Raw genomic sequence first — 54,095 nt, 5'->3', positions numbered from 1 at the left:
CACCAAAAATTTAACTTATCAACAAAAACGATAATCCAAGTGATGTATAACGGTGATTATCACACCCCTATCACATGATAATCACACCCATATCACATGATTATCACATGATTAGGGTTGCTTGTTGCATGCAATGGCTTCTCGATTAAGGTTCTTGGTAGCTTACGGTTGTGTGTTCTTGGTTGGTCACCGTCGATCAACACCGTCGCCGTCCGTAATTCTTGCGATTTGAAGTTAGACTTGTAATCGTAACCGTTTTGTAGATGATAATGATAAGTTTAAAAGATTCTAACCGTTTTCTAGATGATATATCATTTCCATTATTACCCTTTTAATTTTAAATTTTTTTGAATCTTTTTAAATTTTAATTTTAATTTTAAAAATATTTTAATTTYATTTTTTATCACAATATGTGGTTATTGAGTTGTTCTCGCGTTTTCGTAAATCACAGGGGTTCTCGTTTGAACCCTTCCCTATAATATACACATTTTAGATCAAAAATGGTTAAAAGAAAACTCACCTTGCTCACGTTTATACTCAAAATTCTTAATAGGTAAAGAATGTCGATATCGAACACTCGAAACTGAATCAGATAAGCATGATTACATTTAAGAGGGATAAACTCAATCGTGGCCCTTAGCAAGTTCTTAGACTCAAAAATGATACCTTGAAAGACCCTAAAAATGATATGAGGCAAAAACTGAAAAACCACAAAATAGTGGCTGTGACCTGCCACACGATTAAGGTTGCGACAAAAGTCGTTTAAGTCACTGGATGAGTCTTCATTAACCTAAATCTGATTACTAAACCTCAAAATAACACTTAAATTTTATCAAAAGAACCATTAAAATCATTTTTGATCCCACAATAAACACGGAGGAAGAATGGAGAAAAACTCACAATAATGAGTGGTGTGGTGTGACTAGGTGGCAAGAAACATTGTGTTGTCTTTTTCCCCTGCTTTTAACTTGCAATGAACTGCACCATCAAAAATCTAATGCCCTTTGCCGAGAATTCAACAACCAATTTCAAAATAGTCAATGTTTGTATAAATAGCAACTATAATAACTAACCTTACAATCCATCATCATAACTTCAAAAATTACCCAACCAAAAATCAAAAACCATACCAAAAGTTTCATCTAAAATCAATATATTCAAACTCAAATTAAAATAACTCTAATCTTGAAGAAAAGATAAGGAAATCCATGCCTTAAACTTAGGGGCCGTATACCCAATTGCTTACCCCGTAAGTGCTTACCGATATGAGTCTAACACTATGATCTACTTTGATGCGCAAGATTTTAGTACATCAAAACATATCGAATGCAATAATTTAATGGGTAAGCGCTTACCTGGGTAAGAGTCGTCATCCTCACTTACCGGGTAAGACTCTTCATCATTCTCATCACTTATACCCGGTAAGATTCTTGACATTTCTCATATTCATCCGATAAGAAAATTTATCCATTAAACACTTATCAAGTAAGTGTTTAGTAAACGGCCCCTTAGTAATGGATGAATTTCTAACTCAAACCTTCACTCTCGTTTTTCTTTCTTCCCTGCGTTGCACTCTCAAACTCACATACAAACATTAGCATGTTTACATACTTTTTTTTATAAAACCAAGGTTCAAACTAAATCCTCAACAATAAATTAAATACTAAGCAGCACCAATACTTCTAAGTTTAACCAAAAACTCAAACTTGGTATTACAATATCTCCTCCTTAAAGGAATTTCGTCCAGGAATTCACTCACTAGAACAAAATAGGATATCTGGATCTCATCTCTAACTCAGGTTCCTAGACTGGTATCTTTATTTCTTAACTTTCGGTTCCTCAATAAATCAGTTTCTCATCCACCTAAACTTCTAGTAGCGGTATCGCCATTTCACTATCTACCAAACGTTTTCTTGGATTTGATACATGAAAAATGTTATGTAATACTTCCCAATTCATTGGGAAGTTCCAACCTGTAGGCTACCTCACCAACTCGATCACTAAAAATAAAAGGACCGATATACCTCGGACTCAATTTACCTCTCTTACCGAAACGAACAATATCTTTCCACGGTATTACTTACGACATCACATTGTCTCCAACCTGAAACTCTATAAATGTATAGAGTTTGTCGATGTAACTTTTATGTCGATTCTGAGCAATCTTTAATCATTGATTAATCTAACCAATCTTATTTGTTGTTAACTAAATGATTACTAGCCTGACTAACTATTTTTCTCCCACTTTATTCCAACATAATAGTGTTCTACACTTTCTACCATACAAGACTCCAAAAAGGTGCTGCATGAATATTGGAATGACAGTTTTTATTGTAAGAAAACCCAATCAAAGGTAAATGCCATTCCCACGAACCTTCGAAAGCGCGTGACATGTCTTCAAGCGCCTGAATTGTCCGTTTACTCTGCCATCTATCCGCGGATGATAATATGTACACAACAATATCTACAGTCCCATCACTCTTTGAAAACTTTTCCTGAACATTGAAGTAAACCAACTATCTCGATTGAATACACTTGATAATGGTACGCTGTATCAAGTTACCACCTCATCAATATACAATTTTGTAATATGTCCATTGAATATGACTCTTTCATCAGTAAGAAATGAGTAGATTTTGACAATTGGTTTATAATAACCTACATAACATCGAAACATTTTGCCATTCTCGGCAATTTCATTATGAAATCCATTGTCATATGATCCCATTTCCAAACCAAAATTTCTAACGACTGTAGATTATTATACGGTCGTTGATGCTCCACATTTACTTGTAAATAAGTCGAACATCGTTCCATGCACCATGCAATATCCTTCTTCATACCTGTCTACCAATAAAACTGTCACAAATATCGATACATCTTGTTAGTACCCAGATGAACCGAAAAACGATACTTATGAGCTTCGTTCAAACCCTTTCTTGGATATCACCAAAACGAGGTACCTAAATTATGTTTACAAAACATATCAATCTTGATTGTCTTCTTTCAAACTAGCTGCCATACTTATAATTCATTCTTGTTTCACATTTTCATCTTTCAATGCTTCAATCTGACACTTTAATAACTCGTCAAGGATATTCGGTATGAACTCAACTTGTAATCCGATAGCTTTGATCGTTCCACTCTTTTCTCTATGGCTTAAAACATCGACTACTTGATTTGCTTTTCCAAAATGATGCAGAATCTCAAAATCATAATTGTTCACTAATTCTAACCACCGACATTGTCGTGTATCAATTCCCTTTGATTGAATAAATGTTGAAGACTCTTATGATCTCTGAAAATTTGACATTTGGTACCGTAAATATAGTGTCTCCAAATCTTCAGGGAAAATACAATGGCTGCTAATTCAATATTGTGAGTGGGGTATTGTCTTTCGTGATCTTTAAGTTGACGAGAAACATATGCAATAAATTTCTCTCCCTGCATCTATACACAACCCAAACCTAACTTTGAAGTATCACTATAAACCACAAAAATCTTCTGAACGATGAGATAGTGATAAAATAGATGCTCTACATAGTCTTTATTTCAACATTTGGAAGGTCTCGACTTGTGCTTCTTTTCGTGCAAACTTACTTTCTTTTTCATCAACAACATTAGAGACATTGCAATACAAGAGAAATCATGTATGAAATTACAATAGTAACCGTCTAACCCCATAGAACTTTGGTATCAGTTGCTAAAACAATGTGCCCTAGAAACTGTACCTCTCATAACCAAAATTTACACTTTGATAATTTAGCATACAACTTTTCCATTTCAACAATGCCAACATCAAATGAAGATGATTAACATGATCCATTTCTGACCAAGAATAGAAAAGAATATCATCAATAAATATAATTACAAATTTGTTAATATATTGATTACACACCTAGTTCATCATATCCATAAAGGATGCCAATACGTTTGTCAAACCTTACGACATTAGTAAGAATTCGTAATACCCTTACCTTGTACGAGATACAATCTTGGATACATCTGCTTCCTAAACTTTCAACTGATGATAACCTGATCGTAAATCAATCTTCGAAAAATGACTAGTCCTAACCAATTGATCAAAGAGGTCATTGATTCTTAGAAGCGGATACTTACAATCAATTTTTTGAGAAACTGATAGTCGATACACATTCTCATCGAACTGTCTTTCTACATACAAATAACACCAGTGCACCCTACAGAGACGTATTGGGTCTGATAAATCCTTTATCGAGCAATTACTTCAACTGTGAAAAGGATAAGTCCCCATAAGATCTCAAATGGTGCAAGGAAAGGATCGAGAAAAGGATAAGTCCCCATAAGATCTCAAACATCACAATAAATGGACGGATGAAGGATGGTGGACTCTTTATCTCAATGGTCATCTTCAGAGAGAATCAAGATGTTGTCACCGAGTACACTTCTTACCTCGGGCAGTATGGCTTCGATGAATGGCTGGAGATTCGACAGGCTATTCAGCAATCAAAGTCAAAGCACAAGACGCTGATCGAAGACATCCTAAACGATTTATTCAAGAAGATGTCCATGATCGTCAAAGTCCATCCTTTGCCAAATAAGCCTCCTTCTAAAAGAAAACATCTTTCAGATCCTGAAGAGGACCATCCTAGAAGAACGAACATGAGATGAATTTTTTTTTTTGGATGAAATCCTGAAGGATCGAAAGAAGCCGGATCTCTCAAAGCTAAACCTGACACTTCCAGCAAAGGGTCCTTACATACCCAACACTATGCACATGAAACCTGATCATAGACTCATATTCATTGACTATGACGGTGAATACGTGTTACAACAAGTATCCGAGTTCCACCCCTGTCCAATAGATCACTTAGAGTATGTAAGGACTTAGCTAGATAATGATATATTCGGAAAGGTGATGGAATGCAAGATCAGAAAGGAGATGCTGAGACGCAAGAAGATTGGAGAAGATGTACCTGGTTATATCAACTTTAACGACTTAGATTAGATGTCCTTCCTATCTTGTAATCTTATTTTCTTTTCTTTACTTTTAGTGTATAACCTTTATGTATTAGGCCTACCAATACTGATAAATGACTTGTAATTTTTTTCATTGTTTAATATTCAATGAAACCATTAGTTCACTGAAAAAGATCCATGAAAAGAGTTAAGGGACATGTATTTATGAGTTCCAATTCTCTTACATTTACTGACACTTTTCTAGTAAGTGAATATGCTTTAGTTTCAGTTATCATTATTATGTCAGTTTATTCTTAAACTTGTACTCCTTTATAAGTTTAAGTAAATTTTCATAAGTAAACTGTATCACTAAAAAAAATTCCAAAATTGTTAAAAAGGACAAGTATTTTACTAGTACATTTTCCTTACTTATTAACTTAAGAAATTTTCTTTATGTTGTTTTGTCATTATCAAATAAGAGGAGATTATTGATCCTCTCTCTCAATGATTTGATGATGATCCTTTTATCTATCAAAGTATATTGTTTATGTCATTCCGTTTCAGCGATCTTCACTAAATCTGTGAATGTTGAACATGTATTGTAATTCATTCAGATACCGATATACTTCAAAAAGACAAAGCTCACACCACAGATCCTTCAGCGATGTCGAAGACAGAAGCTGAAGATTAGAGACCAGCAAGTTCGTGATCTGAAGCGATTTAGTGATAACAAGCTCGTCTACACAATTGTGAAGTCTGTGCAAGATTCAACAAACATTGATGAGACATTCAACATAATTCCAGTATTCAGTGATCAAATGAATCTTTTCGAGCAAGATTGTTTTTATCTTCTCTTATGCACACAAAGAACAAACTCATACCTTTCTAAGTATTGTACAGTACGGAGTCACTCCTTTGACTCTAAACCTGCTTATCTACTTTATGAAAGATGACTGTTCATATATATCCAAAAGGACAATATACTTAATAAAGGATGTGCTTTTTCTCTTAAGGCTTGCCACGTGCTATGTACCTTATGAATTGCATTTAATGCAATAAGTATAAATAGCTGAGTGATTCTCCTCTCGGTTATCATCTTCCTTACTCAAAACTTACCCAAGAAATTACTCCTCTCTCTACTTTATGTCTAAGAGAACGACCAACTTTAACAAATGAAGAACACATTTCTTCTTACCTTATTTCTTGTAGCAATTTTTTTTTATTGATATCTGTATTTTGTGTGTATCTTAGATTGTGTAGATAGGTTATGTATTTTTTCTCTTCCACAAACAATCTGTAAAATTTGTATTGATCTTCTTTATCAATATATAATTTTTAAAAGTGAAAGTTACTGTGTTTGTATTCACCCCCTTCTACAAACTGTTACCTATAAACTCTTGTAAATCCGGCTGAGACCAACATTTTTTACTTTATCTTGTACTGGTCTTCAATGGCTAAATGACAATCCAATTCGCTTTAGTGACCATCTTGGCTTCTATTCAACTAGTCTTCGATTTTGTTGACGGCATTGTGCATTTAGACCATACAGATAATTAAAAGGCTATTACAAACAAAATCCTAATCTATTTTTCTTTCCTAGTATAAGCTATATTTTGGGCTCCAACAAGACCATAAAACAATCGGATCCTAAAAGGACTTTGGAATTAGAACCACGATTCAGGTTTGGTTGGAATTTGGGTCCTTCACTTGCTTTCAGAATTTGGACTAATTTGGGCTCCACTAAGAACATATCGTGTTGATCATATCTTGGTATGTATCCAATTAATCCACAAGTTGGTATGTATCAAAATCTAGATGTTAGATTGTATCTAATAGTGAAATCAGATTTGAAGGTCAAATATTAACAATGTTTCCAAGTGTCGGATTAAATGTATTTTTGTTATTATCAAATCAAATGGTTGAGACCAACAAAAATACATAATTATATTTCAATTTAAAATAAGACATAGAAACATGATAATGTACATTGTCTACGAAAAAATAGTTTCACAGTATATTTAGTTACATTTTCTCTCCAATGGTTTATCGACTTATGAAGTCCGAATTCTTAAACAATCAACTATTTCATCATAATATTTTTCAATAGGGGGAAATCACTAAAATAACCATAAATACTTATATAAAACAATTAACAAAATAACTACTCTTTTACGTATTTTCAAAACTGATAATTACTTCCACTAATATACTTGCCAACTTGGTGAAATTCTGATTTTATCATAAATAAGACCCACATGTCATAAAAAGTCAAAAAGATTTTATATATTTTCTAGCGTAAATTTTTTGGATTTTATATTTACATTTAAAATTTTTTTTAGGTTGGTTTGAGTTAGGAAAGAAAATTAAAAAAAAAAATAAAAAATTCAGAAAACTTGATGTCGGCTAAACTTTGTTCATGGTCGGGGTGTTCAGGCAGAAAACACAAAGTTAGAGGGGCTTAGATGGAATTGTTGGCTTAATTACTTTTTAAAAGATCTCATAGTATTAATCCAAAAAGATTTCTGGCTAGAAGCTGTGTCTTCCCATTACCTCCTCCTCATTTTAGCTTGGTTTCTAGGGTTTCACTTAGAAACTCATTTGTCATTTCATCCTTTATTGTTACTACTTTATACCATGTCATATATTACATTTACTTATATCTAAAAGGGTCTTCTACGAAAGCCCCTAATGATTTGAGCTATGGATTATTTCTAGGTCATTTTCTATGAATTTTAGCGTAAAGTTTTGATTACTTATTTTATCTGAGATTTTTAGTCATATTAGTTCAATCATTTATGAAGTAATATTGAGCTTTATGAAAGTTTTGCCATCATTTTAGACTTTTGAGCTAAATATTGACCAAGCATATTAACTCTCATTGTTGAGGACCTTGATCTATACTTGGTTGATTTATAATATATCATTTCATTGTTTTGATGCTTATTTCACTTGATTTGGTATTTAATGAACCTAAGTGGCATTGTTATATGTACAAACTTAATTATGGTATAAATTTGTGTGTCATTGCATTGGATCCATATGCATATATAGTTATACCATCAAGAGAGGAGTTTTGAGCTTTTCTTCTTGATATAATTGGTTTGGGACAAGGAAGGAGTTTTGATGTCCTCACTTTAGAACCGTTGATTTTAGACAAATGAGAAGTTTTGATGTTCTCATCTTGTAACTTAGGAACTAACTAAGTAAGAAGTTTTGATGTTTTCATCTTGTAACTCATAGACTAACTACCTAAGAAATTTTGATGTTCTTATCTTAGCCCCAGTATTAGTAATTGTTAAGGCTTATATGCTAAGGGTATTTTACTCTTCAACGTCTCGGTGTGGCTTACTTGGTGTTCCATCACTTGATTGAATCGGGTCTCCCCCGTTATTGCAAGATAAATTGATTGCTTACCATTCTTTTAGTCTAATGGCTTCAAGTGTTTCTTATACATTATTGTTTACAAGTTAACCTTTTCCCCATAAGAGGCTACCATTTATTGCCTACTTATTCTTTATTTATTATTTGTGAACATGGGCTAATTGTTTGATCTTATTAGGAGTAAAGTCTAACACTTCTTCTTATTGACATGTATAGCATATTATAGTGGTGTCAAGACTAAGAGCCAGTGATATACAGCTTGAAGTGCCATTTAGAGGCATAATCGGTGATAGCATTTTTGGAGAGCTCTTATTCTTGTGGAAGATAACAAACTTGATGGTTGTTTGTAACCCCCGACTTAAATCTAGTCCTTACAAGATTAAATAAAAGTCTATAGAAACTCTGGTATTCAAAATTTGTAATTGCTATCTTGTAACTTTATTTACATATTAAATAAATACCCTTACTTTTGCTATTTAAATGTCGGTTTTTACTGGGTTTTAAATTATTGTCATTTTCAAATTTTAGGGGCGCCACACATTTAGTTAAAAAACCCATAATTTTCGTCAAATTTTGGAGTTTTGGCGATTTATCCGGTAAGTATTTGGGAAGTGGCCTCTTAATCATTCTACTTTTTCTCTTTTATCTTCTTTTGGGTAATTCTAAGGGGGCGTTTAGTTCTCAGATTCTGAAGGAATCTGATGGATATGGAATGTTAAATTTCATCGACCAAATTGCATTTTCTCATTTGGTTCATTCTCTTTCACTAAAATAATCTTTAAATCCTACAGATTCCACAAATGAAGGGATTTAACATTTCTTAGCAACCACATGGTATTTTGATGGAATGAAATTCTCTATTTTTATAATACCAAATATGTCCTTAACCCAATATATACCCTAATCGCATAAGACCCAATATGACCATCATCGACTACCTCTGACCATCGTCGATCTGAATCATCATTGACCACCATCGTCATTTGAACCACCGCCGACTACCACCGATCTGAATCACTGTCGGCTACCATCGATCTGAACCACTGCTGGCTACCACCGTCGACCTCCACAGATCCGAACCACCACCGATCTGAACCACCATCGACCACTACCGATTTGAACCACCACCAGCAACCGTCGATCTAAACCATCTCTGATTTGAACCACTGCCGACCATCGCCATTTGAACCACCGCAGACCACCATCGATTTTAAGCACCATAGACCACCACCAACCTAAACCACCGCCGAGCACCGTCGATCTGCACCACAGTCGACCACCATTGACCACCGCCAATCTGAACCACCGCCGACCACCACCGAATTAGCTATTTTACATGATAAAGAATTAGCTATTTTGAGACTATTTTAATATCGATTTAGTAACGTCGTTTGGTGTATGGTTATATTTGGGTTGTGTGTTTTATATTGTTTTACACATTAATTATATTTTTAAAGTATTTTTGGTAAAGATTTTAATTTTTTCAAAAAGGATATTATTGGTCATTTACCAATATTTCATTTCAATTTCAAAGCTACATTCTGTGAACTAAATAAAAAGATTTCGATTCCTTAATAGATTCCATTCCAATGTCTGTCAACCAAACAAGTGGTCAAACTTGATAATATTCTATTTCAATTCTTTCGAAGTCAAATTCCCTTTATCAGATTCCATTGCATCCAAAAACATTTTTCGAACCAAATGTCACCTAAGTGTACAAACCGATTTGTACATATTTCAATGAATACTTAAAATTAACAGTTAGGATATTGTTGGTCATTTACCAATATTTCATTTCAATTTCAAAGCTACATTTTGTGAACTAAATAAAAAGATTTCGATTCCTTAACAGATTTCATTCCAATGTCTGTCAACCAAACAGGTGGTCAAACCTGACAATATTTCATTTCAATTCTTTCGAAGTCAAATTCCCTTTATCAGATTCCATTGCATCAAAAAATATTTTGCAAACCAAATGTCACCTAAGTGTACAAACCAGTTTGTACATATTTCAATGAATACTTAAAATTAACAGTAAGACAAATCTTTTATGATCAATCTGAACCATTAATCTTTGGAGATTCGGGACTCGAGAGTAAAACCAATGACTTATAAAAAGTTGAATTTCACCTCAAGGTTATGTTGATACGAACGATATTGGGTTGAAGATAATATTCTTTCTCTAAAACAAACAATTATATATTACGTGGTATCAATACGGAGCCACATTAAACCATTGGGATGTCTTGTTTTTAGTTTTATGGTGCAATTCTCTTGTATATTATTGGGTTTCATTGTAACATAGAATTGTCTTTGGTTATTTTTTTAAAATTCTATATAAAATTAAGGTGTCTAGTTCGTAAAATGTTTTCTAAAAAAATCTTTTAAAGGAACATGAATTTAATAGGAATTTGTTGAATTTTGTTAAAATATGATATGTATTAACAATCTTAACTCTTGTTATTTTCTTAACAGAATTGTTATCGTAAGGGGTTGAAGCTGTCAAAATCTTGAAGTTGATGGTTTGAAGTAAAAGGACCGCGCCTCACTTTTTTGCAGATCTTGGAGGGTAGCAGAAGATGAGTCTTCATTCTCTGAGGGCTATTTTTGCAATTTCCTGATTAATATAAATAGGTTTTTTCTCCCGGTTGGATTCATTCTTTGGTTCATTTTTGTTTTACGATTTCTCTAGCTTCTCTTTGAGTTCTTAGCTATTCTAGCTATTTACTTGTACAGATCTAGGGTTTTCATTCTATATTCTTTTGTATTTGTTGTACACATGAAATATATGATTTGGTTTAATGTTTTGTACATGGTATCAGAGCCTTGTGCGTGGTTCTGTTCTTGTTGAATCCTTGAGTGATTCACTGGTTCATCTTCGATTCTTCCAAAATCATCTTGCAATCGATCCCAGGTAAGTACTTCCTCCTTTTTTTTTTTTTTTTGTGATTTTAGTTGCTGTATGTTTCGAGCAAATGCTCAGCCAACGAGTTGGTTTATGAAGATCCTTTTAGATCTCGATCTACCATTCGTCGTTGAAATACTCGTGTGCAAGTGATCTTTTCTCAAGAAAACTCATTTTCTTTTCTGTTTTGAGTAAATGCTCAGCGAACGATCTGGTTTACGAAGATCCTTTTAGATCTCGATCTACCTTTCGTCACTGAAATACTCGTGCTTGTGTGATATTTCTCAAGAAAACTCATATTCATCTCTATTTTGTGTATTTTCTGTTTTCTTCTGGTTCAAGTAAATGCCCAGTCAATGATTTGGTTTGTGAAGATCTTTTAAGATCTCGATCTATTTTTGGTCGTTGTAATATTCATGCTCTTATGTTTGTTTCTCAAGAAATCTCATATTCCTTGACTTGTTGCTGTTAATATTAGTGCTCTTAAATCTGTTGTTATCTTGTTTCTAGATCTATTATATTATTTTTGTTTCTTTCATACCGAGTACATGCGTAGCTAAAGGTCTGGTTTAACAGATCTGTTTTAGATCTATATTTCCCCATTCCTTACTACTATACTCGGGGCGTTAGTAAACTCTTTTTTTTGTTTTTCTATGTCCTTGTAACCAAGTACGTGCGTAGTCGAAGGTCAGGTTTAAATCTGTACTTCCCTTTCCTTGCTACTATACTTAGTCGTTGTAGTTTTGTTCTTTTAGATCTGTGTTCTTGTATAATAGATCCTTGTTTCCAGATCTGTGTTCATTCTAGGTTTGTGTCATGTTTCCTTTTTTGTTCAGGTTGTTCTTGGCCTTGCTTGCTTCCTGCATCTTCCTTTTCTTTAACCTAGGTTAAAGTTTTTTTTGTTATGATCTGGTTTTCAGGTATTTTTGTTCTCTGCTTTTTCTATATGTTCTTATTAGTTGTTCTTGCTTGATGTGGTAAGGTAGTTCTTATTATTGTGCTTGTTTTTTGTGATAAGGCTGGTGTGGTTGTTTCCTTTCTTGTCTTTGTTCGGAGCTGAATACTTATCTTGACCTAGCACTTTAAGTGTTTTGGGAATCCTGCTTTTATCTATTCAGTCTCCTATATGTGGTTATATTTGGTTTTGTGGTTGATACTAGTAGGTCAATGGAATCCAAAGTTACGAGTCTAGACTTTGGAGACCTATTATACTTGCATCCCAATGATACTAGTGGAACTCTGTTACTAACTGTTAAACTTAGTGGTATCGATAATTACAAAGTTTGGGCTTGTGCCATGACATTGGCTTTAGAAACTAAAATAAAATTGGTTTTATTGATGGGTCTTGTCCTCGACCAATAAACGATCCTATCTTAGAGAGACAATGGGATCGATGTAACTCAGTTGTCCTTTCCTGGATACTAAGTTCTATGACTGAGGATCTCTTTCTAGTACAAGTATTCTCCAAAGAGTCCTCTAAGGTTTAGGATGAGTTAAAAGAAACCTATGATAAGGTTGATGGTTCTGGCATGTTTAATCTTCATCAGAAAATTAATTCTTTAAGTCAAAATGGAACATCTATCTCTGATATTATCATAAACTCAATTTCTTATGGAGACAATTTGATGCGCTTGTTAAACTTTCCCTCTGGCACCAGTAATGCATCTCAAGATTTTTTTTTTGGGAACATACTCAACTTATTAAGATCATGTAGTTTCTAATGGGACTGGATGATATATATCAACCCATTAGAAGCAACATTCTCACTAGGGATTCCCTTCTCTCTGTGAAAACTACCTTTTTTCTTGTCTGAAGGGAAGAGTCTCATAGAGGGGGAAATTTTTCTCAGTCTCAATCCAAACCTCAAAATACTGCCTTCTTTAGTAAGACCATTGATAACAAACATCGTTTGGGTAGAATTTCTTCTCTGGATTGTAAGCACTGTGGAGCTACTGGACATACTATTGAAAGGTGTTTTAAACACATAGGGTTCCCAAATAATTTTCAGAATCGGTCCAGACCTCAAAATCAAACTTTTAAAAACACAACCAACAATGTCTTTGTTTCTGAGTCAAATCCTACTAAAACTGTTGAATCCAATTCCTCTTTTCCCTTTTCTAAGGACCAGATTGCTAAGATCCTTGGATTAATTGAGCAAAAACATTCATCTGAAAGTGCCACTACTAATATGGCAGATACTTTTAAATCTCTTAGATCTGGATGGATTATTGACTCTGGCGCAAATCAACACATGACGCATAATACTATTTTTCTTAATAACATTGTTGATGTTTCTGAACTTGACCTCAGAGTAAGTCATCCAAGTGGAACAAAAGCTAAAATAAATAAAATTGGGGATTTCAAGTTATCAAATAATGTAACTCTCTTTGATGTGTTGGTTGTCCCAGATTTCAATGTCAATCTGTAATCTATTCACAAACTTGCTAGGGATAACAAAGTGTTTGTAGGATTTGATGAGTCAATGGTATGTTCAGGATTCGCTACGAAGGAATGTAGTGGGGACTGTATTACTTTGATCAAAATTTTAACAATAACTATTCCTATGCTTTATCTACTTCTTAAAATTCTAATATGTCTTGCTTAGATTTTGCCTAATTATGGCACAGTCGTCTTGGTCATCCTGATGACTAAGTTTTAAAAGTTTTAAAGAATTGTCTTAAGATTAATAATGAAGACTGTGGGCCTTGTGAAATTTGTCATAAGACAAAACAAACTCAAGAGAAGTTTGAGTCAAGTGCTCATAGATCCAAAGATCTAGGTGAACTAGTTCACTTGGATGTTTGGGGACTTTATTATGTTCAAAGTAGGGAAGGTAATAAATATTTTCTTACAATAGTTGATGTTTACTCGTGCTATTTGGGTTTTCTTATTAAAAGGTAAACATTAGGTTGGAGAAAATATTATTATCTTTTATAATTTATTCAGTATCCAATTTGGAAAGTGTGTTAAAAAAATTTTAGAAGTGATAATGGTTCTAAATTCTTAAGTCAGACTGAGTGAGTTTTTTAAAACTAATGGAATTATACATCAGACCTCTTGTGTTTATACTTCCCAACAGAATGGGGTTATTGAACGAAAACATCATCACTTGCTAAATGTTGCTAGGGCTCTTATGTTTCAAGGAGGTGTTCCCCCAAATATGTGGAGTGAGTGCATTTTTACTTCCACCTACTTAATAAATAGGACTCCGTCTTCTGTGCTAAATAGTAAGTGTCCTTATGAGCTTGTTTACGGATTCCAATATATGCTTACTCATCTTAGAAATTTTGGGTGTCTTTGATTTGCCTTCATACCTAATATTACAGATAAATTCTCACCCAAATCTAGAAAGTGTGTTTTATCAGGGTATGCTAGCTCAAAGAGAAGATACAAACTTTTTAGTCTGGAATCTAAAAAATATGTTGTTTCTCGAGATGTCATGTTTTATGAAAATATTTTTCCGTTTAAGATGAGTTCGAACAGGATTGGTGATTCTAGTCATGATGATGTTAACAAATTAAACTTTTTTTTGATTATATGAATAGTTCATCTAATGAGTTTGTGGATTCACCACCCAGTGATGACATTGGAGACCATTCCATTGGTGAAAACTCTCATCGATATGGTTTGCCTCTAATAACCGTAGTTTACTAGGTAGCCAAACTAGAGTTGTCAATAAGGAGCCTCTAAGCAGCTAAAATGAATCAATTAACCAAGGTTCTTCAACCCAAGTTGAAAATAACCTTGAAAGAGTTACCAGATGGCAACTATTGAGTAGCTCTGATATGGCTGCCAGTACTCAACAAAATGATGAAAGTCTCAGTTTTGAGGGTACTCTTAGTAGATCTTCTTCCTCTGCCCAACCTACTAAAAGGTCTACTAGAGTCTCTGTGTTTCCACAAAAACTTGATGACTTTGTTATTGAAGGAAAAGTTAAATATGGATTGGAAAAGGTTGTTAATCATTCTTATCTTTCGTCTGAAAATCTATGTTTTGTATCTAGTCTAAACAAGTCTGTTGAACCTAATATTTTTCAAGAAGCTTGTAGTGATGTTAATTAGATAAATGGTATGAATGATAAAATAGAAGCTTTACATAGAAATGGTACGTGGATTATAACAGACTTGTCTCAGGGTAGAAAACCTATAGGTTGTAAACGGATTTATAAAATAGAATATAAGTTCACTGGGCAAATAGAAAGGTACAAAGCTAGGCTTGTGGCTAAAGGGTATAGTGAAAGAGAAGGTCTTGATTATGATCAAACCTTCTCTCCTGTTGTTAAAATGGTAACCGTGCGTTGCATTATATCCTTAGTTGTTCAAAGTAAGTGGAATTTATTTCAATTAGATGTTAATAATGCTTTTCTATATGGAGATTTAATTGAAGAAGTTTACATGACATTACCTGAGGGTGTTATAGATAAACATGTGTAAACTTGTTAAGTCTTTATATGGCTTAAAGCAAGCTCCACGTCAGTGGTATGCTAAGCTTTCTTCATGTTTAATTGAACATGGCTTTATTCAAAGTATTAACGATTATTCCTTGTTTACAAAGAAAGTTGAATATGTTTTTCTTATCTTATTGGTTTATGTGGATGATATTGTTATTACTGGAAATAGTCAGTCTGAAATTGATAAAGTAAAAGTTTTTTTGAAAAGTAAGTTTCTTATAAAAGATTTGGGAAAATTAAAATTCTTTTTAGGGATTGAAATTTTAGATTGTGTTAAATGGGATTTGCATGTCGCAGAGAAAATATTATTTAGAGTTGCTTAATGACTTTGGGTACTTAGGGTGTAAACCTTGTAATACACCCATGGATATGACCTTGATTGTAACTAATTCTAGTAGTAACAAAGATCCTCCTTTATCTGATTGTACTGGCTATCAAAAGTTAATTGAAAGACTGATTTATCTTCTTGCTACTAGACCAGATATTGCTTTTGTCGTATACTGTCTTAGTTAGTTTATGTGCTCTCCTAGACAATCTCATCTAAATCTTGCTCTTAGAATTGTCAGGTACTTAAAATTATCTCCAGGTAAAGGTGTTAGCTTCACTAGGTTAGAAAAATTATGTTCAACTACTTTTGTTGATGTCGATTGAGGTAAGTGTCTCTCTTCTAGGTAAGTGTCTCTCTTCTAGACGTTCTGTAACTGAGTTTTGTTTATTTCTAGGAAATTCCATATTTTTTGGAAGAGCAAGAAACAAAGTATTGTTTCTCGTTCTTCTGCAGGATCTAAATATAGAGTCATGGCTTCTACTACTTGTCAGGTCTTATGGGTTCTAAAAGTTCTCAAAGATTTAAATGTTTTAGATTTATTACATGTTTCTGTATACTATGATAATAAATCTGCTATTCAAATAGCCAACAACCTTGTTTTTCACTAACTTACTAAACACGTTGAAATAGATATTCATCAAATTCGAGAAAACATTAGTAAAGGCTTGTTAAAAATTGTAAAAATGCTTTCTTCTGAACAACCTGCCGATATCTTTACAAAGGCTCTTGGTGTTGATCATCATAACTTCTTATGTTCAAAGTTACGAATGATTGACTTATTCAAAAGTCAAGATTGAGGGAGAGTGTTAAAATGTGATAAATTTTTTCAATCTTCACTTTTGTTATTTTCTTAACAGAACTGTTATCCTAAGGGGTTGAAGCTATCAAAATCTTGAAGTTGATGGTTTGAAGCAGAAGGATCGCGCCTCACTTTTTGGAGATTTTGGAGGGTAGCGAAATAAGAGTCTTCATTCTTTGAGGCTATTTTTGCAATTTCCTAATTAATATAAATAGGCTATTTCTCCTGGTTGAATTCATTCATTGGTTCATTTTTATTTTATGATTTCTCTAGTTTATCTTTGAGTTCTTAATTGTTCTAGCTATCTACTTGTACACATCTAGGATTTTCAAATTCTATATTCTTTTGTATTCATTGTACACATGAAATATATGATTTGGTTTAATGTTTTGTACAAATTTTATCAAGTTTTGTTTGGTTGACAGAAAATAAAATGCAATTTGCCAAATTAATTGGAATCTGTCTTTTTGGTTTAATGAATGTAAATTATGATTTTGAATAAAATAATAAAAATTACTAAAATACCCTTTTCTTTGAATTTGTTTTTTTCTTAAATTATAAATAATAATACAATTAAGATTTAAATTGGAAAAAATATGTAAATTACTATTTATTAAATCAAAAGTAAATTACAAATATTATATATATGAGGCTTATTTATTTAAAAACTCTAAAATTTATAACTTGTAAGGTATTAAGATGCATCATAAACCACTAAATTCAGATAATTAATGCTATTAACTAAGAAGATAATAATGAGATAGCTATTTTCATTTATTAAATAAAAATTATTGCAATTTTTAAAAAAATTCATACATATATCTTTCTTTCTTTTTCTATCTTCTCCACTCTGTTCGTAACATATCTGCAAAATTAAATGTGAATATAAAGTGAACACATAGTGAACAAAATATAAATAATTTAAGATTTTTTTTAATAGGGTGTTTATAATGTATTTACAAGGTTCACATGGTGTTCACTAATGATAGATTTAGATTTAGTTTTATTGATTTAGTTGGTATTTACAATATGTTCACAACCTATACTAAATCTAGAATTAGAGTGTGTTCACAAATTATAATAATATTTTTAAGAAAGTGTTCACAATGTATCACATATTGTGTGTATTCAGTTATATGTGTATGTATATGTTATGGAGAGAGGAGAAAAAAAATAGTGTGATAACCCGGTCCTGGTATACACCTGAGCTAATTGTTATGTTATTACTTAATTATGTGGTCACATGAATATATGATTAATTGCTATAATTGATCATGTGGATATATATATATATATATATATATATATATGTGTGTGAAAAATGTGTATGTATGCATGAAATGTTGATGTGAGTCTATGTATGCATTGTTTTTATGCATGGATGAAGGGTTGGAATGCATACATGGATTAAATATGCATTTGTGTATGCATGAGTTCTATATGTGTAGGTATTACATGATGATGCATGTGCATGAGTGTAGGTGCATGGGGTTGAGAAGAAAAAGATTTTCTTATTAAAATGGTTTTTTTTTCACCGCCTTACTCATGAGGCATATATAAAAGTAAAGATCTTAAAAAGAACTTTTTGGAGTTACCATTTTTGGAAGGTCTGAAAGAAAGAGAGATCCGTGTGAGTTCTTGTCAAATTTGGAAAATTGAGAGTTGGAATCAAAGTGGAAGCTGATTTAAATTTGTTGTTTACTTCTTCAATTTCAAAAGCTGCATAAGGTGAGTCCTTTTAACAAACCAGACTTTGAATTTACTAATACTGGTTTTCATGATTTTAGAATCTGCTGGTGTATATATATGCATTATGTATATATATGTTCTTATGAAATTCATGGGCTGATAAGGGCCTGTAATCGGACAAAGTGTTGTCCGATGAGGGCTCCTTACCGGCCAAGCCTTGACCGGTATATGAGTTGAGTATTTTAACTCGTCATCCGATGAAGACTTTATCGGACACATTTTTGTCCGGTGAAAACCCTTTATCGGACATAGTGTTGACCGGATTGTAGTTGTTATCGTGCATGCCTTGTCCGGTGAGGATGCTCATCGGACAAAGCTTTAGCCGGTTTTAATATTTATCTTTTAAGTGTTGACTGGTGAGGTAGTTAACTAGACAGAATGTTAACCGGTGAGATTGGTTACCGGACATAGTGTTGTCCCATGAGAACATATCCGGACAGTGTGTTGACCGATGAGGATTGTTACCGGACAAAGTGTGACCGGTAAGTATGTTTACCATTTTTAGGTGTTGTCCGGATTGGATAAGTGTTGTTCGATGGGGAAGGGTCCTCGGCCATAGTGTTGGACGATAAAGGGCAGTTATCGCCCAAGTCTTGTGATATAAAAACATTTTTTTACAAAATGTTGTTTAACAGTTTTAAATTGTTTTATGTGAGAAAGGGTATTTTTGTATCTTTCAAGTGGTTTACAAATTGAGAAAGATATTGTTGTTTATTTCAAAGCTGATGAGATGAGAGATTTATCTTTGAAAGAAAATACTGAGATGAGAATGAAAAGTGAATTTAAGAACTTGAGAAGTTCTTGAGATAAATTTCTAATATGAAACTATTTTGAAACCATTATTAGCTAAAACTACAGATTTATCTATAGACTTGAGGAGGAAACAATGGTGGCATACCAAGGATAGGTGTACCATGGGATAAAGGTGAGCATATCAATGAGAGGTATACCATGGGATAAGGGTGACATATCAAGGAGATGTGTACCATGGAATAAGGGTGACATATCAAGGAGAGGTGTACATTTGGATAAGGGTGGCAATTGTGTGTGTGGTTACTATTATAGCTCTTGTTGTCACATCTTTAAGATGCGATAATTCTAAGTCAACATTTCTTTGTTACATGAAAACTTAGGAAAATTGCTCTTATTGAAATGATAACAACGATGTTATTGAGAAGGGGAAAATGACTTATAATCGGAGCCATTAATTGCTCGTGTTTTCAAATGATTTTGAGATATCATACTTTGAGTGTTTCAAAGAGTAGTGATTTGAAATAAAACCCGGTGGGTCAGTGGTTATTATTTAATTAGTTTTTATTTAAGTTTAAATCTGGTTGTATCTTAAAAAGTTTTTAATAATAACCAAGAACTCTGGTGATTTTTATTTATTGATACTATTCTATATGATCATGGAGGTTGAGACCATAAGCTCTGATCAGTTGTGACTTATAAGCCTTGAGAATTATATTTAAGATGTATGTGAGAACTTGAGTGGTTATTCTTCTTATGTGATAAGATCGTTTTATAACTTGCAGTTTTGTTTTACTGAAGTTATATTTGTTTTAAAGTAGTTGGACATTCAAATATGAATTTTAAACATGTTTTGGTGATCTTCACCCTCTAAGTGTAAAACAAGAGTTATCTCACTAGAACTCTTGGTCTAACCCTCATTTTGTGTTTCAAAATATGCATTGCAGGTTCAGCGGGGTCAAGGGATAGGGGAAAGAGAAAAATGTAATTATTTTACTTTATGTATTTATCTACTGTTTTGAATATCAACCTATTGATTGATGTATTTTGAAGATACATGTTATTATACATGTGATTGTATAAGAATATTCTTTTGGAATTTTTGAATTGTAAATTCTGTATATAAGTTTTTTGTACTAGTGAGACATTTGTAGTGTAAATTGTATTTCTTTTAAATGAAGTACATGATATATGCAAATGTGCAAGTTGGGGTGTTACAAATAAGAGGGAAAATATAGGAGAGATGAGAGAAAAAAGAGGATATAGAAGAGTGAGGGTTTTTATTTTATATTAGATTTTATTTTTCAACTACTTTTTTGTGGTATCATTGGATCTTACAGACAAGTTGCACAAATCTCAAAAGAAGAGCCCTTTATATATATATATATATATATATATATATATATATATATATATATATGAACGATCAAATACAAACCATCCAATTGTATAAACTAATTACAAACAATCATTATAATTCATTTGTTTTCCTTTTTTATTTATAAGGGTATTATGGTCATTTAAATTTACAATAGTTATGTTTGGTAATTATTTAATATTAATAGATAAATTTGGTAACAACATAATATTTATATAAATATGGATGATATATTGATTAGTACAATATTAGCAAAGATTCAATTGAGGTATCCATTAAATTTTTTGAAAAAAAATGCCACATTTTAAAAATTGTAGAATAATTTTGTTTAAAAACTCGTCACTAATTTCCTATGAAACAAGCTCAAATTGTTCAACGAAACAGAGTAATTTCCAATGAAATAGGCTCAAATTGTTCAATGAAACAAGATCATATATGATTGCATCAGGTTCATATGTATAACAGTTGTAATGAAACAAGTTTATATCCATAGATAAGTATAACAGTTTGTAATGAAACGTGTTCATATATATAACAACTGTAATGAAACAGGTTCATATGTATAACAGCTGTAATGAAACAGGTTCATAGAACATGTTTTTTCCCGTCTTGCCCTTCCGTGTCTCCCATATGAATTAAAGCTTGATATCATATTTCTCGAGTACTTGAAACATAAAGATTAATTTCATGCATGTTCGAATTGATTTGGTTTACTAAAATAGCAAGGTAGAACTTATGATTATAATTAAGGGTGTAACGTCTCCTCATATAACATTTTCCCCTAACATCCCCTTTCCATGTATAACTACATGTATTTAGGGTTGAATAATAATTAATGAAATGTGCACCACTTACTTAAATTGCACTTGATAATTCTTTTATCGGTCGTAACATTGAAGTTGGGCAGATGGAGTTGAACTGGGGCACAGTGTATGACCCTTGAAATAAGCTTTTGTAGATAATTTTATATGCTGCTTGCGTTAAGTGCAGTCCGTCCCAGTTAACATATGTATCTGGATGAGCACATAAATTTGATGATGGGTCTCCACAATGTACTGATAAATTGTAGTTAAACGGTCCTCCACCTCCACAACATGCCTTTAAAGCTCCATTTGTGAAACCTGTAACAATTCAACGTTTTGTAAGTATCATCCAAGATGGATTGATTTTGACGTTTTTCATGTTTAAAAGTGACATGTTATGTACCATATTTGTCTGGATAACGAAAGAATTGCATGGCAGCATTGTAATAGTCACCATAGATGATGTTGGCATCACGATGAAGCTCTCGGAGTTGGTATAATTCTTTTTGGAGAAGCTGATTGTGGTACTCAGAAAGCTTGTTCAACCAGATCAAGCAACCAGTTGAATTATCATATTCTGCCTTATCAGAGTCATGGTACAATGTTAAATACGCCGCAGAACATCCAATTGGTAGGTTTCCTGGTATAAGTATTGTCTTGGCCCCTAGTTTAATAAGTTCCTGTGTTTCCATTCATCACAATGAAGTCAGACCACTCTCATAATTCCTTCTTGTTATTACAATTATATAAAAGGAATAGAAAACACACATTACATTTTTATATATGTTCTTACCTTAACCGTTGAGATGATGGCCTTAACAACAAGTGGAACATATGTTTCAATCTCGTCGATGGATTTCCCAGCAAGTAATGCATGATTGTAATCGTTTCCTCCTATCTCGCCCATTAGAATCAAAGAATGACGAATTAACTGGTCACAATCTGCAATATTTATGTTGATATTAATATAACCCAGAGCAATATTATTTAGATCACAATAATAACGGAAGAAAAACATAGTTGTTCGTCGTTTAAATCTTATAATCATACTTCAAAAACCAATTTCTATTGGACAACGGTTTTTTCTTTTTTCAAAATAAAATATCCTTTAATTTTCGTCCATTTTAGAACCAAAATTTCATCCATTTTTTGCTAAAATCAAACCGTTACACAATATAACAATTAAAATCCTTGTGAAGGTAGTTTTTACACAAATTGATAACATGTCTGTTTGGTTCACAGAATGTAGCTTTAAAATTGGAATAAATATTGGTAAATGACCAAAATGTCTTTTTTTGAATTTTTTTAACTAAAAATACTTTAATAAAATAATTATTTAATATGTAAAACAATATAAAATACACGAACCAAAACTATGTAAATTGATAAAATTTAAACCATTTTGCTATTTACCAAAAATTGAGGAAACATAAAAGTATGTATGTGATATTTTATATGCGGAATACATTATTTCAAATAAGAAATGATCGAAAATACGTATTTTAACTATAATAAAATCAAAATTTATGAATACAAGTTAAATAGTGACAGATGAAAGATGTCAGATGTGTTAGTTTTTATTTTTTATTTTCTTTTAAGGACTGATTACTTGCACACATGTATAAAAAGTCACACATGTATTATATGTGTGCCATGTTATTATTTTGTATATTTTTTTTTGTAATTTATAATTATGATGTGGAATTAATCTTGACATTTACCTACACTACGTTATTATTAGTATGTAACACCCTCGATTTTATGTGGTTGGTAGAACGTGCAGACTTACCAAGTAAAATTGTGCAGGTTTACGCGTAAGTATATATCCAAGCGGTTTTATGCTTGAGTGTATATCCATACGGGTTTGCGAGTGTATATCGAAGCGGGTTTACGCTTGATTTTATAACCACGTGGGTTTACGAGCGTATATCAAAGCAGATTTACGTGCATGTGTATATCCACCTAGGTATAAGTGCAACTTCTTTTGGATTAGGGTTTAAGCTTTAGGGAAGCGGACGACTTACCTCGTGACTTAAGTCGCAAGAAAATTCGAGGGAAGGCGGCTAGTCGAGTTTTAAGGTCGATTTTAGGGTTTTCTTATCTACTACCCCCTTTAGACTTTCTCTCCTTTTTGGCGATTTTAGGCAACACTGGGTCGATTTTGGAAGGTTTTTGGATCAAAATGGAAGGTTTAGCATGGGGATTAAAGATCCTTTGGTGGATGGTTTCAAGATCTTGGTGAGGTAAGTTATTGAGTGTATTGAGCTCCATTTGGGGATCTTTGTAGATTTAAAACTTGTGTTCATATTTGGTTATTTCTAAGCTTGGTTGTGACATAGATAAGTTTTCCAGACATGTTTGCTTGAGGATTTCAAGTTTTCACCAAGGAAGTTTAAGATTTGAGGTGAAAACTAAATTCAGCATAAATCTAACAATATGAGTTCACTCTTGATGCATCTGGTTTTATCAACCATTTTCAAAAATACACATTATTGTGTTATAAAGCATTTTGGATATATAAATAATATGATTTCATTTGGAAAATGCCAATGATGGGTTCTTTGAGTTAAACATAGGCTTGGAGTATGTGTTTGCATAAACATTGGTTAAATACTTTTATTATAACTTATAATTACTTTTATTGAATATTCAGTTGAGTTGTTGAGAATTTGGCTCAGTTTTGACTCAGATGAGTCTTGGGGACGTATGTCTGGTTTGTTTTTTTTTCATTGTCGAGCTTTTAGAGTTATATGCAGTCATGACATATTTATTTGAATGTTACATGCTTTAAGTACGCGTTGATTCATTTGAGGTCATGTACTTTAGACTATAATGCAATGACTCCATAAGCATAAGAGTCGATCTGTTGGTATTAAAATGGGATCTCTATCCTTGAAATGTAGCTAGAATTATTTAGGTACAGTGGATGAATCAAGGTACATGTTGTGGGTGGTTGAACTTGATGAATGTATGATCCATAGCAGACTACTCAAGCTATAGACCGTGAGTGATTGAACTTAATGACCATGGTCATATTGGCTATAATTTCTAATGAACGAGTATGTCTAGGATCAGTTGAGGACTCAAGCTATAGATTGCGTATGATTGAACTTGATGATCGTGTGATCCATAATGGAACTCATTAACATAGAATGTGACTTACTTTTGTGTTGACCACAATCGATAGTGGGTTTCCCTTATCACCAAAAGGTGTTATTCTCAGATAGTGTATTATCTAATGTTTTTGGTCTTGTTTTGAGTATGGAGTGTTTTCCATTATTTATGATTTTAGGTATTGAACCTTATCCATATTCTGGGTATTTTTTGATAATAGAGTTTTTATCAATGTTTATATATTTGGACATTGAACTTTACTTATGTTTTGGAGTGGATATTGGGTTTTGAATTCATATTGTATGTGTGTTTTGATTTAGAGTTTTCATCACAAAAATGGTGGGTTAAGAAAGACGTTGCTTTTACGATAAAGACATTTAATTTGAGAAATTATGTTTTAAATAAGCAATTTTCAGTCGTACTGTTTTATAATTATGATAAAAATTGTTTGAACTCACTATGCATCAAGTCTAACCCTTTTTAAATAAGCAGTTTTTTCAATCGTACCGTTTTATAATTATATGTTGGAGATAGCAACCGTTGTTGAGTTCTAGTATTGTTCGTCCCTAATTATGGACTTGTGTAAGGTTTGGAAATATTATGTATTGATGTTGAATATTAGATTGCCATTATAGGTAATCAAGTGTTGACTTTTAGAAAGAGACTTTATCATTATTTGATGTTTTATTGAAAATTTTAAATTAGTTGCTCTTTTCAAATTTGAGGGTGTTATATAGTAGGTCAATAAGTTAACTAAGACCCTTAAATATATGAAAATTTTGCTTTAGACCCATGAATGATTATTTAGATTTATCTTGTAAGATATCTTTTTAGATTCAGTTCATATTTACTATATATAATGTTTTAGAGGTGACCTAATATGCATGCTTAAGTAGGGCAAGGCAGAACCGTTGTTGCCCGATGCAAACCAATCAGTCCCCAAGCAGGTCCAAGTATCCCTTCATCATCAACGACATGTTGTTTTCAGGCTAGGTTAAGCAAAGTCGTGGATCCAGTGTATGATCCTTGATCCTCACTCAGAAGGAATAAAGTTATTATCGTCCACATATGTACGAAAGGCCCAATACAAGCAATTGGGTCGCCCTGAAGTACTAAACCAACTCATGTTGAAGAATGAAGCTTTTGAGCTAGCTAAGAATTCACTTGCACTTGATACCTATAGTAATGATAAATAGCTCATCTCACTTATGCACGGATCTTTTCTTTTCTATTAGCCTAAATGTCTTCGCTAACTTAGATGACTAGAGCACGTGGCTATGAACTGCAGTGTTGGGGGTTCAACTCCCTCCTCTCGTCCACAACCGACCCAAAAGGGAAAATGGGCTAGCTCTCATACTTCCTGGTCGGACGTCATTTCTATTGAAGGTGATTTGATATATAACCAAAAGAAAAGTAGAGGAAAAAACTCAGTTTGTTTCTTAAAATAAGAATTAAGGATTTGTTTCATTCTAATCCAACTTTATCTTTAAATACTAGAAATATACTCGTGCACATTGCGCGAAATAAATCTTCATTTTACTGTTTAGTTATTATTCTGTCTATATAGATATAATACGATTTTATGTGGTTATAAGAAGAAAGAATAATATTTTTATTTATGAATGAAATATAAATTTAAAAATAGCATAAAAATTAAAAAAATAGCATAAAAAATTGAAAAATAATTGATATTAGTATCAAATTAACTATTTAATAATTTTCGCCTTTTTGTGTAACTTTTTTAATTCAATTTTTATTATAATTTAATTTAGATTCGGTAACAAACTAATTTATTTTTGGTTTAATAATATAATTTTTTATAAAAGTGATAATTGAACATTTTGTTAGAACTTAATGATTATCTTAATTATATTTTTTAAAATGAATGTTTATCATGTATTTAATTATGTTTATCTGCAATTAGTTATACGAATTTAAAAATGGAGCTTTAATAAGTTGTACTTACGCAAAATTACTTATAATATTGAATTTTACGTAATATGCATCAATAAACAGTACTTTATGCATAAAAAGTTATTTTTAAGATTTTTTTTTTCAATTTCTTTATAAATAGATAGAGTAAATTATAATTTCCTTCCCTGTGGTTTGTAGATAACTCAATTTTTGTCTATGTGGCTTAGAAATTACGATGTTCATCTCTATGGTTATAATTTGTTGCTATTTTCGTCTCTGAATAAATTCCTACATTTATAATATAAGTAAATAAAACAGTAGAAATTGTAAATTACAAGAACGAAAACAAAAATAAATTATAAATTATAAATTATAAAAACAAAAATAACAATGAATCACAAAACATAAGAACAAATACTCTAATTTTTAAGCATAAAGACAAAAACCATAATTTTCAACAATCCATAAGGACAAAAACGTAATTTACTTTTAAATATATAATAATTGCACCAGCAAGGCAGCAATACTGAGAGGAACGAGTATAACTATCTAAACGAATGGTGCATATTTTTTGGGGTGGACTCCACACACAATCACGATCATAACTCAACTTTCAAATCGAAGTAAATGAACAGCGATTACGATTAAAGAAGCTCGTAAATGGGTCAACGCCACACGTAAATGAGATTAACTGAAGTACGCATAAATTGATCCGAACACTCACAATTAAAAAAATGATGTGATTTTTTTCCCCAAAACATGTCAATTGATATAACGCAATAAAGGACGAAGACGAGTGAAAATGTGAAATTAAATCCGGGTGGGATTGGCATGAGGTGTTGTTTAAATAGGTTGGTACTTACCTTGAACTTTGGCGCAAATAGATGGCCACGATTGTTTGAACCACCCCAACTGAACCCTCAAAGACGAATTCGTCAAAGGATTAGGAACCCCTCTAGCCGCGTGAAATGAAGAGTCCAATGCGGTTGCACCCACCACCGCATAGTTTACTCCTCGTCGAAATTCCATCAGGCGATTTCTGTTGCCACCCACAAATGGTGCTACCAATGGCAGCCCGATGCTCTCGGCTTCACAAAACAAGAGAACCGTTTAACGTACGATAAACTATGTATATATGTGTGTGTTATATATATATATATATATATATATATAGTGTGCCCACAATAAATCATTATTCTGCTGTTTAGACGAAGTATGGAATCCTGACCATTAATTATTTTTTTGTTGTTACACAAAGTTTATAACATGTAGAGACCAGTAAATTAATACAATATGGATATTCAAATAGAATTGTTGGAGTCCCATGTCACTTGGTTACGGTTAAAAAAACCCACATCTATATATGTGGATTTTTTTTCGTGTTTACATATGGACTCTTTTACAAATAGAATCAAGAATTCTACGTATCCGAATATGGTATCAGGGTATATGTCTAGCACATCTGAGGGGTCGACACCCAATCGAGGGTTTCACGTATCCGAACAGGAATGATAAATTATATTGAAAAAACGAAGATTCTTGCAATATATCCTAATTTATAGACTAAGAAATCAAATTGCAAAGTGAGGTTCGGATAGGAGTTACCGATGAAATCAATGACGAGTCGACCATTGGAGCAACGACCAGTGGGTACGTGAAAAAAGGATTCGCCATAAGGGGGTAAAAAGAAATGGAGGGATTCTTGATCAGGTTTATAGGCGGAAAGCATTTTGAGGTTACCGGTATCGGCTAGTGAGTCCCCGAAACTGATGATTGAAGTATAACATCCATTGGCGAACAACCTACAACTCCATAAGAGCTGCAAAATGATGAAAGCTGTTATGCAGGAAGAGGAGCAAAAACTTGAAGGAGAAAAATTGGCCATTCAACAGTTTTTGAGCTCAAAATAATGCTTTCCAGGAGTCGGGAGATATGAAAGTAGGGTTGGTATAGCCATCTAGCTTTATATATATATATATATATATATATTAAATTATGGATTTAGTCCCTGTGTTATGTTGATTTTTATGTTTTTGGTACTCAAACTTTATTTATTATGTAGATGACGCGATGGTTTGTACTTTTCTATTGAAATTGGGTCCTATGATTTATATCCGTTATCTACTTTAGTTAACCCCAGTTAAAATTTTGTCATCTTCCTAATAATAAAAAACTTCAATATTATAAAGTAAATTATGTACAACTCTCTAAAACTAAAAGTATAAATATGGAAAGCTTTAGAAAGACATAAATTTTTTTCAAATGGTGGCATCATTTGACCATAAAAAAAATATTGGGAAAATTTTCGAATGGTGGCATCATTTGACCATAAAAGAAATATTGGGAAAATTTTCGAATGGTGGCACCGTTTGACTATAAGAAACATATACACGGAATTTTTTTTTTCAAATTGTGACACCATTTGACTAAAAAAATGACACTAACAGTATTCGAACTTGGATGTGGGGTGGAATAAAAGTCTTGCAAACCAACTCTATCAAATAAAATTTGTTCTCATTGTAGTATCAAAATACATACGGTGGCACACAACAAATTAATACGGTTGCACCATTCACGAAACCTAATTTTTTTACCATTCAGCGGAGAAATAATACGGTGGCACGTGCCACCTAAACCACAAGCCGAGGTCTGTCCATGTAGAGGTTTCAAGGAGATGTGTAGCCGTGAATGTCATCGGAGAAGGCCGAGGGGGTACTGTGGAGGTTTGCATGTGCGGAAAAGCAACGACGAGTTAGGGTAGTGTAGTGGATAGTGATCGGAGCAATGGAGGTGGATGAGGGGTGGTCCGGTGAGAAGGGGGCGCTTCACCTGAAATGACCGCCGGAGATTTGTGATGAAGGGATGATGAGGTTCAACGTGAATCAAAGGGAGAGAGGAAAGGGTTTTCTTTAACTTCATGACAGGTGTCATTCTATGAATGGTGATTAAAAAAGAAAAAGACAATAATAAAAAACCACTTAAGTTATGAGAAATAAATATAAAAATACACAAATGCCCTTAAGATTAACGGAGGAAAGTGACAAACGTTAAGCCTAAGGACCAAATCCAAGAGAAAGTACATATCACAAGGCATTTTATATAATAAATAAAGTTTGAGGACCAAATCCATAAAAATTAGCATACTACAAGGATCAATCCGTAATTTACTCTAATAATTTAATTTTTCAAAATTTATTAATAATACCAATTTTGTCTAAAATTATTGAAATATTAACATTTTCTTCATTAAATTTTTTTCTTCAATATGTGCATCAGTTTTGTCGATTAAAATCAGATGAAAACAATATACGATTAACAACAATAAAAAATTGTAAGAAAAAAAAGACACAAGTGGCCATTTCAATATACAAATTAAGATGGTTTCCTAAGATTTTGTCAGCTACGACACTTTTAGTGTGTGTAATCAAGCTAAAACATTGTTTGTCAAAAAAAAAAAAAAAATCTGAAAACATGTTTTGATGTATATTAGTTAACTTATTGAAACACTACTTGGAGTAGTGTTTTAGTAGCTTATTGTCAATATAACATAAAAACTAAAGTTATACTTATTTTGTTTCATAGATAATAAACATGTATTAAATAATTTGAATAAAATATTTTATTAAGTATATTATTAGTAAAAAATAATTAGGATATATGAGGAATACTATTTTTAATTATGTTTGTATGTATATTATATGTATTGGTTGTTTAAAATCATAAATAACAGTTTCTTTTTTAAAAATATGTTTTAACAAATCCAAAATATTATAATATATATATATATATATATATATGTGTGTGTGTGTGTGTAGTAATCAATATAAAATTCTTTTATTATATATTTTTAACTTTTTACTATCTTGTTTGCATTAGTTAATATATTATATTATTATAAATTTGTTTGAATTATATTTTGAAATATTATAATTGATTAATTTTTCTGAATGTCTTTTTTGATCATTTTATATTTTTATCAGCCTATCAACCACCAACTAATTTATCAGCCATCAGCTAACTTATCAACTCAAACATAGCCTAAATGTGTGTGCATTTATTGGAATAATTACAGCTTTCATAGCAAAACTTTGAGTTTGATGAGATAGATTTCGAGCTTTTGGGGAACAGAATAGAGCAATCGTACATTCTTCAAACCAATGTTTTCACCAACGGAAATGGCGACTGGAAGCAGCATATCTACCTCTCGTTTGATCCCACCAAAGCTTACCACTCCTACTCCATTCTCTAGAATCTTTAACATATTTGTGTAAGTATTACTTGTTTCTTTGTGGCTCTACAGCCAACCGACGATATACAAAAATTTCATATATATATATATATATACACACACATACATGATCTTGATATAATTAGGACTTGGGCATGCCAGTTTCTTTGTAGATACATTTCTATCAGGGTGTTCAAGAACAATAAAGATTTGGGGGTTAGTTTCCCATTCAACCAACCTTTGAAGATTTACTCTAGCCTACAGAATGCTGACGATTGGGCCATCAGAAGTGAGTTGGAGAAGAATGATTGTCAAAGAATCGATAAGAGAAGGAGAAAGACTTTTTTGAAAGCAACAGGAATCAAACTACAAAATAGGTATACTTCAAGAAGATGGATATGTTAATGTCATCAACAATCCAACATGTAAGACTTAATTGTGGAGTGGATTTAGGTGATTTCATGAATCCAAATGTGTATCTAAATCATACAAAAACCCAAATCCCATAATAGATTCAATCCACTTGAACATTTCATTGAACATCTTAAACACATAAACCGAGCATATCAAATACGAAGGCATTATGTTGATAGACATAGAAATCACAATAGGGCCATGTTGATCCTCTCTCTCAGTGATTTGATATAATCCCTTTTACCTTATACGAAGTATTTATATTTCTGTCTTTCAGTTCCAGCGATCATCACTGAGTCTGTTCAGTGATCGCTGAGAACATGGAATGTAAATCCATCATTACAACGATACTTCAAGAAGACAAAACTCACACCAAAGAACCTTCAGAGAAAGTCGAAGACTGAAGCTGAAGATTAGAGACTGACGAGTTCGTGATACGAAGCGCTATTAAGTGATTACAATCTGGTCTACACATGTGTGAAGACTGCCCAAGCCTTAGCAAATACTGAAGAGACCTTCAGGTTATTCCAGCATTCAGCGATCAAAAGAAGTTTGTTGAGCACGATTGTTTTTGTCTTGTACTTCCACACACAAAGGACAAACCCATACCCTTTCTAGAGTGTAGTACGGTGTGAAGCCGATTAGTTGACTCTACTACCCACCAACTATATGAAAGGATGTCTGCTCATGAATACACTTTTTGTACTATTCACTATAGCAAAGGACAAGTCTTTCTCTAAAGGTTTGACGCGTGTTCAAACCCCACTGCATTGCATTAAATGTGCATTTCCATGCAAAGACATCTTTTACTCTTGGACCCTAACTCTTACATTCATACGTGAAAGAACACACATCTAAAGAACATAATATGCTTATCTTCAAAAGCAAGTTAGAATCCCTTTTAAGTATTCTAAATAGTTCTTACCCAGAAAGAACTTACTTTCTTCTAAGTCTTAAACAACAAATCATTTCTCTTTGCTAAGAACTTGTGTGTAACTTAGATTCTTTAGATAGGTTATCTTTACATTATCTTTTCGCAAACAATCTTGTAAAATCTGTATTGATAATTCTTTATCAATATACATTTTAAATTTGAAAAGTTTACTGTGTTTGTATTCATCTCCCTCTTCTACAAACTGTTATACACATCTTGTAGACCATAACGGGACCAACAAATGGTATCAGAGCAGTGTATTTCTATTCTTGTTGTTTAGTTGTTTCAACATTATATTATCACTTTTTTTTAGATAATCTTATTGCTTTCAAATGGGTTTACAAAACACAAACACACTGGCTCTCTTGCCAAACTACTCCAATTTATCCGAGACAACTTTAGTTTTTGGAAAAATCGGATGTTCTCTTTCTGTAAGGTGTGGATCCTGAAATTCCACACTACATAGAAAATGAACCATATGTTCCATATGCTATTTCTCTGGCTGTTTCTGAAACAGCTACGACTGCCGCGATTCCTGAACGGCAGATTCCAAAGCTCCCTCATCAATGGAGCGACGAAGACAAAAAGAAGATAGCTATAAACACTTGTGCTAGGTCTATAATAACTATGTCTCTTCCTGATGAGGTTTATCATTATGTGATGAAACTCAGAACCTCTAAATCCATGTGGGACACTTTATGTGCTCAATATGAAGGAACCTCTTAGGTTCAAGAATCGAGGAAGATTAATTTAGTAAGACAATATGAAAGCTTTCTCTGTGGAAAGACTGAAACATTGTCTGAAGTACATCAACGTTTTAATTATCTTCTTATAGATTTAAGGATTGTAGGCAGTGAATATTCTAATTCTGAAACTTTAACGAAGTTTCTGGGATGTTTGCCTGAGTCTTGGGATACTTATGCCATGTGTCTCAAGATGTCCAATGACATGTCATCTCTCTCTCTTAGCACTCTTTATGGGATATTGCTCAATCATGAGCAGTCTCGACAGCTGAAAATGAATCTAATCAAAGATTCCAGAGAAATGAAGAGCTCTCCGTTAGCTCTAATCTCTGAAGATGCTTCAGCTGAACTCCCATCTTCTCTTTCTTCTCTTCCTCCTATTGTTATCACTAAGCTAGACTCTACTAACTCCGAGGATCTATCAGAGTCTGATCTTGCAGACTTTGATGAATCATTGGCGCTATTGACTAGATCTTTTAGGAGATTCTCCAGAAAAAGTAACTTCAGCAGAACCCTTTCGCTGACCAACAAGTGATAATATAGACTAGTCCTCAACGATCTGCTACAACTGTCACCACAAGGGTCACTTTGCTAGTGAATGCAGGTCTAAGAAAGCTGTGATGCCATCTTCTAAAACCCCATCCTCCTTCAGATCGAAGGACGACAAATACTTGAAGCTGAAGGAGAAGTATAAGAAGATGAAGAGATCCCAGCAAAAGGCCAAAGGTCTTGTCGCTGAAGAGCATGACTGGGCTGATTCGTTTGATGAATCACCATCTGATGAGGAAGACACGGCTTACCTCTGCTTAATGGCTAAGGATATCAAAGAAGCTTCAGAGACATCAACTTCTTATGATCCCTCATCATCCTCACTCGCTTAGGTATGTTTCCTTAATGAACCATATTCTTCTTTCTTTTCTAGCCTATCAATGTTACACGGGCTGAAAGTGGACCTTTACAATGCCCTGAATGGCAAGTCTAAAGCATAAATATTTAATATTGATCTTCAAGAACAGTTGAAAAGTTTTCATTCAAAGATCAAAGAGCTGACTAAGATTGAAGAAGATCTTAAGGATCAGGTCATTGTGAACTAAACCATCATTGTCGAACACGAACAGGCTATCATTGAGTGTGAGCAAGCAATTGTTGAACTCAGGGCTGAGAAGGCTACCATTGAAGGATGGTGCAAAGCCTCTGTCAAGGCCTCAGAGATTATTAACGCTCAGATCTCTGCCAAGATAAAGACTAGTCTACGATTTTCCTATGATCAGGAAGATAGTGTCACTGACAGGTCCATGCTCAAGTTTGACACATTTATCTCTTTTATTCCTGACACTTTTTCCTCTCAGTCCTCTTTTGCTGTGAGTCATTTTGACGAAAATCCTTCCAGTTCAGGTTGCAAAGACAAGGGTAAATCCATTGTCAAAGCACCTCTTCCCAAGAAGACTAAAAAGTCAAATAGATTCAAATCTATTTCTTCAGCTTGTAATCCTTCTTCTTCTTCAAGGACCAAGAATTCCGAGTCTTCTCAGAAATCTAAGTCTCAGCTCAAGGTGAATGCTTCACCTAAGGACTCCAAATCCTTTAAAGTTCCTCCAAGAACTAATGAGAAGGGAATCCTTAGAGCTCGTCCCTCTTCAAATCTGGTACTTCCTGGCCCTAAAGCTACCTTCAGCTATAGGAAGTGTAAGCACTGTGGTGAAACCACACACATTGCCAGTAAGTATCCTTCTGCTGCCAAGGCTGGTCCACCCACCAAGGGAAAGAAAGTAGCTAAGGTTGAGAAATCAACCAAAGTAAAATCATCCACTAAGGCTGCTAAAGCAACCTAGGTGAAAAAAACCACTGGAGCCTCTTTTTTAGGCTTAGTGAAGACAACTAATGATGCTAAGCCTTCAGTATCAGGTATTGTAGTTCCCACCACTGAAGCCTCTTCATCAGGCTCAGTGAAGACAACCACTGACTCTATATCTTTAGTGTCAGGGGTTGTTCTTATTTCCACTAAAACCTATCCAGGTTCAGTGAAGTCGTTTGCTGACGGTGGTTCTTCAGTTTTAGTAGATGAAGCCTTTAACATTGTTGGACCCAAATAGATGGGTGCCAAAAGCATTTTTAAAATGTTCCCTTGTGCAAAAAGTCAAAGGCATACAGTATCTCGATAGTGGATGCTCAAGGCACATGACCGGACACAAATCCTTGCTAATTGACTACAAGGAAGAAAGAAGACCTTCCGTGTCCTTTGGAGGTAATGGAAAAGGATATACCATAGGTTTTGCTATATTAACCAATGGTGCAACCACATTCAAACGTGTTGCATACGTTGAAGGACTGAAGCACAACCTCCTCAGCGTCAGTCAACTGTGTGATAAACACTACATAGTGAAGTTCTCTAAGAATTCATGTTATGTCAATGACAACGATCATAAGGTTGCCTTGACCGGTTCTTGTTTGGAGAATGTCTACATCATCAATATGAATTCTTGTCTCACTGAGAATAGTTGTTTCCTCTATAAAGCTTCGTCAGATATCAACTTGCTGTGGAACAAACAACTTTCTCACCTTAACTTTAAGACACTCAGCGAGTTGTCTAAAAATGATCTTGTCACTGGTCTTCCTCAACACTCCTTTACAAAGGAATCTCTTTGCTCAGCGTGTGAGAATGGAAAACATACTAGAGCTAGCTTTAAGTCAAAGCAAATCTCTTTAGTGACATCGCCTCTTTAACTACTGCACATGGATCTCTTTGGTCCTGTGAACGTGCAATCTATTGTTGGAAAGAAGTATACACTCGTCATTGTTGATGAGTACTCCAGGTACACTTGGGTTTTCTTTCTCAGATCCAAAAGTGAAGCACCTGAAGATATCATATCGTTCATCAAGAAAATAGAAGTACCTAACAATATTAAAGTACGATCTATTAGAAGTGACCATGGTACTGAATTCAAAAACAATACTATGGATCACTTCTTTGAGGGCAAGGGAATTTCTCACAACTTTTCTTTAGTGAGAACTCTATAGCAAAATGGGATCGATGAAAGAAGAAATCGAACAATCATTGAGGTTGCTCGATCAATGCTTAACGAGTCCCATCTCCCTACCAATTTCTAGACTGAAGCTGCCAACACCGCTTGTTTCATTCAAAATCGATCGCTGATCGTTAAGAGGTTCAAGAAGACAGCTTATGAACTTTTCCATGGCAGAAAGGCCTCTATCAGCTTTCTACATATCTTTGGTTGCACGTATTATATTCTCAACAACCGTGATCAACTAGGAAAGTTCGATCCCAAAGTTGATGAAAGAATATTTCTTGGATATTCTTCAGTGTCCAAAGCCTTTAGAGTATTCAACAAACGCCGACAAACGATAGAAGAAACTATTCATGTCATATTTGATGAATATCAATCAACTAATTCTAAATCCATCTTAGATGATGAAGATGAATTAAAAAACTAGATGTTTTCTCATTATGGACAACCTAAAGCTTTCTTCAGCGTTCCTCTCAACTCTGAAGCCCCAGAATTTGAAGATGATCCATTAATCATTCCAGTTGCAGTTAGTCACACCGATATGTCTTCTTCAGAGATCGTTGTTGTGCCATTAGCTGTGTTCCTCCTTTTACTTCAAACACTGATCAACCAGTGAATGAAAAGCCTTAAGCATCTAAACCTATTTCAATCGCTGAATTGGAAGTTTTTTTAGCAATTGTTCCAATAGCTGAAGACACTGTAGCTGAAGTCTCATCCTCTGTTCCTGAACTTCTATGCTCAGATGTTAATCCCCTACCAGCTCAGCGATGGACTAAAGACCATCCAATTCATCAAATTGTTGGTGATCCAGGTGCAGGTATTCAGACTCGTCATGGTCTAGGTAATATCTGTCTCTTTGTCAACTTTCTTTTTTTAGTTAAACCCAAGAAGATCAGTGATGCTATCTCAGACCCTAGTTGGGTCATTTCTATGCAAGATGAGCTCATTGGGTTTGATAGGAACAAATTATGGTACCCTGTCTCACGTCCATCTGACAAGACAGAGATAGGCACCAAATGGGTCCATCGCAACAAGTTAGATGAAGAAGGTGTGGTAACCCATAACAAGGCTCGTCTTGTTGCTTAGGGTTATAGACAAGAAGAAGGGATCAATTATGACGAGACCTTCGCACCAGTGGCTAGACTCGAAGCAATTCGACTCTTTCTAGCCTTTGTTGCCCATAGAGACTTCAAAGTCTACCAAATGGATGTAAAGAGCGCTTTCCTAAATGGAAAACTTCAAGATGAAGTTTACGTTAAACAACCTCCAGGGTTTCTTGACTCTAAGTATCCAAACTATGTCTATCGTTTGGATAAAGCTCTTTATGGGTTGAAACAGGCTTCCCGTGCCTGGTATGACACCTTCTCCTCGTTTCTCATCTCTGAGAAATTTGTTCTTGGAAAGATTGACCAATCCTTATTTCTTAGGAAAGTTAAAGGACATATCATTCTAGTCCAAATTTATGTCGATGATATTAATTTTGGTTCCACTAATCCCTCTTTATGTTTTCGATTTGCTGATCGCATGAAGAAAGAATACCAGATGAGTATGATGGGAGAAGTAACCTTTTTTTTAGGTCTCCGGATCAAGCAATCAGATAAAGGTATCTCTATCAGTCAAAGTAAGTATGTCCATGACATGCTGAAGAAGTTTGATCTATCTAATAGCTTATCTATGAAGACTCCAATGGCTCCTTCACTCTCTCTGAACAAGGATCCAAATGAAAAGCCTGTAAATGTAATTGTTTATGGAGGAATGATCGGCTCTCGGTTGTATCTCACAGCTAGTCGACCAGATATCATGTATTCTACTTGCTTATGTGCACGATATCAATCTGAACCTAAGGAATTCTATCAGATCGTTGTAAAACGCATCTTTAGATACCTGAAGGGAACTCCTAACTTGGGTCTCTGGTACCATAAGGGTTCAGGTTTTGACCTAATAGGTTATTCGGATAGTGATTTTGCAGGTTGCAAGATAAATAGAAAAAGCACCACTGGAGGCTGTCAGCTTCTAGGTGGAAAGTTGGTGAGTTGGACAAGTAAGAAGCAAAACTCAGTGTCGACATCAACCGCTGAAGCTGAATATGAAGCCGCTGGAAGTTGCTGTGCTCAAGTGCTTTGGATGAAAAACCCGCTAAACGACTATGATCTTCAATTCTCGAAGATTCCTATCTATTGTGATAGCACCAGTGATATTGCAATTGCAAATAACCCTGTTCTTCACTCCAAGACCAAACATATAAGAGATCATGTTATGAATAATGATATTGAACTTCACTTTTTTCCAACTGATTACCAGCTCGCTGACCTTTTCACCAAGCCTCTTGATGAGACAAGATTTAATATCTTGATCAGCGAATTGGGGATGCTAAATGCTGAAGAATAATCTTCTTCAGCTATACGCATCAATCAGTAAGTGAAATGATTCAGTGCTCTATCTCTATCACTGCATTATTGAGTAAATGTATCTATTCTCTCTAAGGTATGTATACTTGTTCTTTAAACTTAAAACTATCACTAAAGTTTTTCTTCTTCAGTGATCAAAACTTTTTAAAAGTTTGTTTCAGTGATTCTTTAAATCGCTGAACATTTATAAGTAAGTATATCTCTTTTATACTTGTCTTTTCTTAAAATCAAAAAGATCACTGAACCTTTCTACCTTCAGTCATTCAAATGTTTTTAAATGTCAGTTTCAATGATTCTCTTATCACTGACACTGAAGCTTTTTATGAAAGTATGTTCTTCCGACATATTTTCATTTCTTAAAACAAAACCATCACTAAAGCTTTTCTCCTTCAGTGACCAAACGTTTTAAAAGGTTTTTATTCAGTGATTGTCTTATCAGTGAATGCGACTCTTCAAATTTCTTAAAACCTTTTCGTTTTAAAAGAAATAGTTAATGAACCGTCTTAATGACGACATTCTCTGCTACCAATACGAATCGCTTTGAGACGCGTAAAAAGGTCTGACACACGCGACCTGCTTTAACTTCCATTCAATCATAGATGAGAACGTGCCATATTTTTCATCATGGCAATTCCTCAACAGTCGTATTTTTCTCTCTCCTATTTATTTTCTCTCTCCTCCTACTTATAAATATGAGATCTTTTCCCTCATATTTTCTTTATGCTTACAAAAATCTTTGACAAACCTCTGCTAAAAAGACTTTGCAAGCAAGAACTCTCAAGAACACTCAAATCCTTCGACCTTCTTCAAAAGAACTCTAAGGTCGATAACCTTCTTTACATTATTGAACTATTCTACTCCTTCTAAATGAAACCATTGTTTGAAATTTTAAGAACCTTGTTGTCTTAAAACACAAACAGACAGATTAATAACACATTCTTATTCATGGTTATAATCTAGTTTCAAAAACTCTATTCTACTTGAAAAACCCTAATATCTCATTTGTGGTTTTTTCAAAAGAAGTTTTATTGTTCTAAAACTTAAAAATGTCACAATCAATCTTGGACTACTAATATATAAATTGTTTTTCTTCCTATTTCTCAACCAAAAACAGAAAATGACTGCCAAGAACATGAACTTTACAGTGGAAGACATCTCCTTCAAGGCCAACAACCACATTGCCTTGTTGGACATTCCCACAAACAAAACTATCTGTGAGGATGTTGCTGCCTTCCTACAGATATCCCCAATCGCCTACGCTCTCAACCATGAACCTGTCATGGTTAGGGAGGCTCTTCAGAAGTTCTGGATGACTGCTGAGGTGGTGCAAGAGAAAGACAAGAACGGTCATCAGGTGGAGAAAATCTCCTTCACCTTCAACAGGATGACTGTGAGTTTTGGCGTGACCACTCTTAGGCACGCTCTTCGCTTTCCTCAGGGTCCCTTCGCCAGCGACCCTCTACTGTAGAGATCATTGTCTGCCTCTATGACATTGGCTACTAATGGCCAATGAAGAAGGAATCCAGCTAGCCTCTTAAGTCGCTGTCAAAGATCGAGAAGAACCGCAAGTCGGCGGTGTGGCAGAATCTATTCTCCCACTTCATCCAAAGCATGGGTGGAAAGACTGGTGGCCAGGATAAGGCTTCTAGAGTCGCTCTCACCATTGGCGTCTCAGTGATCCAACGCCGACCAATCAACTTTGCTGCCGTCATCTTCGACGACCTGGCGCTTAAGCTGAACAAGCGTCAGAGGGAGAAAGTGGTTCCCTACACCAGGTTCTTGTCCATGGTCTTTGCCAAAATATTTGGTGACAAGTACTTTAAGGAAGGTAATATTCCTGTCTGCAGGCTTGGATCCAGGATTCTGGATCACAAGCTCAGGGATGGAGATGTTGCACTAGCTTCAGTGGTGCAATACTCTTCAATTACCCCTACTCCTTCTTCGGTGGTCAATACAAGGAAAATCCCCCTCAAGTCTAACCCAACCACCACAACCATTTCTACAAAACGTCCATCTCAACCAACTCTTGGTTCTCCTCCGAAGACCAAGAAGGCCAAAAAGGGGACTACCACATCTCTGGCTGTGACCTCTCAAAAGGTCTCAGTTAGCCATCTTAGATCTTTAGTGATTCCTGATATCACTATCGTATTAGTGGCACCTCTCCCAAACCGCCTCAATGACCCAAATCACTGAAGATGAGAATATCAGTGCTGCCACCGCTGATCACTCACTCCAATCTCAACCATCTTTTCTTCCCCTCCTTTGTTGGTCTTAATACGTGTCAGTGAGTCATTAGTGCCAGTCCTCCCTGATGATGAGACACTCACCACTAGACCTGAGGTAGCTCCTTCCGAAGCTCCTCAGCATACTAGTTCTCATCTTCACAAGCGCACCATGGAGTAAAGCAGTGTTAATTCTTTAGATTACCCTTTTGTTTCTTCTAAACAAGAGCTTCCATATGCTCACTCACATTCCTTTTCAGGTCCATCTGAGGCTCAAGCCATGAACGAAGAAGAGGATGATATGGGAACGAATGTGAAGTTGCTCCTTCCAGCGGTCGAGACTGTCTTCAGAAAAATGGACGAGGTCCATAAAGACATGTCTCGTAGGGACAAAGTTGCTGCAGACCTCTCAACTGTCAGGGCTGAAGTCCAAGACATGAAAAGCCAGCTCTCCTCTTTCCAAGAGGCAGTTAAAGCAAATGCTGAGGCCATCCCTGCTCTCACGAGCAAAACCGATGAAGCACATGCCCATTCTCTTCAGCAAGCGGAGCTGATGCAACAAGTCCTAGTCGCTCTTCGTCAACCAGCTCCAGTGACTGCTCGATCCTTTACCACTGATGACCGCACTCAGCTTAATGAAGAGCGTGAAGCGACGAATAGCCTAGCCAGCGCTCTAACAAGGTTAGAGGAGATGATGGTTCTCTAGATTTAGAGCATCGACCAACTCTCTGGCTTATGCTCTCAAGCCATCACAAGAGAGGGGGAGATAAGGTCTGACACTAGACCATCTACTATTGCTCTTGCTGAACCTACCGCTCCAGCAATCTATGAAGCTCAAGCTGAAGCTCCCAGAGCTGAATCTGACGCTGAGGTTGTCTGTGATATTTCAACTTCCAATGAAGCTCCTGTAGCTGAGGAAGTTGATGTCGTCTGAGCTGAACCTCGTGACGATGTCTTTCCCATTACCTCTGTACCTGTTGCTAGTGATGTGGAAGAAGAAGACGATGATGATGATGATGATGAAGATGATGATAAGGAAGGAGATTCTCCCGACCTCCCTGTCTCCGGCAGCGACCTGGATGACGACAATGATGATGACGACGAAGACGACTTCACCATCCAATACTAGTGTCCTACCACTGCCACCAAAGGAGTTGCTATCAGGGATTCCATATCCTAGGGGGAGCAAAGAGGAGAAGAGGATGCTCTAGAAATGAACCAGAGCACCACGTCTAAGGGCAAAAGTGTCGCTGAAGAAGTGAACCTCAGGGTACTATTTCAACCCCTTGAACCCTTATATGATGAATCCTCAAGCCAAGTACTCGTCACCTCCTTGTATCCATTGTCTATTTCCTCGACTACCTGCGGTCGGTTGGAGGAATCAGTCCCTGAGAACCCAACCCCCAACACTCCTACCGACCAGCGGATGACTCAGCTTAGGGAGTCACTCGACCAAACTAGAGTAAAAATCTCACTTCGTACCTCTAGTTGTGGTGAGTTTGACTTCCTGACCGAAGCTGAAAGGCTCGAGGCCCTCAAAGCTGAGGAAAAACTTACTCTCCAAAAGAAGCAAACTAAGGACAGCTTAAAGCTAGCCAAGTCTTTAGCTGCAAAAGTTATTCCCAAGAAAAAAAATCCAAAAAGACAGTGAACGCTTCTGGTTGGTCTTGCTTTGTGTATGAAAACTTTACCATGGGGTCTTTTTCAAAGATGTTGGGTATTTGAATAACTCTAAACTCAAGGTCTTTAGACTTTGTCTTTAGATTTGACTCATGCGCTCTTCTAAGTTTAAATTCAATTTACTGATATAGTTTCATTTCTAAATTCAATTTTATTCTAGGGTTAACTTCATTTTAACTAATTATTGATATAGATTCGTTTCTAAATTCAAGTCTTTAAAGTCATTTTTCAGAGTTATACTTTAGAGTTATTTCAAGAGTACAAGTCTGAAGAGTCATTCTAAAGAGTTAGCTCACCCGAACTCTGAAGTCTACCTTTTCATACTTAGCTCACCCGAACTCTGAAGTCTGAACTTTGAAGTCTTCTTTTTCAGACTTAGAAGTCTGAACTCTGAAGTATTTTTTTTCACTTAGAAAAAGAAGTCCGAAGTCACCTTTTTCAGACTTAGAAGTCTGAACTGAGAAGTCTTTTTTTTACTTAGAAAATAAGTCCAAAGTCTTCTTTATCAGACTTATAAGTTTGAACTCTGAAGTTTTTTTAGACTTAGAAAAAGAAGTCTGAAGTCTTCTTTTTCAGACTTAGAAGTCTGAACTCTGAAGTCTTCTACAAGTCTGAAGAGTACAAGTGTGAAGAGTCATTATTCAGAGTTAGCTCACCCAAATTCTGAAGTTTTCTTTTTCAGACTTAGCTCACCCAAACTATGAAGTCTGAACTCTGAAGTCTTTTTTTCAGATTTAGAAGTCTGAACTCTGAAGTCTTTTTTTTAGACTTAGAAGTCTGAACTCTGATTTAATGGGATTGATTTTATACTTTAGAGTTATTTCAAAAATACAAGTCTGAAGATCATTCTTCAGAGTTATTTTCAGAGTACAAGTTTGAGGAGTCATTCTTCAGAGTTAACTCACCCGAACTCTGAAGTCTTCTTTTCCAGACGAAGCACCATGTAGAGCTTTTGCATAGTTCATGCAGAGCTTCTGATAATACATTTTTCAGAGTTATTCTTCAGAATAATACTTCAGAGTTACAAGTCTGAAGTAGCATCGTACTTTTGGTGATCATTCATATCTGTAAAATAAGTTCCTAACATGATTTAAATTTTTTAAATTACCCCGTGTAATACACGGGATCGAACCTAGTGTGTGTGTGTATATATATGTATATAGATTAATAGTGTTTGTTTTGATAACCTTGAAGTCAAATTATAATGCAAGTTGCATAGTTCAGTCGTCGAATTCATATAGTTATGCAAATGATACTTGCTATCTTTTGATATTTCCATTATTTAAACTCATTTACAATATTACTTCACACTATTAATATTATTGTTACTTTGGTTATTGAATTTTATTATTTGTTTTAGCAGGTTATGCATATGTTAATCAAATATATAATCATTTGATAATGTTTTAGATACAATTATACTTCTGGTTGTTTCATAATCACGGGTTATCATATTATTGGATTTGTTATCTTATGAATATTATTGGTAAGTTTATAACCTAAAACGCCATATAATACATTATAATTGTTATTTTTATGCATGAAATAGACAAATAAAAAATAACATAGTCATCCCATGCCACACAAACCATAATGTTGTTTTGCTTATAGTTGTTATACATGCATTCAAAAAGAGGAGCTGTTAATATAAGATGTATATGTTTGTTATAGTCGTAAATCAATGCATTAGTAATAAGTAACATTATAGTATTTTGGAATTATAATTTTTACCATGATTGTGGTTTGATTTATTTGTCAACTGTATATCATTTTTTATATCCATTCATTATAAAATATATCATTTAATAGTAAGCTAAATAGTAGATAATTAAACTATAATTGTTACTAATAATTTTCATCATGATACAACATATTTCATAGCAATATATATTAATTAAATAAGTTTGAAACCTATCTTTATAAACCAAATTTGACAATAATAATTATTTTGAACTCGTAATTTCATCATTATAAATATTACATATAAACTTGCAGTATAGTTCATTTAAAAATAGATTTAAAAATAAACACGTAAAATAAAATATATATTTTTTAATATCCACGCAACACTAATATAACATCAAATGAGTTCACTTTCATTTTCTTTATTATTTTTTATTGTTTATATCTGTTCACATAAATCATACACAAATCTTGAAATATTAAGAGTTTCTTCATTAAATTGTCATTATCATGTTTTCCTTCTATTCAAATTAGTCATGTCGACTAAATTTAGATGAAAAAAAAAAATATAATTAGATAAAAAAAAAAGATATAATGGGCCCTTTTATTATAATTAGAAGGGTACTCGAGTAATGCAGGGAAATGAATCTGCATTTTATTGTTTAGTTTTTATTTTTCTCTATCGATATAATACGATTTTATGTGGTTTTGTGAAAACGTCAATGTTTTTATTTTTGAATGAAATATAAATTTAAAGATAGCATAAAAATTTGAAAAAAAAATACATCTATATTAGTATCAAATTAACTATTTAATAATTCTTGTTTTTCTGGTGTAACTTCTTTAATTCAATTTTTTATTATACGTTAACTTAGATTTAATAATAAAGTAATTTATTTTTGGTTTAATAATATAATTTTTTTATAAAGATAATAATTGAACATTCTGTTAAAACTCAATAATTATCTTAATTATAATTTAGATTTTTTATATTTAAAATGAATTTTTGTCATGTATTTGATTATGTTTATTTGCAGTTAGTTACACGAATTTAAAAATGAAGCTTTAATAAATTGCACTTATGCAAAATTACTTGTAATCTTGAACTTTAATTAATATGCATCAATAAACAATACTTCATACATAAAAAATATTTTTAAATTTTTTTATCAAATACTTTATAATATAGTATAGATAATAAAATAAAAATTCAAAAATTCTAAGACAACATCTTATAAAAAAAATCAATATTTTAAATCAAACGTAACATGAAATGAGTTTAATTATTCTTTCATTTATTTACTACTTTTTATTATTTTTATATCTATAAAACATTAATATTTTATGAAATCAAAATATGACTTTTTTTCCATGCATTATGTTTTATTGATAGATATAGAGATGTTTACTTGTGGTCCGAGATGGTACTTAAATGGCTCCGATGTTTCGTCGAAGCTTCCTTGTGTTTGTCTTTTTGGCCAATAAATTAATCCCCACAAACCTCCAATTTATAATCTTAAGGGAGAATGGCTTCAAATGGTTCACATGCCACGGTTATACGTGAGAACAAAAGGTCCGTTTAGTTGTGTTTGGTATATAGAATAGGACCAAATAAAATTTTGTTATCTTATATTTGATATAAGAATTGAACGAGGATACGAAAAAATCGAGTGTACAAAAATGCACCACCAACATAGGTGGAACAAAAAATCACGAAGATGAAACAAGATAGGTAATTAAATTGCTAATTGTCGTGTCATATAAAAGCTTTAAAATTTCAAATTATTCTTTCACCAGCGTATCTTATTCTTATTAACCCGCTCACGTCTAGTTCAATATTGTCTGCATATCAAACGAGACATTATTCCACTTCAATTATTTGGCATTCTTTTGTTTAGTCTTCTAAAAGATATTTTGTAACAAAGGTGTACCCGTTTCTTTTTATTTGTGTTTGATATAACTAATTATTTGAATGTATAAAGATATCTAACGATATTGTTAGGAATCACGAATCTCTATATATAGAGTAAAGTACCAAGATCGTCCTTAAAGTTTATTAAAATCTTGGTTTTTATCGATTATAAGTATCATCGTGAAGGTTTTGATTTCATTGCAAAAAGTGTTTTTTGTTCAATTGGGTCATGAAGAGGATATTAGTTTTCGGCTTATAGGCTTAATGAATGGTTAGTTGAATTGATTAAGTTTTATTAAGGTGGCGTTTGTTTTTTAAGAGGTGCTGAAGTCTGAAGTCTGAAGTCTGAATTCACTTCTGATTTTTAAGAGGTTGTGCTGAAGTCTGAAATCTGAATCAGTTAGACTGTTTGTTTTTTGCATCTGAAATCTGAAGTTTGAAGATGAGAGATCGAGAGTTGATATGGATCGACAGTTGACAAAGTTGAGAGATGAGAGATCGAGACAGAAGAGTTGATCTAGAGAAATTGAGCGCAAAGAGATCAGAGTAGATAGGCGACGATTTGAAATAAGAGGTAATAAGATGTTTCACAACCACTTAAATTTCAGACCTAATAAGAGCTTTTAAGCTCTTAATTGAAAAAAAAACAAACACACTGAATCATCTTATGTCTGACCGATTCAGGCTTAAGAGGACATTAAAAGCTTTTTTATTAAAAATAAACAACCCTTACGTGTTTGGTTCTAACTTAATACTAAGGATTGACTTTACATGTTTCCCTTGAACTAATTCTTTTTCACATGTTTCGTTAAAAAATAAATAGTTTATCATCAAATATATTAATTAAAACGTGTAATCGACCGGTGATATTTAATTGTTTTAAATATATTTCAAGTTATTAAGTATTGTTTTATTAACTCGTTGAACTTATATTATTTATGTTATTTTGAATAGTTTATATTCATTGAATAGTTTATTTTTATTTAACATTTACGTAGGCAGAAAGTTAAAATGATATTTTTTTATCTTATTTAAATTATTTATTCAGGACAAAAATTAAATAACAATTTATCTTAATTCATTTAGACGAATTAATGCTTGTAAATAACTTATTAGAGTCAGAGCTTAATGGATAAAATGTCACGGAAACCCGTAAACTTGTTTCGTTAAATGCCTCGTGTGAAAGTCACGTGAAACATTTTTGGCATTTTCGATAACTTGAATATAACCCTCGTCTTCCATTAACTCATACAAGTTGTGTTAAGTGAACTTTGGGTGGAACTGTGCCTAATATTTTTGTACCTTATGCTTAACTGACTTGTACTTCAGATTAATTTTGTGATACAAGGCCATATAAGAGGCCATACTCGTTCAAAATAAAGTAAATTACAGGGGAAAGTCCAGAAAAACCCAATGGACTTTACTGTTTGGAACAATTAAGTCCTTGGATAATTTTTTAAAACAAATAAATCTTTGGACATTATAGAATCTATTATATAAATCCTTAAACTTTTTAAAACTTGTTAAATAGATCCTTATTATTTGAAAATGTAACTTGTAACCTGATCATCAGGTAAACTTCAATTTAAAAAAAACCCTAATAACTCCCCATCTCCCTCTCGTCTCCCACCCTCCACACATCATCACTGCTTAACCCCCCATGCCACCATCTCCCTCCCGCCAGTCCATGCTGCACCACCCCCGTTGCAGCGCACCACCCCCATCGCCGCGCACCACCCCTGTACTCGCTGCACCACCCCTGTTGCCGCTCGTCGCCACCGCACCCAGCCCTGTCTCCGATCATCGCCATACACCACCGTCCCATCACTGGTCGCTGTTGTTGCACCATCCTTATCGCCGGTCCGCTGCAGTTTGATCTAATCAGGTTCCAGCATTGTTCATCATATGGTTACATTTTAATGTGCAACTTAAATATCTACAATATCAAAGATGAATCCTGTCGATTATTATAAATTTGTTCAGATTGAGGATGAGTTTTATCATAAGCTATGAACATGTCGATTATTATAAATTTGTCCAATAAGTTAGTAGGTAGTGTAGTTGACAACTAGGGCAAGGACAAGGTAGAAATATGTTTTACCTTGAAACCTCCTTTCTCATAGTTATGTTTCTATCTCAATTTGATTATAGAGTATAAGAGTACTACTAACTTCAGTTGTTGTTAAACAGATTCTCTATGAAACATGCCTATGTGTTTGGCTCTTATCCTACTATGAACCTGCAATTGAGTATTTGTCAGATGTTCAACGAAAGAGAAGGTCTTCCCTTATCCCTCCATATATGTTCAGTTTATTTGAATTACTATTTATTCAAGCTGGGTTCTTTTAGTGGTCAGCTCGTCTTTGTTTTTTCTTTCTTTATCTCACATTTCCATGCTTAATTGTTTCTCGATGCTTATTCAATCTACTCAATGTATGCATCATATGCCTGTTACTGCAGTATCAACTTCCTTTGTGCCTTTAGTAGATTGTTATGCACCAATTTAAGTAAAATACTACAACATGATGATCTAACATTTGAGGGGTGTTTCATCAATGGTTGCTAGGTTGTGAGGTTGATAGTCTTGATTTTCAAGAACTTGCTTGCCAAAGGAAGCTTCGAAGCTCAGATGGTAGATCTTGGACTTCCACAAATTGTTCAAAGTTTGAAAGCACAGGCCTGGAGTGACGAGGTAAGGATTTACTTTAATAGGAACAGATTGATGCCTTGCCAAAAAAAAACTAGAACTAAAGCAACCAAATTTGAGAAGAAATTTGATGGATTGAGATATTTGTGCTAAATGTCTGAATGTGTGTTATAGAGACTACTTATTGCATCCACATTTTTCCTGCTTTTCTGTGTGGAGGCAAGGAGACCTAATACAAGTGTACATTTATTTAGAGATTAACCTTCTAGTAACTTGTGTAAGCTCTTTTTGGTATCTGTCGACGAGGTACAAATGTGTGTTTCTTGTTATAATTTCATGTGCATGTCAAGCTGTTGATTTATCTTTATCAACTCTTAAAATATTATGTGCTAAAGCAAAGGTTATATGTTTGTGTAGTTGGAAAGCAACTTATGATAATTTGCTTGGGACCAACAAGCCTTTTCCACGCCCGATTCCTCTACCGGTAAGTCATCCTCATGTGTTGTATGTCCTATTATCTATTTCCTTAGAAAAGAATGCATATATTTTTTTAACGAGTTATTTTTCAAGCTTTAATTTCAAACTGGACTATAAACAATTTCATAACACGAATTTCAGATTAACAGTTAATTACTTTTGTTGTAAACACACTCGTTCTTATGAAAATGCAAAACACGCCATCTTTTGCAAGAAAGAATGATTTTGGACTAAACATTGCACATACATTAAATCCCTCACTTACATGATTTGTCCAAAATCGATATTTTTTTGTAAACTATTGTGTTTTTCCGGTATTTTCACATAAAACCAATTGTTTGTTTACAATGAGAAACCAAGTGTGGTGGTTCAAAAACACTATCACTCGAATCAAATTTCTTTTTATGGTAATTTAGCAACAAAATCTATACTAATTCCAACATGGGGAGATATATCCATGATCAACCATCTTGGTTGCTGCATTACTCTTTTATGACTCCAAAATCATGCAGGAAATGGTGAATTTTCTTGTGGATGTCTGGGAAGAAGAGGGATTGTATGAATGAATCGCTGCAAGATGAAGGGATCGATGTTTTTTTTCAGCCACCTGCAACATGATTATTTAGTTGATATCGTTGTGCAGAGTTTGTGTTTGTTTCAGCTGGTCTGAACCTACGAATTGGGGTTCATTACAGTTTTTAGAAATCAACTCATCTTGAGAAAATGTAGCCACAAAATCTACATTATTTTGGGTTTATAAACGTTGTGTTCAGTTAGATGAGTTTGCCCCTGAGCTTGGTTTGAAAATAATTCGTTTCGATTGGTTTTGAGATGGAAACGGACATGCCTCATTTGTGCAAAAAGGGTTTGTAATCGGCAATTCGAGCCGGCCTATATTGCCCATCCCAACATAATGATCATGTAAGAGGCAAGTTAGGTATGTAGCGGCCCTCTGGATGATTGACACAAACCCAAACCAAAATAAGCAGTAAATATCAAAATTAGTTTTTTATCACCAAGCCAAATCAGTGTGAACTTAGAATTTAAAGCATCTCCAATAGTTATGATATTTTAATTTTTTTGGAGATTTTGGTAAAATTTTGCTCCAAATCTCTCTCTCTCTCTCTCTCTATATATATATATGTATATGTATATATGTATATGTATATATATGAAAGGGTTCAAGAGAGAAGATGTGAAGACAAATAGCTAGAAATCAAAAGATGATTACGAAATGAGGAGACAAATGCAAAAGGGTTTGCTTTGATTTAAGAGTTAAATCAGTGGTTTGCTATAGATATAAGTACTTTTTCGTTCAAAAAATGTTTAAGAACTTGATCGTTCAAAATATGAAAGCCCATTGGTTTTTTTCGGACTTTTTCCACTAACAAAATGTATTTAACATATTTTAGAAAGTCCAAGGAGTTATTTAACAGGTTTTGTAATGTCCAATGACTTATTTAACAGGTTCTAGAATGTCTAAGGATATATTTGTTCCAAAAAATTGTTTAAGGACTAAATCGTTCCAAACAGTAAAGTCTACTGGGTTTTTTTTGGACTTTTCCCTAAATTAAACTTAAAATGTCAAATTAAATTCCTATTAAAACACAAAGTAGAGAAACTAGGTTTGAGGGGCTAAAATGGAATATTTGGAAATATAAATATTCCCAAAATTCATGAAAATCATTTAACCCTCATACATATTCTTCTAATTAATGAATCATCAAGATAGTTGAAGCTTGAAAGAATAAAGCTCAAAAATCCAAAGGTATATGTTGAATATTTACCCCTTCCAAGTTGAAATTCTTATTTAGGTCAATGTTTCAATCCTTAGGGTTGAAATTTCTTTTAGGCTTGAAATTGTGAAAAGATTGAAGGATTCAAACTTGTTTGAAATTGAAATCACCATTATAATCAAGGCACGTTAAAGCTCTTGGTATGAAACTTTGCGGTTTTAGCTAATTTTAGGTCTTACGTAGTGAATTGTAGAAATGAGGTTAAAGAGTCTTAGGGGTCGTTTACTAAACACTTACTTGGTAAGTGCTTAACGCATAAATTTTCTCATCGAATGAACATGAGAAGGGCCAAGAATCTTACCGGGTAAGAGCGATGAGAAGGATGGAGAGTCTTACCCGGTAAGTGAGGTTGATGACTCTTACCCAAGTAAGCGCTTACCCAGTAAATTGTTGCATCCAATATGTTTTGATGTACTAAAATCTTACGCATCAAAATAAATTATAGTGTTGACTTTTATTGGTAAGCGTTTACCGGGTAAGCATTTGGATAAACGGCCCCTTAATTTTATGCTTAAAAGGTCATTTAGCATGATGATAAACAGTATTAATTGTATTCGTCTTGAAAGTTTATAAATAGTCTATAATTGTAAAAGTTAGCGTGTTTGACTTTTATTATAGAAGTTTGACTTTGACTTTGTTAGTAGGTTTGACCATATAAATAGTGGTTAGTGTTTGTAATTAGAGAGGAGCTCATTTGTATAATTCATACGTAAATAGAGAGTTTGACTGAGCTTTACAAGTTTGACTTTCTCTCTCATTGTTCTTAAAATTCATATTGTGTTCTTACAAGATTTACATCAAGATCTGCCATTGTTATGAACTATTATGAAGATTGATCAGTGATTTTGGACTCACAATTGGTATCAGAGCAGGATGCAAGAAATCAGAGGTTAAAGAAATCAGATTCTTTGAAGATAAGTAAATTTTTTTTCTGAATTTTTTTTCTGAATTTTTTTTATGTTCTTGAGTGTTCTTATTTTTTAACGATTTTTTTCTCTTGAAATCCTTCATTTTTGGATTTTTGATTGTTAAAATGATGATCGTTGTGTGTGTTTTAACATAGTGTTTCACTTTTATTCTTGTGATTTTACATTTTGATCATTGTTTTTAGAGATTTGATGAGTTTTGTTTGTTCTTGAAGTTCTTCGTGTTCATATGAAAACTCATAACAAATCAGATTTTAATCCAATTTTTGTATGATTTTTTTAATTTTTGTGTTTGTTTGTTGATTTGATCTTAGTTTGTTTGTCATGTATGTGTAAATTGTGTTTGTTGAGCGGTTTAGTTGATTGTTTGAGCGGTTTAATTGATCTTCATATTGTCTGGATTACATGAATATGTTGACAGGTTTAAAACTCATGTGCTGTCAGGTTTAATGTCAGGTTTATTGTAAGGTTTAGTTGAGCGGATATTACACCGGAGGTTTGAACTTTTCATTGCTTAGCTGTCCAAAGCTGATTCTTTAATCTAGACTTTTGTCCGGATTACATATCCGGACAACATTGTATGTTAGTTTATCTCATGAACTGACAGGTTTACATTTAGTATCGTCCGGTTTATATCATTGTTGACAGGTTCATCTCATTTAACCAGCGGATAAGCTTTCTTCATTGACCGGATAAGCTTTTTTTAGTGAACGGATTAGCTAATTGACTGCTGTGTATTGACTGCTGTGTCATGTGCTGTAATGAGTCTTTTGTGTATTAACCAGACTTTATTCATGCAATTAAAGCTGCTGTGCTGTTGATGACAGTGTATGATTTATCTTGGAGCAACAGGTTTCAGTCTTGTGCAGAGTGATGTTTAAGACCTGTTATCCGATTTAACTTCTTGCATTGTCAGGTTAACTTTCATGCATTGAGCGGAGAAGCTTTATTCATTGTCCGGTTTAGATTCAAGTAGTGTTAGATTTATATTTTAAGTGTTCAGTTTAACATTTTTGAAGTATCCAATATATTCAATGTTGCCCTTCAGACTAACCAAATCAATTTCTGGAAGTCCACTAATCAGCAGCTCAAGTCGTATTGCATTTGATGTGYTTTTCTTCATCAGCGTCCATTGTTTGGTTTATTTTCATGCATTGTTCGGTTTACTCATGAAGTGTGCGGTTTAGGCTCATGAGCAAGTTATACAGCAGCAAGAATTGAAAACAACAGTTTTCAAATCAGCAGCTCCACAAGTACAAGTTTTTAAACAGCAGCTCCACAGTAAGTTCATAGCAGCGGGTTGATAGTCAACATTGGCTTCATTGCAGCTCACAGGTTTAAGTTGATGCTATATTCTGTTTAAGCTGTGTATTTGGACTAAGTTTGTGGCTATTTTCTTTTGATTTTGAGTTTGAGGCTGTTTTGATTTTGTTTGTGTATTTGCTGTTCATGGTTTTAGACAGCAACAGTTTTAACAGCAGGTCTTGACAGCATTGTGCAGCAAGTTCTTTGTTGTGAGCTGTTTGGTGCAGCCTCAATCATTGCTGTTTGCTAGATTTAAGGTACAGGTTTGCAATTTGTGGACTGGATCACAGCAGCAGCAAGGACTGTGTTTTTGTGAAAGCAATCTGTTTTTGTGCTGCTATTGTGTGTGTAAGACTAAAACAACTTCACTTTGGGTCTGGTTTAACAGCAGACTAAAACAGCAGTTTATTCAGATCTTAATTCTGTTTTGTGATTGTATATTTGTGGATTTGAGGACTGAATCAGAAGCTATCTGCACAAAGGTCAAGTAAGTTTTTGAAGCTACACAGTTTTGAAGGAACATAAGCAAATTTCTTCATTGGAGTCATTTCATTCAGCTTCACAGCAGCCCAAGTGAAGCAACCGATAAGAGAAGCCTTCAAGTGAATTTTGGATAGAACTTCGAGAGCAGATAGTATATTTTTTTTAGTTCCACATCTGTATTGTAAAGAGTTGCTATTGTATTGTTTTTGGACTTAGAATCAGTGTTTTTGGACTTGGATAATTGTTTTGAACTGTTTTTGGTTTCTTAGTTTGTTTGTGTKTAGATTTTCTTTTGGATCATTGTATATCTGTTTTTGTGTGTGTGTTTTCAGTGTTTGTGTTTTTATATTCCTTTTGAGCTTAACTGTTCATATTTCTGTTATCTGATTTCACTGCATAGATCCTTAACTGATCAATATTTTTTTTAAAATGACAGATATTCTAAAGAAGGAGAATCAAGAATTGCGAGAGAAGATTGCTGAGTYAGAAAAGAGTTTTGTGACTCTTAGAGAGCATTCCAGAAATATATATTTTAAAAATTGTCTTAATGAGAATTATATCAAAACCTTAAAGAAGGAGAGTGAACAAATTTCGCAGGAATTTGAATATAAGATTGAACAGATTGAAAATACTCGGAGTTCTGATCGAAAAAACTATGATGATGATTTGAATAGATTGACTAAGTCTAATTTAGAGTTGTCA

The 54,095-nt window shown here is 33.8% G+C and overlaps 1 protein-coding gene and 1 long non-coding RNA gene across 2 annotated transcripts; one reads left to right on the top strand and one right to left on the bottom strand.

Moving 5' to 3' along the window:
• Positions 1–21,250: 21,250 nt before the first annotated feature.
• On the bottom strand, positions 21,251–28,453 carry LOC112522986 (GDSL esterase/lipase At1g28570-like). Its single transcript, XM_025132370.1, has 5 exons — positions 28,115–28,453; positions 27,373–27,597; positions 22,275–22,423; positions 21,885–22,161; positions 21,251–21,799 (listed from the first exon to the last, which is right to left on the bottom strand). Exons 1-5 carry the CDS (start codon positions 28,392–28,394, stop codon positions 21,534–21,536), a joined length of 1,197 nt encoding a protein of 398 aa, XP_024988138.1. The 5' UTR covers positions 28,395–28,453; the 3' UTR covers positions 21,251–21,533.
• Positions 28,454–48,387: 19,934 nt separating this feature from the next.
• Positions 48,388–49,571, top strand: LOC112522397. The gene is made up of 3 exons (XR_003070179.1): positions 48,388–48,451; positions 48,824–48,890; positions 49,396–49,571. It is a non-coding gene; the product is annotated as an uncharacterized LOC112522397 (long non-coding RNA).
• Positions 49,572–54,095: the final 4,524 nt, after the last annotated feature.

This window comes from Cynara cardunculus (assembly GCF_001531365.2).
Source record: "Cynara cardunculus var. scolymus isolate 2C chromosome LG 12, CcrdV1, whole genome shotgun sequence".
Taxonomy (NCBI): Eukaryota; Viridiplantae; Streptophyta; class Magnoliopsida; order Asterales; family Asteraceae; genus Cynara; species Cynara cardunculus.
The sequence above is the reverse complement of the archived record's forward strand: the minus strand, read 5'-3'. Positions and strand labels throughout refer to the sequence as shown.

What these genes read in the sequence shown, in the direction of transcription:
- LOC112522986 (XM_025132370.1), bottom strand. Translation starts at nt 28,394, where the DNA reads ATGGCCAATTTTTCTCCTTCAAGTTTTTGCTCCTCTTCCTGCATAACA. An exon ending in TATTTGCGCCAAAGTTCAAG is followed by an intron (nt 22,424 to 27,372) that starts GTAAGTACCAAC and finishes TAAATATTGCAG; the next exon opens with ATTGTGACCAGTTAATTCGT. An exon ending in CCATCATCTCAACGGTTAAG is followed by an intron (nt 22,162 to 22,274) that starts GTAAGAACATAT and finishes ATGGAAACACAG; the next exon opens with GAACTTATTAAACTAGGGGC.